This window comes from Chlamydotis macqueenii, chromosome 19 (assembly GCF_036417535.1).
Source record: "Chlamydotis macqueenii isolate bChlMac1 chromosome 19, bChlMac1.mat, whole genome shotgun sequence".
In the NCBI taxonomy this organism is placed as follows: domain Eukaryota; kingdom Metazoa; phylum Chordata; class Aves; order Otidiformes; family Otididae; genus Chlamydotis; species Chlamydotis macqueenii.
The window spans coordinates 2,667,559-2,739,647 of NC_141574.1; positions in this window are offsets into that span (position 1 = coordinate 2,667,559).

Consider the following 72,089-nt stretch of genomic DNA (forward strand, 5'->3'; position numbering starts at 1 on the left):
CTTTCCCTGAGAATGCTAAGAGCAGACCTTGCAGGCAATGCAGGATTTACCTAGAAGGTCTTCCTGCTACATCCTTTCAGAAAGGACACATCCCCTGCAGAGAGAACAGCAGAACTTGCACTCCAAGGCAAAGCTGGTGCACACATGAGGACCATCCAGCACATAAGAGCTCCATCCCATGGGATGCCACAAGTTTATGAAGATGATTGTTGTCACACACATACCGACACCTCCTTACAGGGAGGCAGGACAAAGCATTCCCGTACCGGCTCCAGCATCAGGGCCCAAAGCCGGCGCAGGTCTGCGTTAGCCACGAGGCAGCATTTCCTTTCAATTCCTCACAGGATCCATGTCCGAGAGTCTTGGCATCCCAAAGGGCACACGATTCCCTGCCTTACGCTACAGCAGCCTAAGGGAGCGGGGCCACTCACAGATGGCAGCAAGGCCCTGAAACACGCCAGCGGCACAGAGGAACACGCGCAACCGGCACGGACAGACAGACAACTTCTGTGTGTCGTGGTTTGAGAGAGCTCCGGCAGAGGGAAGAAAATAACACAGCAGAAGCCTCTCCCCAGTCACCAGCTCGTGTAAAATGGGGCAGCTGGTTCCTCGCTCCTGCTAAAAGGAGTCTAAATGTGTGTTCAGGTGCAGCGCTACGAGTGAGCAGGGACTGGCTGCACAATCGCTCCCCCACGGCTCGGGCTGGCTGCCGCCGAGCGCGGCACAGCCCCGGCACCGCCGCCGTGCCAGGAGAGCCGTCACGAGGCCCGAGGTGGCCAGGTGGGGAGGGCAGAGGGGCTGGAGCGGGCCAGGACAAATGTTTAAATGTCTAAAAATCCTCTCTCCGCAGACAGCCTTTTGGGGAAGGTCTCCCATAAAAGGAAACCTGCCTTTTAGAAGTCGCAGCGGATGATCCAAACCCAACGTTTTCCGCAGATTATCTCTTCCTGTCGTTTCCCTTCTGGACCCGGCTTGCAGCCTCGGCAAATGCCAAGGGTCCTTGTGGCGTGCACGGGCAATCTGTCCTTTAATGAACCCTGCCAGCTCCCGCCAAAGATGTAGCGCGTACCTTGGAGCGAGGCGGGGGGAAAGAGGCAGCAGCCTCCTTTTGCCCTGTGGATGATAACCTCACATGCGTATTATTTCCCACCATAATCCTACTGTTTTTAATTAGTGCACTCTAAAAGGAAGAAGCACCACATCTCCAAGGGGAAAAGGAGGAGGGAAGAGAGGAGGGGAGGGGGGGAAAGAGAAAAAAAAAAAAAGAGCACAGAGGATTCTGTCCAACTTTTCCAAAAGCTTAATAGATTTTTAAATGGGGTTATTAGCACCACCTATGAATTATTTTAGGAACCTAATTATAAAAAACAAAACTCAATTAATTAGGTTTCCTGAACTTGCCTTGACACAGGTGAAACAAGATCTCTAAATGCAAGAGGATTGAAAAGCGAATCACTCCAAACAAAGAATCAATGAGTATTATTGCAGAACCAATTGAACAATTACTTCTTTAATTGTTGGCACCCTGCTACCTTCACTGAACAACAGGATGGATCAGCAGAGTTACTTAACCGCCAGTAACTAAAAAGTCTACTGTTAAAGCCAAACTCGACTGCCGCACTTGGGAGGAATCGCTGGAGGCGAATTCAGCGTCCGCACGGCACATCGCCCCGCGGTACCCAGCTGCGGCAGCCACGCTGCTCCTGCCTCTCAGGACCTGCTCGCTCACGAGAAGCCGCGGGGTTTTCGGCTGAGCGGTGATCCCAGAGCTCATCCCGCAGCGCCCGCGCACAGCACTGACAAGGTAAGTACGCTTGTTTTCAGGATGCGCCTTCTCGGCAGGAGCCGACGCGCGGGGACGCAGCACGGCTGAGCTGGGGTTCCTCTCCCTGCCAATCCAGAGTTCCATGGGGATTTAGGCACACTGCTCCAGCTGAAGCTAGCCACACACACGCCTTCAAACTGCTTGGAAAATCCCAGCCCGAAGCCTCACTTCGGTGCTACAGATTTACTACCTCAAAGAAAAAAAAAAAGAAAAAAAAAAAAAAGAGACACACAAACCCACGAACAAGGCACACAAGCCCGGCTGGGGAGAGCGGCGGTGGATGATCACCACAGTGCCGATGGCGGAGCGCCAGGCTCTGTTACCGCTCATCCTCCTGCCTGTTTGTAAGGAACTTCCACTCTGCGCCTGCAGATCCCACCACCACATCGAAATGCCGATTAAAAAACAAGCAAAGATGACAGAGCGCCCTCTTATGTTGTCAGAGAGGGGAGTGGGGAAGGAGCGGCGGAGAAGGGGCCACGTTGCACATCCAGCGTGGTCCCAGTTGCAGACTGGGCGCTCTCGGGAAGGTGGTGGGTGACAGAGCCTGGCTCAGGCTGCCAGCATCCCTCTTCGTACCGCATGGCACTGTGCCTCTCCCCAGCACAGCCAAGGACACTGTTTTGCCCACAGACTGGGAGAACTGGGAGCATTTGTCACAAGTTCCACTGAGGACTCTGCTGCCGGACAGTTAATGCGCTACTGGGACCAGCTCTGCCTCTGTACCCTGTGTGCACACCAAGAGCAGAACCGAGCCTCTTGCAGCAGGGCCAAAGTATTTCCTGAGCCAGCACTAAAAACAAAATATAGAGTGGAAAAACCAAACCAAAAGTCCTAACCACACAGGTAAGGGGGTCCTGAAGCACGCAGGCAGCACTACGTCATGCAGACCACGCCACGCGTTTCTTAATTCCCCTCCACACGTACACGCGTGCTGCAGCAAGCTCAAGCTCCACGGAGAGAGAGGCCACCAAGCCTCAACAGAAACCAGTTGCTCACCAGTAACCTAAACGTGAAAAAGCTGAAAACTGCCCACCCCAGAGATGGCACCGCTGCATGGGGCGGTGGCAAAGGGGACGCTGGTACCTCCTGGCTGCAGCGTCCCCCGGTCGGACCCTCCGGTCACAGCAAATAACAGAAAAGTGCTATTGAACGGGCCAAGAAAATGCTCAAAGAACAGAGGCAATCTTTTCTATCGGCAGCTATTGCTGGAAACGACGCTCGCAATTTTGGGAGAATAAACACAGCTTGCGAATGAAGGTAATAACAATAGAATGCAGTTTTCTTTAGGTTAAAAAACCCCATTTCAGTATGTAGGAGCTAGCGTTTCCCAGCTCAAAACACACAGAACGGACCGCGGCAGAGCAGCCTGCGCAGGGCGCTTGTTTAACACGACCGAGTTAATCTGAGTGCGGGAAATTGGGTGGCAAAACCTAGGACCTGCGGAGGTGAGCGTCTGGGATGATCGCTGCTCCCGGACATTGTTTGAGGCGTATGACACTTCAGCCTTACGCGGCGCTTTTCACCTCAGATGACTTTCCGAAGTACATCAATTCCACAGATGCGGCCGTGCCAGCTCTCCGGTATATTAACAAATACTGCATCTCACCCCACATGGCAAAAGGGGATGACAAATGCAATAACCCCTTGACAGCAGGGGAAAATAACACACAGCAAGTGGTACACATTGTATTTTAAAAATAAAAAGAGTGCAAGTTTGTGTTTCTGTACCCACATATATAGGCTAAACCCTCCAAAAAAAATCTACAAGGCAAAAATAAAAAAAAATCAGGTACAACACAGTCACTCAGGTGTCCCCAGCAGCTCATTTACAAACATTCCACTTGATACCAGAGAAAAACAAAAAGCTGGAAATCAGGAGGCTTGGTCTGGCAGCACAGAAGCAACTGCCTGACCCAGAACCCACCAAAGCAAAGGAGAACGAGCTTGTCGTGGGCTCCAGAGCCCCGGCAGCAACACTCAGAAGGGGGTATTGCATATTTGAGATCTTCCTCCTCCTCCTCGGCCTTCGAGTATATTGCTGTAAGCCTACAGCAGCACCTCAGTACAGTGGTATTTTGATTTTCCTTCCTGACAATTTATATGGAATAGCTCTTATTTCATCCATTGAAATTCAAGTTCCAGTTTTTTTACAAAGTCTACGTCTTAAAATCTTGCAAGATGACTCACATACCCAGAATCGTACTTCACATACAGTGTCAATAGCCAGAAATCAGACCAGAAACACTGTATTTGATCTTTAAAATCAGAAGCAATTAAAAAAAAAAAAATCAAGAACTTTTCCCCCACACATGCCTTTTTCCTTGTATGAAAAAACATCCCAGTTCTGACCATCCCCTTTAAAAGCACGTTTCAGGTAAGCTGTCTATCTTTAGCGGACCATTTGATTTTACAAGTCTAAGAGCACAGTTCTTACTAGGAATCAGCTACCTAACGTTGAGATTAACCTTCCTGGAATCCTGAGTTGATATGACAGCAAAGAACACCTGAAACCAATCTGCCAGCAGACACTCAGATTTACAAATTCACTGTTGTATTTTTAATTCAAACTCAGACTTCTCATTCTCGTTACCACCATTTCATGCCATTTTTGAATCATTTAAGTTCTGTACCCTGAGCTAAGGGGGGTGGTGAGGGACACTGTGGGACAGCCCCGCCACGGTGACCTGTGCATTCCTCCGCACTGGACCGCCTGGCCGAGTCCGGCCCCAGCGTGACGCTGCACAGCGTTCGTATTCTTCAGCACTGATGAAGAGTGGCAGCGGGAAGAGGAGCAGAGGTGGCTCGTGTATGAGCTTATTTTCACTACTAGTGCCGGGCAAAAACAAAACCACCCTTCACCAGTGATGTTATTAAGCTCTTGTCAGCCTACGAGCACTTCCCAGCAAGCACTGCTGCACCTGTGTGGACTTTAAGAAGAAGGGAGGGGAAATCATTCTAAACTGGCAGCCCAGTATGACGGGCGCTGCACAGCCCCCGCCTTGCCATTCTTTACCATGCCAATTAATCCGAACCCGGCCGTCACCTTGACGCCCATCGGAGACTCTCAGATCCAGAAATAAACTGATCAAATATGCAATAAGCGGTCAAGCAGTGTCCCCCACAGGCAAAGAGAGATTGGACTCTCTGTTTGTAAGTGATGCTCGGCAGCCAAGATGCTCTCTCCTCTCTCAGATCTGAGGGGAAGCAGATTCTCTTCACCTTCACAATGCAACAATAACTGAATTTAGCTTAAGAAAACACACTACATTAAGTAAGAGGCCTACTGCTAGTATACTTGTCCATTTTTTAAATTAAATGATGTTCATTAAAGGAACATCACCTCCCCATAATTAATTTTGCTTTGAGAAGGAAAGGAAAAAGCTACAGACAATTAATGTACCATGCAAGCTCTAGTAGATGCTCCATATATTTTCTCCCTACAACCACCCCTCCTCCATACCAGCATCTCTGCTCGTCTCCCTTCCCCCTCGGAATGCAAGGACTGAGTTTTTGGTAGGGAAGCGGCACGACAACATGCAGCAACCCCTCATCCGCTCTCTCCAGCCTCACAGCGTTCCAACAGGGTTACACATTCATATATTGATATCTGCAATCACGTTCTCCACTCCCCAACTTACAGAGATCCAAGAAAACGTGTCACTGTTGAAGACACCCAGACAATGAGATCGATGGGACGGTGATGAGTCTTTACAGAGTAACTTTCCTCCTGCACAGAGATGAATAAAAGTATTTGGGTTGCAGTGGCACGGATGCAGGGTGGCAGGGAAGAGAGCACGTTTTGTTTTGGGTTTTTTTAATATCATTGTGTGCTTTTTTCCTGAAGATTTTAAGCCTGACAGAAAGAACAAGAGCACATGGCTGATGAGCCAAAAATGGGAACGTAATCACAAATAAAATAAGATTATTCTTCAGCTGTGAATCAGTGGATAGCACTTCCTGCAGGCCAGCATGCCCGAGACAGCGACACACGTAAGGTCGCAGAGCGATAAAATCAATAACTCCCCATGCAGGGAATAAGAGCCTGGTGGTTTCGGCAAATGACACAAATTAGCCCTCTCTCCACAGCCGTGTGCAGCTCTTTTGGAAGTCTTCAAGAATGAAAGCCTCCTCACCCCAGGAAGGCAACAGAATCCATCCTCGTGTCTCTCTGCCCCTCTGCTTACAGAGTCAGGGATAAGGATGCAACTCGGAGGCGTTTGCTTGTTTTATCAAACAGCAAATTGATGGTGGCTGTTGGATAAAAGCACTGACGTTTCATAGACTGCACAGAAGAATTTTGCTGACACAACTCCAAATAAGTCCAGTTTGATTAAACTAACAAACCACCCTGGAAACATCTACAGATTTGCCACTAACTTGACTACCTTGTCTCCTAAGCATATAGTTGTTAGCTAACAAACATAGCCTGACTTGAGAGTGATTAAATCAAATCACCTTAAACCCCCCCACTTTTATCTGAATTGGCATCACGCTGTATGGAAGCTGGCACCGAGGCTGTGAAGCTTAGAGAGCCCTTGTCACAAACACAAACGTGTTTCTCATGGCCAAGCACGGCACCGCAGCAGGGCGGCACAGAGGATTCCCTTCGGGTGAGAAGCAGGAAGCTGTCCCACCCCTATGGAGTTTAAGCTCTCACACGTGTGTGTCATCCGCACTCAGAGGTGGTACCGAGCCGACATCTTTCACATTTTTTCGACATCACACCGTGTTGCCAGCACGACGGTCCGCAGCAGGCCAGGGGCTCTGTTCTGCCTCTTCTGCGGGAAGCTCTCCCATCCCTCTGCTGTGTATCAGGGCAGACAGGAAAACAGGAGTTTGCAGCAGTTAAAAGCCTCCCTGACGACAGAGAAGCGCATCCTCCCCATCGCTGCCAGTGCAGAAATCCTCCCCTCGTTCACAGGGCATTTACTGAAATATCACTGAAACCCACCCCTGGCCTAACTCCCCTCACAGGCTTCCATTCTTGGGAGGCTCATTAGGATGTCCGGGTTTTGCTGGCGATGATAAATATCAGAGAGAGGCAGTTTCACTTCTTTTAATGCTTCTGCACTGTTTAGCCCACTATTCTCAAACGCTGTGTCCAGGCAAGACCTCGCTGGAGCCCGGAGAGCTTTGCCCCTTCAGGAGGCGACAGGCTGAACGCTAATCCCTCTCCTTTCCACCATCACACCAGGCCTTTCAGACAGCTGCATTTTTGAAAAACTGTTTGTGTAATGTATGAAGACTAACTTGGATTCATGAATATTTGATTTAATATACATTTATTTCCCCTAAAGGAAGATACATTTTATTTAATACTGATTGCAGTTCTTATTACCTTCCTAAACCCAGCACACCACTCAGCATTCCAATTACGCCAGCGTGCTATAGTTATGGCTGAGAAAGCACTTTCATTATAAGCTTCTGTTTTTAGACACTTGTAAAACTCCCACCATTACACGCTTTCCCCCCACCTCCTCCCGCAAAACAGTCCTTTTGGCTGAAAACGCTCAAGCCATTTCCCAGCCTAGACAGAGCAAGACTTAAACCTGGCTGAATCACAGCTTCCTACTCACGTGGATTTAAATGCCTGATCGAGCACAGATACTTGACAACAGCAACAGCATCTTGCCAAAAAAAAACCTGAGGGAAAGAAAAATTCAAACCTCACTGCTAACTTTACGTCGTGATCACTGCTTGAAGTGATTTTTAAACTGGACCAACTTTAGTTCACCCATGCAACCCAATGTGACGTGAGTAACCCCACACACAGCAGTCCCCAGGTCCCCTGGGGTTGCTCGGACACTTGTGGGAGGCCTTAGATATGGACAACATAGGGAAGAAAGAGAAGCCCAACCGCTCGTATATTTTTCCCCACAAAGCTTGCATTTGTTGAAGAAATCCCTCCTCTCTCAGGAGATCAATTGTGTTTATGGAGCAGAGTTACTGCTAAAGGAGAGGCAACACTTCTCAAGTGACATTTTTGCCTCGTGTCTTTATGTCCCTGGCTGGGATGCTGAGCATTCCGCCTCACACACCAGCCCTCCAGGATCACCTGGCTGATTTAGGACAGCTGTGGACTTCTTGGGAAAAAAATACTTCCCACCTGTTATCTTCATGACTGCAGTCAATCTCAGCAGCCAGCGTTTGGAAGAGAGTTGGTTGGCTGGTTTTACAGCTTAAACGGTGCTAAAAAGAAATAGCACAGGTCATTCGACTTCCTCTCACCCAAAGTGTTACAAAGCACTTTGTAATGGATCCACCAGCTTCAGCTTAGGCTTGCAAGGGTTCCTTCATCACCTGCCGAAACGCAGCCATTTCGGAGGCGAAAAACCAGCCACTCTCAGATGGAATCAAACAGCGTTTAAATGGAGGGCTCAGAAATATTACTCATCCAAGTGAAATGACTGCATGCACTTAGACAGGGTGGGGGAGAAAAAAAGCAATTAGTGATTTTTAAATTCTGACCAGGACAAAGCGTAAAATGCGAGAGGCTGCTCTGGCAAAGCGTGCCAGGGAATTGTTTGAGGGCCACAAGCGGCACGGAGCCCCATTCCGCACAGCGCTGCCGCCTTGCAGGCAGGACGGGGCTGAGATGAATAGGAATGCTGATTACTTCCACCAAAGCTCAGGAAATGCTCTCCGATCTCATTGAAGTCTCCGGAATAGTATAATTGGTTCGATTGTCTAACTCAATCCATATCTGCAGCAATCTATTGTCCTTCACCGGCCAGCTCCTGCTGCACGTATGCCGTCCCAGCCCTCCCTGTATAAAGGGTCTGTCCTGTATTTTGTTCGAGATTCGATAAGTGGTGTATTGCTTTGTGCCATCATGTGTTACTGTTTCAAGCTGGGATGTAGAAAACAAAAAATACAAACAAACACTGACCGAAGGGAAGGAAAGGGAGGAAAGCAGGCAGAGAAGAAATTTGTTTTGAGGCTTCGTTACTCTCTTCCAATAAAATTTTTCAACAGGTTATGATCTGTCTACTTGTGTAGGGGTTAGGATGCACAGGTGAAATACACAACATGCACCAAACCCAGTTAGAGAATGGAAAGGCACTGGAAGCTTGGAGAAGTCACCCGCATAACATCGTAGCAAACTGAGGCGCTCTTCGGGACTCTGCTGTTCCTCCTGCCGTCGGAAAACAACAACAGAGGAAGAGTCTGTGCCTAAGGAGCTCACAATTCAAACTACAGCAGAGTGTACACCCAGAAAAGGCACTGCTAGGTCAGGATGATGATGGAGGGACCGGCTGCCAAACTGGGAGCAGCCGGTACCTGCCATGGCTAGCAGGAACAGCGAGTGGCTAGCAGCTTTGAGCCACTTGCCTCCAAGCCCTGACTCAGCACACGCACTGAAGTAGCAGCTTTGCTTCCCCTACATCTCTCTCGCAGCACATCGCTCCTTTCTCCAGTGCTCGTTATATTCCTGGCAGACCCCAGCCAGAACAGCACAGATCCACCTAACAAAACCCTGCAGCATCACCCCCTTCCCAGCGCAAGCACTGGCTACGAACAACAGGCAGATAAACCTCTCCCGCATCCCTCAGCCGGAGCTTCAGCCACCTCCTCCGCTCTCCTCGCGCAGGAACCGAGGCGTGCAGGCCGCAGTTGCGCTCGGCGGACGAGCGGAAGCCCTTTGCACTTGGCGCAGCGCCGTTTATCCCAGCACTTCATCGCGCTTCAACAAACATAGATCAAACCTCCTCCGCCCCTCTCCTGGAGAGCCACAAATCTCGCCCGTTTCACAGACTGGAGGACCAAAGCACGGAGGGATTTAAGGCTGAATCCCACCAGCTTCAAGCCAGGGAGCTCATCTTCCGCCGCTCAGCCCCCAGAGGCAAAGGCTCCAGCCGTCCCCAGGAGAAGGGGGACATCGCCATGCCCGGGAGAAGGGCTCCCTCTCCCGTCACGAGAGGCTGCGACCTCCGCCTTTGGGGAAAAGCCTCAAAGGCCACGCAAAAATTCCAAGGGAGCCATACGACACTGGGGAGGATCGGGCATCGGATTGGGAAAGCATTGCCAGTAAGTCTGTCCTGAGACTGGGGGATGCTCAAGCAGTTATCAATCAGAAAATACGTAAGGAAGGAGGGAGATCCTCAGAATGATTATTTCCCTGGGGCGGGAAGGCCAGAGTGAGGTGTCAGCAAGTGCAGGCTCATTTGGATTCCCAGGATCAGCACCAGTACAAAGCTCTGGTTTGGCAAATCATGCAGAGGACTCATTTAGTGTTTACTTGCAGCCTTTTCCTATTGTCATTGCTCCTTTGCATTACGCACCAAAAAAAAAAAAATCATTATATTTTCTTCCTCGAGACTTCTGTCATATTCCTGTCTGGCGGGGGGGACGCAGGCGCGGGATGAGATAAGCGCACTTCCTCCCGCGGCCCGTGTGTTAATTCCAAACCGCGGTCTCCGGCTCTAGCCCCAAACACGGATGTTTCCTTGCCTCTTGGCTCTGCCTATCAAATCATTATTAATCTTTCCGGCCTGTGTATATTCATTAGATAAACACTGAAACTGTGGTGGTGTTTATTGTCTGCTCTGTACACATCATAGCCCTGGGAAGACAAGATGAATTTGACAGCTAATGTAAAAATTACAGCTGGCAATATATCTTAGATTTGGGCGGAACACCAAGATGAGAGTTAATCAATAAAATCCTAACTTAGGTATTGTATGAAATGGCACTTCATTCATTATTAGGAGTTGGTATAAAACATGATTTACTGGTTTGATATATTGGCCCTTCACCTTAGGGACCTGTTTTCAAATCCAGCCCAATCCAAAGTGACTAAAGCTCCCTGTAGCCTGAGGGCTCGGGAAGGATACTGCTGCCAGAAATCTATGTGAGCTTGCCTGTAACACCCAGTTCGTAGGCAAAGGAATGGCACAGGGATGCTGGAAGGGTTAACCCCCAAACCAGCGTGTTCATGGAAAGTCAGCCACTTCCCTTAAAAACCATGACGTGAAAATAAACAAGTGGTGGGCATTTCTTTCTCTCCTCACGGATTGTGTGCAATCCTTTCACAGCAAGTGCTGTATCCCAGCTCTTGGGCTGCTTTCTGCTTTCATTCTCTTTTCTCCCTGCCTTATAAAGTTCCGGGAAGAGCTGCATGGAAAAGATACGTGTGTTATAAAACCCATCGGGACAGGGCATCTCAGTCCCTGCCCAGTCCAGATGCTCCTGAGGGTCTCATCACTTCCCAGAGGAGTCAGATTTGCATTTAGACGACGGCGTTAAACTCCAACACAGGAGACAAGCTCTAGCACTGCACCATGTTCTCCTAAATGTCACAGATCTCTCAAGCAAAACCATTAAAAAAAAAAATAATAATAAATCACTAAAATCAGCTTTCCGTTTATGAGATCTGAATTAGCTACATTTTGAGTTACTGGTTAAAATACCTCCTTTTGCTTTTCTTCTTCCACCCTAACAAAGGACATTTTTACTAGATAGGAAAAAAAGCCAGCATTTTGTAGGGTTTCACTTCTTGTGGGGAAAACAAATCATACAACCGGCAAAACTGGCCCTTTTCTCCGTACTTGGGTGTTAAACTCCACTGACCTCTCCCAATATTTTTACAGCCATATGAACACATTAGCCTATGCTATAGCAGCTGCTGAATCATTCATACGTGACTTTGAAGCCTGTTCCATGTAAACAAGACTTTGCTCCTAGAAAGAACGAGTTTAACTGTAATACCCCAGGAAGAGACCTCTCGCAGAGCTGCTCCGCCATGGAGCTGCTTTACCTCCTTTCGCCTGCCGCTCTAGGAAAGGCGGCAAGGAGACGCTCACACCCTCCAGTAAAAGAGGTCCCAAGCACCCTTGAAAATTAAGTGGGTTTGGTTTTATTTTGGTTTGGTTTGTTTGGTTTTTTTTTTCCCCGCAAATGCCTGCAGGTTTTGCATCAGGGTGTTGTGCCACTCCGCACAGCACAGACTCAATCCTCGTACAATATTTCAAGAAAAAAAAAACACTCCAATAATTCATACAGAAAACACATGGTAGCACTGCCCATCCTCCCTGTTCAAAAGGCGCAGAAACCAGTGGTTTGCTCTCCTGCTGTCTTTTCACAATCAATTGCTCCATGAGACCTTGTACAAAAGACCTGGCTCAGGTGTCCTATGAATCTAGTAGCCATCACAGCCCAGTAAACCTGAATGAGAAGTGGAATGATTTAGATGCTAATGACTAATGGAGTGATATCTGTCTGTGCAATTGGCAGCCATGCAGGAATAGCAGCGAGCTTTCTCAGGTCTTGTCTGTGCAGGGAGAAGAGAAAGATCCCTTATCGCATTTTATAAGTTTGCATTTATAGGGCAAATAAAATAGAGTATTTTTAAAACCAGGAAGCATTTCAGAGAACAGATTTTTTTTTTTCCCATATAAAAATCACAGATAGAATTTAACTTTAAATACTTTTCTGGCTAGGGAGAAGGAAGAGAAAAAAAAAAATCAATTGAACTGATTACCTTGTTGAGTACCAGTGAAGATTTTAGTTGTCTTTGTAATTGCACTTTTTCCTTGCTGGCTTTTAAAACATAAAAGGAAAGTGACTTTACTGCTGTAGTAAAACCATGGGCCCTAGTCAAAATCAACAAAGCAGGGTATTAACTCCCTCTGTGCTGTTTCAGTTCCACAGGCACCTTTTAAGTCTTTCTGTTCAAAAGATCAGTGGCAAATTAATCTCGTATGCTTTAAAGACAGCAGGTTTTTTGGTCCCATCCACCCCCAACCCAACAGCTAACGCTGCAAGCTCCTAGAGAGAAGATTTCAAGGACGTGATCATTGTTCACTGGAACCAGTAAAGTGCCTTCCACTGAAGAGAGGCGGCTGTGTATCAGGTTCCCAGCAAGTACAGGCGAGGTGGATGAAGACAACCCGCTGCTGCCAAACGGTCACTTTCTTGTGATTCGGCATCCCCTCACGAGCCAGTGGTTCGCACCTTCTCCTGTTGCTTTCCATTTCCAGTGGCATGGTTTCAAGAGCTACTGGGACCTGCATTCAGACCACATCAGCACACTGGGTCAGAAGGGCAAAGGTGGTCTACCACAGAAACAAAAAGCTCCCAGATCCTCCAGACCTGCCAGAAGGCATCCTCCCCATTCCATCAGAGGAGGAAACTCTTCCATCAGCCCATTTAAAACCTGCGTCTTGACAGACTGCTATGGAATTACTGATCTGCTGGAAGTACCATCTAAAACTCTGCACAGCCCTATCAAATTAGGTCAATACCAAAGATTTTCAGGTCAATACCATTTCTCAAGTTGGGACAGACAACGTCAGCAGCAAGATCTGCCCTTGGCAGACTCCACAGACCATTGGCACTAACGCCTGCAGCACTCGCCCCTGCTCTACCAGAGAGATAGAAATTGTCCCAGCCAAGTCAGACCACTTCAGCCTTCCCTGCATCTCCCTCCTCCCCGGTTTGCCCTATCAGCACACTTTCAATGCCAAAAGAATTTTCACACCATCATCTGCTCGTGAATAAGATTCTGCACACATCTCTCCCAAGATCCAGATGTCTTGCTCTCCACTCACACAGAATCATGGAATAGTTCAGGTCACAACAGACACAGTTACAAGACAACCAGTTAAAGAGCACAAAAATAGATTTGCCAAACCAAACATCATAAATTCAGTGCTTCACCCCCACCTTGTTTAAAACCAGCACAAACAGCAAATATGGAAGTGACACTGGGGTTTCTGCAGTCCCACTGGCTCCCTGGACAGAGAGCAGAGCTGGAGGTAGGGAGGGACTGGGGCTGGAGATGCAGCTTCCCTCCAAATAATCATCCAGGAGCTAGATAGACTCTCCTCACACAGACGGGTAGACTAAAATAGCAAAGATCTTGGCATTCAGTAACCACTCCTGGTCAGAATTTACTTTGCTGGACTCTCTAGACAGCTATTTATGTATTTCCCCTGCCACCCTAAATCACCACCTCTACTGCAACACTTTCACTGTATCCCTGGTAGCAGGCATAGACCGTCGCTCACGTGCAAGACACGCTGAGGACGGAAGGAAGGGAACTGCCCCTGACCCGGGTTACGAGCTGCCTCCAGCCTCGGCTCCCGCTGGGTCGTGGTGCTCCCACCAAGGGCACAGGGCTCCCCAGTCCCATCTCACTTGCCGTTAGACTCGCTGCCACTGCTAATGCTTTTTGGACTCCCCATACCGGCTCAGACCCCTCTCTGGATGCTTCAAGAGGCAGTGGGGCAGAAAAGGTTGAAGTCAAACTTCATGCTCTTCAGGGCTCTGCATTTTCATCCACGTGGTTTTCTAGAGCAGGTAAGGTCTCACCTAGTTAAACCTGTTGAAAAAAGTCCAGCTACAACCCTGATGCCCAGATTCACCTCAGTTATGGTCCCAACCACCTCTAACATTTCCCGTAAATCTGCAGCAGTTGTCGCTGAACCATCGTAAGCAATGAAGGGGAAAGACTGTGGAAGTGACAGAGGTCACAGAGTTTGAAAGATTTCAAAGCTTGTTCCAGCACTGACAAGGAAGCGCAGTAGACACTTGCTAAACTCACAGTTTGCTCTCACTCCACAGAGCAGGGCTGTTGTGAAACCTAAGTGCAAAGCACTTGGTGGGCAGGAGATCAAAGGTGCATCTACTAAACGACTTCAATGTCTGTCCGGGCAGGAAGCAGCAGAGTCAACAGACTTCTCTTAGTTCCTCGCTTCTTCATGGGGCCAGTCCAAAGCCCCTTCAGTGTATTGGAAAGTTACTCCGCTCCTTCTCCACAGCTATGGATCAGATCTCCTGTTTGCCTTCAGAGGTGCTCCACCTGCCAGCATTCACAAGCTCCATTACTGTCCTTTCATGGAGCAGAGACCAGACTCATTGAAACATCTTTCTTTCGTAAAACAGAATATACAAGGAGCAGACAGGAAAAAGTTTGGCTTTGCACATGAGCTCACCCCAGCGCCCGTTGCTTTATTGTCGGCTCTCAGATGAGCAAAGGTCATGACATTATCCAAAAAATCAGGCTTCGGGTCCATAGCCAAATCATCCAGTTGGCTTTAGAAAGAAACTAAAAAGCACCAACTTACTCATGAAAACTGGCCTAATGTCAATGCACAGTGAACAGAACCAAGCGAAAGAACAAACAAAACCAATACTGACAAGCCTTTATCAATTAACTTACTGCACTCAACCCCTTATTAAACTAATGCTCACTGAAAAAAAAAATTAAGAGAATGAAAATACCTGGAAAAGAACTGCCCTCAAAGATACATACACACACCAGGTAAATTACCCTAAGCCAAAGGAAGCGAGATTCTAAAATTATTTAAAAAAAAAAAATTCACCTTGGGGAAAATAAAACATTTTATTTTGCATGCCGAAATTACATCTCATGTGCAATGCTATACATGTGAATACACACAGAGGCACAGTAATTTGACAGTTCATTCAAGTCACTGTCCTGTGTTCTGGTTCCAGCAAGTCAAATAATGATTTTATAAGAGGGAGAGACAGAATAGCATGTATGTGCACACACAAATTATCAAGCATCTTCAACATACAAGTTTAAACACAGAAAACAACCCAGCAGACAGAATTCTTGGCTTATTGAGAGGAACAAAACACCCTAAACAAATTCAAACTAAAATATTAAAGTCTATTCCTACAACCTCTCACAAAATAACCATCCAGCACGCGTTTTAAATATCAGTGCTATTCACATTGCGTTAGCCGCTCTCCGTTCTGACCCAGGCTTTGCAGGTGGGTCTCGCACCACAGCAGACATCAGTCAGGAACTCTTTCTAAATAGTACCTAGAAACGTGTTTAATGCCACGCAAGACATTGTCACATCGCCTCTTCAGCACCAGAACCCCACCGCACGCAAGCCTGGTGCTCTCCATCCTTACGCTGCATGTTTCTGCCCTCATCCCGACTGGGGATTTAGCTCCTTGTTGTCAGAGGATGAATGTTTTTATTCTGTTTGCTCCCAGGCCAGTATCAAAAGCTCCCAGTACATGGGTTAACCAGATGATCCTTTAATACACAAAGGACCCCCAAACAGCTTAACCTTAACCCATCCGTAAAGATTCCACCCAGCCTGCTAATGCTGTCCTGCATCGTGTTCTCTATTATTACATCTGAAATCCGTTAAAATTTCACACAATTTCCTGCACAGCAGTGTATATAATAGTGCTGGGAGCCAATATGTTTCTATAATTGGGCCTGTAGTGGGGCAGAGTCCAAAGCAATTAATCCAGCCTCCTTCCTTGTTTGCTCCCATATAAAGCTGACAGGGTAGAGAGTAATTGGAAGTGAGCGGCCTCTATCCCCTACTTTAAATTAATATTTTCCTGTTCTGATTTAATTTCACCCGGTAACAGTGACACAAAGACACGCCATGTCAAGCACTAAGTAATCTGCAGCAGCTGCCTTAGGAGGAAACTTTTATTCATCAGTAATATACTGACCTGTATATCACTCCAGATACAGTACACAATATTCCTGTCAAACAGACAGCTGCATTTAACTCCGTATAATCAGCAGAGATGGGAGAAAGAAAAACTATATATAGCATATATATAGCCCTATATGTGTGTACGTGCATGGAAGATACAAAACAGACACGGGAAATTAATTAATCGTGAAAAAATTCAGCTTTCCAAAGGGGAAAAAAAAAATTTAAACGGCAAATATAAAAAAAGATGCTAATCAGCAGAGCCAGGAATCCATGCAAATGAAAAGCCAGAAGTAACGGCCAAAACACCCAGGCCATTAAATCAAATCACTGAGAAAATAATGGCTAAACTCTCTCTTACTTGTAACACTCAATTTATGTAGTCAATATGGCTCTGAATGAATGAGTGAAGGTACTAAGAGCACAAATCTAAATTCAATATACATATCTTAGAAAAATCCCCAGCGCACACGCTCGCACGCTGACAAGCCCTATAAAGCAGACGTTGCTATTGCAGGTGGTGTGGAAGCAAAAAGAAAACTGGCTTCATTTAAGATGATTCCCTATTTACATCAGACAAAATATCTAAATATACATAGATTATTGTAACAAGTCCATAGTTGCCAAGGAATTTATGGGAGTCTGTGGCAAGCTGGGACCAGTCAGGGCTCGGGAGGAAGAGAGCTGAGCCTCTTCTCCCCACACACGAGCTGCCGTTCCTTGAGCTGACCTGTGATCGTCCTTAGCTGTGAGCTGCACGAGGTCTGTGACACAGTTAAGCACATCTTCCAGTCCAGCAGAAAATCCTAAAGCTGTTTGCACTTCACTACATGGTGTATTCATGTACGACGGCTAAAAAGAATGCAATGTATTTTCTATACCTAGGCAGACTGCTCAGACATGGACCAGAAGCAGGACCTCACACCTAAAGTGGTAAGCTGACTTGTTAGAAACAAGGTTTTAATTTTCCAAATAAATGGAGGTGCTCAGTGTTACCCCTCAGATTTATTTTCAAACTCATCAAGCAAAGCTTTTAGGGGAATTTGAAGGTGACAGCTTCTTTCTATCCAGTCCACATCTAATCTGAGAGGCTGAGAAGACTGCAGCGTGCTGGACAATACCACAATGGCCAGAGACAGCTTCCCCGATCAAAGACCTCCTGGCCCAAAGCGTAACAACCTTCACATACTCAGCACACTCAGCTCTTGGGAACAGAAGGGACCCCAGAGGACCTGTTTGTAAGGTGAAGGACCTACTGCCTTCAGCCCACACGTATTCAAACACCCCAAAACTGGAGATCATAGTTTACAAAGTGATGGTCGATACGCAGCCAGGAGCAGTGACGTCCACATCCATCAGCGATACAGGAGGAGCTGCGTGCGGTTTACTCACAGAAAAGCGTAGTCTCAGGAGACTACCGGGGGACACGGCAGCTTAGCCCTCTGTGGATCAGCAGCTTATTTCCAGTTACTTAAATTTTCTCCTCCTCTCTTGTTCTTGATTCCATTGGATTTTCTTCCTACTCCCTAGTATTACATTTTCATTTACAGGCAATATGCTTAGGGCAGAGATGATCACCAGCACTGGTAGCTAGGAACAGAGCTGAGCACAGCTGAGCTGCCAGATCCTACAGCAGCAGTCACACCCCCACAAGACCCCATCTGCCTCCCCTCCGGGAGCTGAGGCCGTTGGACATCCCTACCAGCCACCATGGTGTATTCACTTGCTTAAAAACACAGTTCCTGCCCTCGCACGTGACTTCACTTTCAGAGATACTCAAAGCCCTACAACCAGCCATCTCCCCGAGAAACCACATCGCTCCACCACAGCCCTGCTCCAGCTGCACTCACGAGAGGCAGGATTACCGTTGCAGCTTCAGCACAGCTTTCACCAAGACTCCCAGAATCCCAAAACCATTGACTTCGCAAAATCCTGCAAGAGCTCAAGTATTTGGCCCACGGTTGAGGACACCTGAAGCTCTTTGCACCCAAAGGGTTTGCGCCCACGCCAGCAGCAGGAAGGTTGGCTAGCCCTGTCACAGCCTATTTGTGACCACGGCTCCCATCACCTGCTAAATCCATTTACACCATGAGAGACTTCTAAATCTGAGCTTGGTTTTGCACCCAATTGAAAAAAAAAAAAAAAAAAACAAACCAAAAAAACCACCACCAACTCTTGCCAAATAACACTTTAAACACAACTGCACGCATCCCATCGTGGTTTTGTAACACAGGAAACTCAAGCAGAATAGACACCACGAAGCAGCAAGCTGGTTACTTAGTGGCACTTTTTTTTTTTTCCCCTAAAGAAAACCATAACAGAATGAGCTGCAGCAGCACCCCTCAGCAGGAGCGGGCCAGGCTGGGTGCTTCGGGGAACGCTGCCGCAGCACTGTCACGCGCAGAGCCGAACGGCTCTAGCCAGGACAGAAACCCTCCCGGTCCAGAACGGCAAGCTGCAGCACGAGGACCCTTTTTATTTCAATCAAAACACGCAATGACAATACCAGCAGCATATCTAACCTACACACCCTCCTGCTCTTATTCTGCACTTTGTCTCAAGGCTACACTGAAACAATCACAGCCTTTTTACCTTTTTTTTTCCTTACTTAATTTTATTAAATTCTGCTGTCAAAAATAGTAAATAGGAAGCAAATAGATCACACCAATTCCACTCACTATTTCCATTGATTTTAAGTCTGGACAGGGCTATTATGATCACGTTACAAATTGTCTGTTTGTAGGAAGAAAAGTTTAAAAAAAAATAAAAATGCTGCGTTCTCTGTTCTTGCCCCCAAAGTGATGGGCAGCATTACAACCAGCTGTTACCCTTCACTCCCGAGGCGGCTGCAGTTAGTGGCAGAACAAATGATCCCTTTGTGCAGTTTTGCATAAATGTTTGTCAAGTGTCTCTGGCTTCCCTCACAACGTTGGCTGCTAAGGAACAGAAGTAAAATTCCCTAGGGCAGAGGTGCATGTGGGGAGTTATCCACTTGGGCTAAAATCCTGGTCGATATATTTTTGTCTCGTGAGAGTCTGCATGCAAACAGAAGAGAGTCAGTGATAACCACGCAAAGGGTGGTTTGCAGGAGAACAGGCAGGTGCAGCAAGCCCTTCAGCAATTCTGCGGTGGCACTAACCTTCTCCGGCTGGCAAAAAATGCTGGAGCCAGCATTAAAAAAAAAAAAAAAACAAAAACCCTCAAAAAGCTTTTGAGCATCAGCCTTGCAGCCAAGCACACTTCGATTTTGATGTACAGTTTGAAACAAATCAATAGCAGTATAATAATACTCAGCACGCTGTGTAATTTTTATATCATTAGTTTTCATTTTCCGCTCCCCATGCATCAAAAAACTTACAACGGGCTCGTAAAGTTTATTTAGTATTCCATGAATTCCTAATCAGTTTCATTTCATAATGATTCAGAGCGGCCGTTGCCAGGGCCCCGGTGTCAAAAAATCGATAAAACCAACACACTTTTCCTGATGGCGGCTGCAAAAGGATCTATTGTAGGGGAATTATGATTTATGTCTGGGCTGCGCCACGAGCAGCGGCAAGCGACAGCCTGGCTCAAGAGCTGAGATGTTCGCCAATAATGATTTATATGCATGCCTCTCCCTTCCCCCAGCTCTTCTTGTCCCCCTCCCGTGCACCGCGACAGGGCCCCATATGCCGTGTCGCAGCAGCTTTGGCTCTCGTGTGCCTGGCTGCAGCTGGGCGCCGCGGACACAAATCCGAGCGTGAGGCAATCCTCGGGCCCAGGGCTCACCGTAGCTGACGCCATCCCCGCAGCCTCTTCCACAGAAGGACAGAACGCCACAGTGCTGCCCCAGTAACCCCCCCGCTCCCCGTGTCCCCAGGCTCTCGTGACAATCTATTCAGCTCTGGCTCCAGATGAGCACGGGGACGGTTCGATTTTCAGCTACGTGCAGAAGGTGCCTATTTATCTTGGGGCACCCATTCTGTCAAGCCTGCCTGGGGTAGAGAGGCTGGTGCGCGAGCGGCTCCGGGAGAGAGGCCGTGCTCCGCTGAGCATATGCAGACTTGTCACAGAAGGCGGCGAAACGAAGACTGTGCAGGAAGATAAGGACAGGTGGCACTGAGGTACTCTAAAAGAAAAGTTAAAGACTTAAAAAAACCCACCTCTTTTCCAAAGACTAAAAATCCAGAAATCTGAGGGATGGGGCTTACTCTCTTGTCATGCAGCACAGTGTCCTTAAAATACAGATACTCTGAGTTAGAGGGCTGGAGGACAGTTATAACCGGTAATTTGGAAGTTGCTCGTGTACCATAAGGAAGCAGTAGCGTGCAGAGATTGCACTGGGCTCTGCTTCATTTAATATGTTAATCAGGTTGGTGGTTCTCCAGGTATAGCTTGTTTTTAAAGTCCTGTTTACAAAAAGGATTAACACCATCACTTAAACATCTAAATGAATTTATTGAGAGGTCTTTACTACTCTTTTCTTCAATAGAGAATTGCCAGCTGCCCTGCTCCATCAGGAGCTTCATCCCCATCATGCTGCTCGAGAAGCCCAGGGAGCTGCTGCTGCTCTTTCAGGCACAGGTTTCAAAGCCACATCCATCTTTCCATCCTAATTTTATCACATTTATTAAGATGCACAGCAACACGTGCTGTTAACAACTCACTTTCACTTTTTCTGAGCTCAAGCAGAAGCCGCACGAAGGAAGATGTGTTTTGAGTCACCATGAGCCAACACCGAGCAGCAGAAGCTTATAGCATAGCCTGCTCAATTATACCAGTTGGTAAAGTAAATCAGTGATTTTCTTCCTATAGCAGAAATACCCCCTTCATTATGTACATGAGGCAAGGGAAGGACGAAAAGGGAGAGAAATATTAAGAAAATAACCCCCCTTTTAGTTGAGTTGCTGACCAGAAATAAGGAGGTTCATGCTCAGAGCACAGCTGCTCTTGCCCTGCGCAGCAGACAACATGATCACTTGTACTTTTAAGCCTCGAGTCATCACATAAGAAATTCTCAACTGTTGGGGCTGGTTGGCAGAAGGGGTGCATGTAGCCTTCTACAAGGATGGTTCATGCAAGGCATCATCTTCCTTCCCTCCATCTGACAAGCTGGAATATTGCCTGGAAACTACTGCAAAAAAAAAAAAATCTGGACAGAGCAAGACAGCCACACACAGACATAAGCAGCTGTAGCTCCTGCTCAAGCGTTTTACGGCAGTCATACTTGGAGAAGAAGGGTGGGTTATTTCTCCCCACCTGGTTTTGTGCACACAGAGCTGCTGGGAGGCAGCAGCAGGAGCTCAGAGCAGCCTGTCCTTCCCGGGTGCCAGGCTTGCTCCCTGCCCGTACTCCTGGGCTGTTTATCCCACGCTCCTTGCAGCGGGAAAGCAGGTTATCCAGGCACAAACTGTCCCTAAAACTTAGCTGCTTACCATTAACTTCTCCATATAAATACTGTTTCATCTCCCCGACATTTAACAGGAATGCTAAGTCATTTCATCCAAGTAACACCGGACTAAAACCATTACTGCAGGCTCCACAATTGATATCTTCTCCCTTTTTAACTCAGCAAAAGGATCAGGACCTCACAGCGCTGTATTAATGCCAGCATGAATTTACCTGTATCAATGGTAAAAAAGGTATTTTGTACAGTTGTAACATGCCAAACTCCTGCCTGGTGCATCAGAAGTCAAGGTTCAATTGGAGCTACAGGATTAGTTTGACAGATTTTTTTAAAGTAAACAAAATATCTAAATATTTTTTGAAATTATTACTGTTCATTAGTGTGAACTGGGGAAAGAGACAAGCCACACACTCAGTCCTGTGCTTCCTGAGAAAAACCTGTGAAAGTGAAAAAAATCAATGAACTGATGCTTTAAAGTGAGCGTGTAAATATTAGAAATTGCACCTTCTGGTTTTTCATCATCCTATACTTAAACAGATCACGTTTGTAAGATTTTTCTCTGTTAAAATACAGACCTGAAATTTCCTTTATAAAATAAAGCTGAGATTCACACCTGACTTGCTCATTGCCTGGCTCCAGATCTTTGAGTTAAACGGTGCTCGGTCCTTCTATAAACACACGTAGTTATAAGGTTGAAAAATAAGTATTCAGCACTAGCTCTTCAGCAAGTCTCCAGTAAACAAAGGGGAAGTTTAAGTTGGAATTATGCCACTTGGTTAATAACAAGCAGTTATGATGAGCTGATTCCATAGCCCGGGTGAAATGAAGGGCCCACCGATAGCATTGCAGCCATTTATTTACATATGTCGTGTTCACACAGACACTCACACTGTTTGCTGATTATCTCAGAGATGCAAAGGTTGAGATCCAAGCTTCTCTTAGTCTCCCTCCCCCAGCATAAACATGGTCTTTGCAAATTAAGAGTACGTCAGCTAAGAAGGCACTCCAAGACACCCAAGGGTGCTGGTGTTCTCATTCAGGGAGGAATTCTATGAAAAGCATCGCTGGAACACAGCATCCTCTTTAACAGGAACACGCAGGAAATCATTACACATTTTTAGTACTTTCCTTCATCTTTGACAGAATGGTTGGCAGACATTTGCTACCAGCATGAAGCCGAGTCTAACAGAAGTAATTAGCCACCAGCTTTTACAATTTATATTCTCTTTTTGAAGTGAGACAACTGATTTATTTATTTTTAAATTAGGCTGATGAATCATGGTGCTTTAGGGAAACTGGAATGACTGGAGGTTTTGTACAGCGGTTCAAACCCAGAGCGAGTTTCACTATGTCTTCTCTCCAGCTGAATTCTGATTACACAAATGAAGTCCAAGACGTAACCTGTATTTAGACGGGGGGGAAAGGTAGCTCAGCAGAGAAAGATGCATGAAATGGTGCAAGGAGTGAGGATTAGACTCTTGTGTTTCATGACGAGCTGCTTCACAGCTACATACTCCTCCTGTTCCACTCATGGTTCACTTGTGCCTGCCTCCAAGATGTTCAGCAGTAACTTGCTCAGCAAGAAGCCTGACAACAGGCACAAGTTCTTAACAACCACCTGCGATGAAGGTAGAACTTGGCCAGCAGACAGCACACACCTGCATGGAAATACCTTCTGCAAAAGAAGGTGCAGCCTGACTTTTATCACTTTTGAATTTAGCCCAGGAATTACTGGACAGAGTCATTAAGACCTGCAATCTTATTTACCAGACATTTTTTAGAAAGACAACACGGACAACATAATTACATTTTGGTTAGCATAAGTTAGCAATTTCAGTATAGTCACATTAAAAAGAAAATAGGGTTTTCTTCCCCTCAAAAAAGTAGACACTGCTTGCAACTGCACTTTTATTACATGTGGGGGACGACGACAACACCACAGCTAAAATATTGAGATTTAAGGGGAAAAAAAAAATAATCATGGGTTTATGTTCAGAGGCTCCTGTGAATATTTTCAGCATATTTCACCATATCATTGCGCGGTGGGCTCTGTTCACGCTGCCAGAATGGATGTTCCATCATTTCTATAGTGGGCCTGTGTGACATTCATTAAGTGCAGCTACAAAGGGAGAGGGTTAAACAGCACGGCCTCTTTTCTCTGATTTGGTCATACATCAGCAAGCGCTCCAGGTTAAATGCCCAGCATACCGCAGCAGATGGATAGGGAGAAGGAGAGCGGCAGATACTTCACCCCACACTACTTAACCCAGGGAAATGAGTCTCGGAGTTGGTGTCATGGTAAAATATGGACGCTCACTCAGATAATGTGCAGTTGAAAATTTTTTTTCCAAGCCTTTACAACTGACTGCACGTTAAGATACCACATACCCCCTTCTGCAAACTGCCAGCTCACTCTGGCAATAGTAGCTATTTTTTGTGTGTAATTTATCTTTATTGACTATCAAATAAGTGCAACGATCAGTGATTTGAGCCCAAAGCATTTCTTCGCCTCTAATTTCACCCCAAGAGAGACTGTGCACTGAGAAGTTTATTTTTCCTTACCCAAAGTCCTTATGAAATAGTGGGCACTTACTGCATTACAGATGCCACCCTGATGTGCTATATCCGCGTTTGGAAGAACAGGTCACACACAAGTTTCCATTTCAGGAGTGCTCCGGGACCTCCATGCCTCCCAGTGCCAGGTGCTGCACAAGGTGGGGTTCCTGCCCTGTCCCCCCAGAAGCTGCGAGAAATCAGAGATTTCCCTGCACTACTGTCTCGTATTTCCGACTGCTGTACTTTCAGGTGTTCATTTTTATTTAAAAGGTTGTTTTTAATTCTCAGTCATTTCACAGCTAAAGGTAACACCCATTTTCGACTGTGCAGTGTTCCGGTATTCTGGGTTAGCCTGGCTGCACAACTGTGTTTCTAAGTCATTCTGTAAGAACCCTATGCCAGTGTCTTTTGGAAAATGCACTCTTTGAAGCCCTACCACCAGAATCCTACCAGCGTGGCATTTTTACAACGCATTTGCAAGGCAGGCGGCCAACAGAAATATGTTAGCCCTACAGTTCAGGGTCCCAAAGAAACAGATGGATTGAAACATGTGCTCACCTGATAGTAAGCACATAGACTCACACACCTGAGAATCAACAGCAAGCAAGCTGCTCACAAGAGTATCAGTGAGTAACCAAACTCGTGCTTACTGAAGAGAGCATTATTTCAGCGATGAGGAGACAAAAAACAGAGATCAGAGCTGTGTCCTCACGCAGCTTAATGCAGCTAAAGAACTGGTAGGATACATACACCATACTGTATTTTATTCAGAAATGACTGACATGGTTCCATGCTTCCATAAAGCCAAGTCTAGAGTTTTACTATCCCAGTTCACATACAAAAAGGAGGAGCAGGGTAAGGGTGAAGACATATTGCTAAGAGATCAAGAACAAAGCACTGGTACTGCCTGCTTCAGTTTATTCTATCTCCCACAATAAAAGTAGTAAAAATTTGAATCCAACTAATCAATGCAAATGAAGACACACTTAACAGATGCATTTGGTACATGAGCACACGTGCACCTATGATCATAAGGCTATGCCAATAATTTACATTCTGACACGGAGAAATAACTATTGAGTTGTAAGCACAGTCTTTCTTCTCCCTTAATAATCATAACAGAAAATCCAGAGCCCTGCAACATCTATTGTTTTTTTTAATATCTCAGAAATAATTGCTAATCAAAGCTTCATGCGGTGGGGCCAGTAGGAAGTGGATACATGTCCTCAATACAAAATTTTCATGTGAGCTGAAGGAGTGGGAAGATGCAGGGACACCTAATTTCCACCTTGCGATCCAGCTCCATCTGATGAAAAAGATTGCCCAGCAGTCAAAAATCAAAGTCACACTGTCCTGGTGAGAGCCGGAACGGTGACAGGTCCTAGCATGCCGGGAGAGCAGGCATGCAAGCAAGTGAAAATTTGGTCTCCACTAGGTGTGGAAAGTCAATGTTATTTGTTTTTAAAGTTATTTTAGCAAACATGTAGTTTTTGTTCTCTTATCAAGACTGGTTCAATACACAGGGGTTCTACTATCTTATTAACCTTACCAAGCCTTTTCCATTATATTTTTTTTTAATTATTACTGTTCATTAGTGCTAACTCCATCACAAGAAATTCAGCCTGTTTTCCTGAATCTGGTGGTTGCAGCAGTTCATGATTTATCATGATTTTTCAGAAGAAAAATTTACACAGAAAGAAAATACTTTAGTGGCAACTCCTTATCACTAAAATATTTAACATCTAAAAGAATTTTTTAAAGCTGAGTAATGCAATACACACTTAATTAACAGCTTGCCCTGCTAATTAGGTAACTCCTTGCTAATGAGGTAGCAATAAGCTGAGCAGCAGTCACAGAATACGAAGACAAGGTCTTCCCAGGCAATTTGCTACTTCTGTCAAAACAACTAGTAACACTTTTCCTTCCCAAGCAGCTTCTTTCCCCCGAAGAAGCCGCCGCTCGGGAAGTGCTGAACACAACATTAACAGAGAAAGGCTGTTGTGTTCCCTGCCCTACGTCTTTGCTTAGTGGCGTCCCAGGAACGCCGCGTAGCGCAACTTCTCAGCCCCAGGGTAGCTCCCAACTCCAAATAAGCCTTGTAGACTGATACAGACCTCGCTCACATCCCCAGCCTCACTGACACAAGCCTGCCTGCAGACATAAGAACCAGTTTTAAAACAAGATTCAGACACAAGCACCTTTGTAATCCAGCCCTTTGCTCTTCCCACAAGGGCATCTCCCAGCCAGAGCCTCTCCCGAGGGGAAGACTTAAGCTGTATGTTTAAGTGTCATCATGTACGTGCTGGACAACGCACAAGTCGACAGCAGAACTGGCAAACCAGCATAATAGGAGAGGTGACACGTTTGGAGAAGAGAAAATTCAAGCACACACAAACCACGTCTTCTGGTTGCGCCCACATTGGAGTTCAGTCTTAGCAGCTGATTCCTTGCTCCTAGCGCATGGACAGGGGCACAGAGCCTCCCACAGAGACAAACAAGCTGCCCAGAAACCATCTCCCACCTCCATTCAACCCTTGGTGATTGTTATAGTTAATTATACTGCAACAGCATAGACGCTCCGATGCAAAGAGGCACTCCAAGGGAGAAAAGAAACGTGTATGTCTCTTCCCTAAACAGAGAACACCAACATAAAGACTAGAAAAGAAGGTTCCAAAGATCAAGATTTTCCATGCTCTTCTCCAAGTGCCTCTCTGCCTTCCAGAAAAGTTTCTTCACTTCTCACACCCCATCTCCCTTTCACAACAATTTTAACCTTCCCACTGTCCGGCCTGCTGTCGCGTTCCAGTGAACCATTCATGCATCGAGCACGAACCACAGCTGCTCTGCTTCGAGGAGTGGTTTCAGAGAACAGGAACAGTTCTCCTCAGTGCTTAAAAGCATCTCACACTCAGAGGAGCTGATTCCAAGTCAATATTCAGTCTCTTGGAAATAATTGTGTTGAAAAAGAGAGACATTTGATGGTGACAGTTGGTTGTTTCTTAATGAAACAGATTTGGAAAATTCAGATAAGCTTTACTTAAGCTTGTTCTTTAAAATAAAGAAACAAAACAGATACAAGCAAGCCTGAATAGTAAGGGTGCAAGGGAAAAGCAGCCAAGGATGACCACTGAAGCTTCAAGGAAGAGCAAGGTTCCTTGCTGCCACCGACAGCTGCATTTTTAACAAGCTTTGTGGCATTTAACTCTCATACATATATTTTTCTCCCAAGGCTGTAAATCATATATTGCTATTTAAGCTGGAGGTAATTCCAGGACTGAAGTGATCTTGGAAAACACATGCTTTAAGATAGAAATGCTGGCACAACTTCTCTTTGTGAAAGGTGCTGCTAACAATAAAATCAAAGCGAGCAAGGGCTGGAGCTGGACCATTTGTGCCTTCTACTGCCGATACCATGTTTGTGTCAAGGCAACTTATTTCCATGGAGTCCCCAATACAGAATCAATAAAATCAACCGTCAGTGCTGTTGAACTTTGCATTGTGTAACGACAATAGCCCAAATTGAATTTTAATTCTTTTAATTATAATGGTGCTCAGAGGCCACATCACAAGAGGATTTTGTTCATCAAGGAAAAGGAAGCCACAACAGCAGCTGGCAAAAGATGTCAACATTAGATATTTGCACAAGCGTATAGAGGTATTCTGGGCTTTATCCTTCACACAGTAGCCAAAACCCAACTGTCTCTCAGATAAAGGCAAGGCTGTACTTTCTTTACCAGGGGTTCTTTACAAGTAATAGCTGTTTGCTATAAAGAAAAAAGATAAACCCTTAAATTCCATTTATACCATCCTTAAAAAAAAAGAAAAGGGAGGGAAGGAAAGGAAAGGTTAGGGGATTAAACTTCACAGATGCTCGGCACAGCCTGGCTAAAGCTCTGGAAAGACCATCTCAACCTTTGATCCCTTTGGGGAAAGAAGCAGTTATTTGAGCAGGCTTTTTTGGAACACATGCTGTGGACATCTGTGTCAGCAGACCCTAATCAAGGCAGACCCATAGCGCTGGACCAATTTGTGTTCCAGGATTCAGACAAGAATACGAAATTCCTGATGGGATAACTAGCTACCTGTAGGGGCATGGATGAGTTTCCTGGATAGATTGTGAATGAGTGACAGTTTAATCCAGGTTTTTTCCATGTTTGTTTTTTAGAGGTTTTTTTCCTCTTTAAATCTAGGAGTCTCTTAAAAAGACAGATGTTCAGAGCATTACCCAAAGGTTTACTAGCTTCAGGAGGAAAATTACTATTTGGTTCTTTGTAGTTTCATCTCCATCTTCCCCCATTCCCAATGTGGAATAACAAGTTTTTTTTAAAAAAAAAAAAAAAATCTTTGACAGTTTCACAGGATCTTGCATCCAAGAAAAACCGATGCAGAGAACCTTAAGTTACTTCGCACATAATCCAAACTAGAAATCTGAGGGGAAAAAAAGGCTCCACACACTCCTCCCCTTGCACTTCTTTTGCACTTCTTGAAGCCCTCAAAGCCTTCAAAAATCTGCTAACTGCAGCAAAGCTGGAAATGAGTCTGCCATCCATTGTCTGTGGTGCTGTAGACATCTAGCATGATTCCAAGCTCTCAGAATCCCAGATTGCCAAGGTACAGCAAGGCTTTAGGGCCTGAGCAAGGCACTCGGTCTTTTACAGTGGCACAAGTTATGAGCAAAAACATCAAAGTAAATGGGCAAAGCAAATAAGCCAGTCACCAACCAGCTGGTTTCAAGCATGGCTCATCTTGAGTAGTGCAAACCACCTCAGCCTAACCCAACAGCTTCACCTGTTTTCAGCATACACGGCCAAAACCCCCCATAGGAGCCCCAGCAGGAGCAAAGCCCATGTTCCAGCCCCTGGGACAAAGATTTATAGCTCATTTCAGTATTTGACAGTCACAAGAACTGGAGTGGCTTCTCCTCTGTCTTTGCCCCTTTAGTTGAGCATTTTGTGAAAGTCTTCCTGAGAGTCTCTCTCTCTCTTGCCCCTAATTCACTTTAAATTGTCTGGAGTAGTCAACAGTGCAAAAACTAGAAGGGAGAGCTCAGAAAGCATCAATAACCCAGCAAAAGCCCCATGCACTGCCCCCACTCCGCCTCTCACTGCAATGAGATCTTTTCCATGGGGCCATAGAATGGTTTAATAAGTAATGTATCTGAGAGCAGAGCCCCGTTAACAAAACATATTATACCTTTACACACGTGAGTGGTCCAACACAAAGTCAGAAACAGGAAAGCAGAGCTTGCGGATGAAAAACCAAAAACAAGCAAAAAAGCCCCACACATGACCACAACACATCCTAGTTTCCTTGGGTCTGTCCCCTTATTCTCCAAATTACCCACCCAGCAACAAACGGGACAGGGAAGTCCAGCTGTTTCAATAGCAGGAGGATAAATTCTGCCCTGAATTAACAAGAGCAACAGTAACTAGAGTCTTTGAGAGGCACTGTCAATATTTGCTCCACTTGTCGTTGACAGAAAGCCCAATTCACAGAGCCTGAGTTTCAGCGCATTTCAAACACGCTCACCTCGAAGCGGTGCAGCGGGCTCTGCGCAGGGTGCTAACGCAATTAGCACCCAGGAGAGACCTGCCCAGGCAGTACCCTGATGGGTGGGCAGCAGAGAAGGGAGGGGAGGGGAAGTAAATCCCACTGCTATCATGTAAAGGGTCACGACTAAAGCGACACCAGGTAGTAGAAGCATCCATTCTATGTTAGAAGGAAATGCTTCATAAGGACAGGTATTCTCCTGAAAGCATCTCTCCAATATGAGAAACATTTAGCATCTTGCCAGTTACAGTGTTCCAGGAGCCTTCATAAATAACCTAAACCCTTTTGTAGATTATTTTTAACTACCCCTCACAACTCCTGCTTGAGACATTGGCACTGACAAGGAGTTCCCAGGATCCGTGCTTCTAAAACCAGTCTTAGCACACTAAACATATTATCTGTGAGCTATGTTTATCAAAGTATGCCATTGGATTTTGAAAGTCTTTTCCCAGTTTCTTTCTTTCCTGGCTGGACATTGGGCACAGATAGCACTAATTCCTCAGCATGCTACTGAATTTCTCCCCTCGTCCCCCTTCAGCAGAAATAACTCCTCTGAAAACTTTTCTAGCAGGATATAATACCTGTGACTGAAGGTTGCCAAGTTCACGAACAGGCGGCAGTCTACTTCTCTTGCAGGGAAATTACTTCTCTGATTTACTAAATTCACACAGCAAATTGAATGAACCACGTCCGTGTCAGAAGTCCAGTCTGGGTCACCATTTCAATTGCTCTCCTCAGTCACCGCGCCACACACACGTCTTTGCTTTAGGGTGGGGGAAAAAGAACCAGACAACCCACCACCCTGCCACCAGGATGATGATTTGAAAGGAGAACAAGCACAAGACTTAACAAGCAGCAGCTTAATCATCTGTTACTCTCCAGCCCGTGGTGGTGGCCTTTCTGTGCGTATCAGTGAAGTACCACAAAGAGTATTTGGAGAATGCTGTGCTGGGGTCTGCATCTTCACATACAAACTTTTTGGCTCCACTGTCACCTGGTTTCTCTCGCATCTACAAGTTCACATCTGCATAACTTCATTACTTTACAGGTAACCTGTCTAGCTGCAGAGAGCCATCAGATTCCTTCATTCCCTAAAGCCAGCATTTAATATAGCCTGGAGCCATTGTAGAAGACACAGAGCCTCAGGCTAGCTGGTACTGGAGCCCCAGTGGGGACCAAGCTCCAGCTGTGCTACGTGCTCTACATAGCAGGAGAGTCTGTCCCAGACAGCTCAAGATGTGTGAGCAGGTCTGCGATGCAGCCAAATGACTGCAGCCCACACAGACCACCTGAGCCAGCTCCAGTAGCAGTGATGATTAGAGGTATTTTTTCAGCTGCAGGCATTTCTACCTTCTGCAATCCTGCTGATTTCCATCATGCATCCCCTCACAACAACACCTAGAACAGAGCTGAACCACTGCATGCTCCTCTGCTATTACTGTATTTAACACACGGCACGACTGCAGGAAGCTGTCCCAGCCAGACAAGGAATTTGCAGTCTGGGGACTATCCATCCACAGAAACACCACTTGAACCCCAGATGAGAAGTCCCATTTCATTAGGGCAATCCAGCTGCACCTAATTCAAACAGCAATGAGCTTGCTGTCTGCTTTCTTACATTGCTTCTTCCTGAATCCTTCTGCTCCACTCTACATCAAGGGGAAGAAAAAAAAAAAAAATCATTTCTTTCCTCCAGAGCTAATTCCCATACAGTACAATGAGAGAAATGCAATGTTCTAAGCAATAAAAGCTGGAAAGTGGAATTATTTTCTGCACCATTCAGATGGAAATGAAGCCTAGCCTCAATTCTGCCACCCACCTGGAGCCATGGTATGATCCTATAGATCTTTGGATCAATACTGCATCATAGCTACAAAACCAGAAGGGGGAAAAGGAGGCAGCGCAAAATCAGGGAGTGTAAATTTTAACTAAATTAGTTCTGTAACGGTTCGCCCTGCACTGCCACTTTTTGGAAAAAGCAGTCAAGCTGGGGGACAGAGGAATGCAGACAGAGCATTTTGCTTCCTTTAAAGACAGCTAGCGTTTATTCCAAAGGCCATTATCCCTCACCCCAAATAAATGCACAAGATTATGTTTCATGTTTTCTGTTTGACTATATGTGGAGAGAACAAGAGAGAGCGATGCATCCGGTATTATTTCTTAACAACTCACTAAATTGCAGCATCTCCACGGGAGGAGTGGTTTGAACCGCCTCCCTGGTTGCTATCCACCCAGGCGTTTTGTTACAGGCTACCAGATGAGTTTCTGCCCACACAGAAGAGAGATGAGGAACCACAGGGTTTGGTGTTTGTTTGCTTGTAATTTAGGGCTGGCTTACATCACAGCAAATAGCTGAGCACAGCATCGACAGGGAGAGCTGATGCTCAGGACTGTTTGTGCTACTGCCTGAATCCCTGGCTCTCCAGGGACACCTCATTTGTGCCTGAGGGACAGCTATTTCATAGGCTCCAGCACATGGACTCCACAGAAGCACTGCTCAGAAACCTGAGTGATAAAGGGGAATGAAATTGTCCCCTGCATATTAACTTTGAACTCTCAGGGATTTCCCACCTGAGAAGTCCACCTCATTCCTCTTCTCCAGAGGAGACTCTGTCTGGCCCCTACCGCAGAGGTGGCCCAGGGACAGAGATCACTCTGCCAGCCCCTACACCTCCAGGCACATCCCCAGAGGCCAGAGAAGGAGAAACAAAACATCAGAGCCCTACAAGCCCCTCAGCAGCTGCTTTCTACTAAGCAGAAGTACAAGAAGCCAAACACAGCCATACAGCAAGCCTGCTACACATGTTGGGGACACCACACTGCTACAGCAACATCATCCCCCAACACCTCCGCATCCCAGCCCCAGAGAAGAGAGCAGTAACACCTTACCTTCCCCACCAGACGAACCACGTGCACAGGCCTCGGAGACAAAACAGCAGCTCCACATGGGCTTTCCAAAGCAGGCACCAAGCAGGTAATGTCCCAGCAGCTCAACACACACACACTACTCACCCTGCTAGAGGGGAGGGACTGACCTCCCCCAGCTCCTCACTTATTGCCCCAGGATCCTGCTAACCACCCGCAGCTGCCGGCCCCGGGATGGCAAGTGCAGGCAGGTGTGCTGAGGGGTACAGCCTGGCCTCCCTGCCCACCCACCCACCACCTGCTGCCCTGCTCAGCCACCGGCCTCTCGTTTAAGGCTCATCCTCAGGGTTTGGGCTGATGCAGCAAAGGATAACTTGCTGCTGGCCACCCAGATGTTGTCTCCTAGTTCATATTCAAGACCAGCATGGTAAACAGTGCTGGTATTTATTACCTTCCAAATCACAGATGTCCTTCTACAGGGGTGCAAATCTTCAGTGCGGGGTTGCTTCCCTCTTTTTTCTTGTTTAAGTAGAAGTTCTACAAGACTTGATCCTCTCCTTATGCCCTCAGCTCCTGAATTCCAGTGAATTCAGCTGCCTTTTGCCTTAAAAAAATAAAAAGTCCTTAATAAAACCTGACAGGAAAAGCCAACAGATGAAGATCTCTAAGGTCCACATTGCAGTTCCAAAGAGTCCATAAGATTTTTTAACTTCCAGTATTTCCTGAGTTATTTCATGACTGTGAATGCCCACAGTTAACAATAGTGTAACATTGAGCCCAAATCCTTAACTCTTGCACCCAGGACAGCCACCACATGTTGCACCACAAACCAGCCCTGGTCCCACAGTGAGAGCCACACAGACAGAGGGCTGTCTTAAATAGGGCAGAGAAGTTCCTTCTTCTGGATTTCATGGCAGGTTCCTAATCAAGGGCAATATTTATAACCTTAGCTTTATTTCTGTGTGTCCCCAAACACTTCAGCTAATAGAGATGAACCTTCCAGTACCAGTTTATCTTTTCTCCTTTATGCCAATATTTAATGCCTTCTTTCATCCACTTCAGTAATGAATCATCTGTTTTTACATGATTAGGGGTATGAACAGCTCAGTACTTGTACAGTGGAACATTAGGGCAGGGATATAGATGCCCATAGGACAAAGATAAGGATTCATGAAAGAGGAGACCGGGCTGATCTGGGAGAAATGCGTTTAAAAATGCATTAGTGAAGAGTAACAGAATGAAAATACTTGATGAATATTTTAAGTGGCAAAATATTAAAAGTGTGTGTATATATATATTCACAAAACGAAAGGCACTGGTTTTAATGTCCAACCAATCTTCAATTTGCATCACTGATGAGGTTTGTGTGCATCTGGGGCATGAGTCTGCAAGGTGCTTAGGCTGCTGGCCCAGGTCTGGAAGAGCTTTCACATGAGGGAAGTACAGGATAAAGTCCAGGATACACTGACCTTTTTTTGTGGGGACAGCCTGCAACAACCCACGTCTCCCAGCACTGAACACTTCCGGTGAAGACAAAGACTGTAATACTGGAGCAGTCAGTCACTGGTTTACATGGAAAAAAAGACAGAACTTTGAAACTTTACCCACAGTCTCCCCATCTGTAGACGTAAAAGAGAAAGCAACACTTTCAGAGACTCCTGGGAGGCTTATGACCAACAATCAGCACTTTGCAGTATGAGTCCAAGGTCCTCAATAACTCATGGTTAGACAAATCCTCCTAAGTTCCCATCTCTGTAAGAGACAATATTGCATGCAAACAAAAAGTACTCTAATGAAAAACTGCATAGAAAAGCCAGAAGCCAACAGAATCCCTTAAAGAACCAATCATATCCCACCGAAATAATCCTGAAACACTCAAATTAAGAACAAGGTTATTTTATATTCCCACATACATGTGCATATATGGAGGTGGATAAAGCTCTTTTTCTAAGATGACAACAATTTTACAGGAAAGTTCAAAAAATCTATTAAAAAGTTCCTACATCTCATTAAATCTTGCAGCATTTTTTCAGAAGAGTTTGTAAAGCCTTTGAGAGGTTTCAGCGTTACTACCTAAAAGGACAGAGTACTCTCCCCTGTCACTAAAATGACCCAAAAGTAGGAGCACGTTAAGTACTGCAAGGGCCCAGCCCTGAGTGCACGTCAGTCAAATTAAAAAAATGAACAATTATGCATGCTTTGATTTCTGTGTCCTGTGTCTTCATTTCTCTGCAGAATGGCATTTAAGCACACACTGAGATCCCACGAAGTCCTAACAGAATGCGCAGATCACAGACCGATGCGACAGGGTGACCACGTTTCTGCACGTTTTTCTTGATGACCAGCTTCCTGTCAGAACGAGTATTTTAAAACTGGGAATAAGTTGTCATATTATAAAGTTAAGAAATGTTTCAGAGAACTTGCAGTCTTAAACCTTTTTAAAAATCTTAGACATAAAAAAAAATACATGTTGATTCACACATGTTTTGTTACAGGAAAGGGAAAAACTTGTCGTCATTGACCACGCACCTCTGAGAAGTTCCTTCCTCACAGCACAACCACCATGTGGCTGCACAACGCTTCAGAGCAGCCACGGGGACCCGTCTGCACCTGGCACTGATGTCACTGCTGGCGGCGTGAAACAAAGTCCATGGGGGATCTCCTTCCCAAGCTGCACATTGACTCATCACAACGCTCAATCACGTTTTTGCTAAATACCCCCACCAAAGAAACCCCAACAATCTCCGGTCATCAGGTCTATCGCCAACTGCAGTGCTTCCTCCACCCGCAGACAAGACCAGCATGCTCATTACCAAAAGCAGACAAGGCTTCTGCAGGCTCAAAACATCTCACAAACACTTTTAATTAATTTTTCCAGCATGCAGGACGAGCGAACACACTATTGTTGACGCTGTCAGCTGTTTGATACGAGTCCCAGACCTCTTTCAGTTTCACTCAGAAATACTTTGACCTCTGTCAAAAATTCATTGACAATAAGGTCTCTCCAAGTAAATGTTTGCAGCAGCAACAAAAGAGGAGGTAATAGTATGCCTGCTATGCATACAAGAGGCATAATACTGGGTTAGATTTCTATGGTAATTTCTTCAGATACAGTATCAAGCTTTGGCGACTTTTTAACTGCTGAATTACTGTACCACCTCTCGTGAGAAATCCTGAAATCTAGGTTCCAGGCATAAAAACCCCTTAGATATATTTTGTACCTAGCGAAAAGCTAAATATTTATTTATTTATCACTACTGCACTCAAAGGAAAGGGTGGCCAGCAGTCTGTGAAATTATTGTTTGCTTCTAAACGTAGTTACCACAGCTGAGGACTTAATACTCGGCTAATGCCCGCGATCCTTATTAACATAAATATCGTAGCAGTCGGGCGGGATGGAAGTCATACAGGAGATAAGATCTTGTCTGTTCCTGGTGATACGATCTCAACACTAGTCAATTAAAACTGCTGGAGTATTTCGTAATCATTGTCATATCAAATTACCGCAGCGATGCATACGTTAGGTAGGAAAAGTTATTACATTACCACGTGGGGCAAAAGGAGGGCTAAAAGAACACTGCAGTGCTGGTAGTTTATGAAGACATAAAAATTACCCTGGACAGCATTATAGTTATTCTGAGGACTACTGTAATTGTATAATAATTCTGTTTACACTTGTCCGTCCTATTTTTCTTATAAGAAGTTATATATGAAATGATTCCACAGGACTGTCCAAGGGACTAAGATATAAACTCTGGGAGATTGGTTTTCCTTACTCCTACCGCTGGCCCTTTACAACGCACTCTTCCTCGCAGAGGCTGACTTTGGGTAGTCAATATAACATATTCCTATTAGACTGTCAGTACGATTGGTAGGGTAATTTGCAGAGGTTTTGTGGATCTGCAAATTGAGAATCAGCCCTTGGAGGATTAAGGTTTCAAATTTAATTTTACGCTAATTCTAGGCATTTTTTGAAAAACTACAAGCTTGGCTTTACTACCTCATATACAACGTTATTTACTTCTCCTTGGGCTCTTTTTATTGTTTTGGGAGGATACCAAGGTAATGTAACACTGCCCTAGCTGCTTAGCTGCATCGAGCGAGGCCATTTGCATGCAGCATGTCTGACAATTAAGTGCTACACTGCAGAGTTCATCTGCAAGAACGCTGGCGCTGGGTATTAAGAATTGCTGGGGTCTGATCCTGCTCCTCTTGCTGGTGAACGTCAGGAGGGGTTAACAGCAAAAGGCACGCAGGTTCACATCAAGTGACCTCCTCCAAAAATACCTGCCATTCTTGTCGATCAATTCCTTTTTATAACTCCTGGATTGTTCTTTTATCTCACCAGTATCAGTAATTTCTATTTTTGATTGGGTATATCTCCTAGAAAACCAGACTGATGTCAGGGCACTGCTGTAAGAAACGCTGCACGAACACAAAGTTAGAGAAAGTTCTTGCCCCAAAAATCTCCAGTCTGAAATCTCAAGAATGTCAAGTACCAAGACCATACACGCTACCTATAATCTTATTTGCTGAAATAAGTTGCAGATTGTTATTTTTTTTAGGAGGAAAGAAAAAAATTTAAAAATCGGAGAGCACTTGTAGAAATGAGTGAGGTTTCACCTAGTGATAAAGGTAGTTATGCTCCAGTAATGAGGAGAAAGAGAACTTGCTATCAAGAATTAATGAGATCACAAAGAACAGGCAGGGGAAGTGAACGTTTTTAAAATGTCCCTGCTGAACACCAGGAATAATAGAGTGAGAAAAAATGGAGTAGATCCCTGTGGTAAAAACTATTAGAGGCGGCGAATTATAAAACTATTAACCAGAATGTAACTCCCAATTAAAAGATGATTTAACACTGGAATCTGATGGATGAATTTTGATTAAATGGAGAACTATTAGGAGCCCTGGGAAATGGACTTCTCCTGCCAGTTCTAAAAGTTAAAAGGCAGTTTGATATAAAAATTTATAAATTAAGGTTAATTACTTTAAATAACATGGCTGGAAGCAATAAAAAGAAATTTATAATATTCTCTGGAGTTTTAGGAAAATAATATAGATATCCGCACCTCTCAATGGAAAATCGAATTAGTGTCCCCAAGTACAGGTCGACAAAGACAAAGGCAAAATAAACTGGCTGACAAAGGGGCTGCACGGGAAGCTGAACAACTCATAGCCTTTGATCTGCCAGAAAACTCCTTGTCTGGTGCCGCAGCGACTCTCTTCTCAGGGTTTTTGTGCAAAGGAGCAGTGGTGCTTCGCTTCAGCCTCTGAAACCCGCAGGAGCGTGCTGCAAACCAAACAACAGATGCTGGAGATGTCCAACAAGGCAGGCTGATCCTCCTGCCCTTGAAGAAAAGTTTGGCTCTACAAGCAGGTAGGCAAAAATTGATATCAGGTCATCAAATCTGTGATAGCAAGGGGAGGGACGCAGTAGCCCAAAGCAAGGTCAAACAGTCCTTCGCTGAAGGGCTCACTGTTGTTACTTAGAAACCTTTTAATATTTTAAGAAATTATTCAGCCTAGGTGAAGAATGGGCTTGTCCAGAGAGGTGTTGTGGGTTATTCAGAAATGTGGATGCACTGCCCAGCTCCCAGAGACCACGGGTACCTGGTCCAGCCAGACGGCTCTTAAATGCACGGCAAGAAAACTCAGCTGGCGGTGGGTGACATTAGATCACACCAGGTCCTGTGGAATACACTTTAATGTAGAGAAAGAAGAGCGTTTGGAGGGTAAGGAGCTTGCTCAGCCTGAATTTCCTTTATCCTTTCAAGTGGATCCCACAGAGGAGATGGGGACTGAGGGAGAAAAGCGTGTGCCCGTGTCACTCCACATTAACTGCCTGGACTGGATCGTTCCGCAGGGAAATACAGGAGAAGGCAGCAGAAGAGGAGAAGGCTACTCCTGTGACAGCCTCCCAGGGCTTCTATGCAGCTATTGCTGATCAGGGTCACAGAGGAGGCAGAAAGCCTAGAAGGTTTCTACAGATCCCAAGGGATTCCAGGCAGCTGGAATCATTATATGGAGACATTCTTCACTAATAGAAATATCTCATTGCCCCCTTGCTCCACTCTGACCTCCGAGCACTGCAGACAGGAGAAGAGAGCGTTTGCCAAACAACCGCCACAGGTCAGGTCCGCAGTGCCAGGATGCCGAGGAAGGCTCCCCGCTCCTTTCCTGTGTGTGCACCCTGGGTCCATGAAAATTCCTGCAGGAAGCGTGGAGTGCACTGCACACTGGCTCCAGCTCCCGGTTTACTTCTTACCAATCCCAAACCAAGGGGCAGATCTCTGCAGGCTGACCTCGAGAGCCTGAGCCAGACCCGAGGCATTTTCTGTCCGTGGGTAAGGCCAAGGAGGCAATTGTGCATCACACATTGTGCTGCTCACCCCACTGGATGTGTGCCCTCCTGGTGCTCATTGCTCAGAGGCTGGATCCTCTCTGTGCCATTTGAATGACTGTGCGGTTGTGTGTCCCCCACATTCTCTCTTCCCCAGCTTCTGTTCTGCTGCCGCCCAGTGTACCTACGCACATCTATGTCTGTCCATCTAGACACAAACACACACTGTTTCAGCCTCCTCCTGTCACCTCCCTCCCTCAGTGGCCCCCAGGGGTGAGTCTGTGCCCATTCACGCTGATTTAAACCCGGATGCCCCCACCAGCACACAGGGTAACCCATCCCGCTCTGTGAGACACCAGTGTTCCACACCATGATCAGAAAACCTCTCTGCTGAGCGAGCAATTTTTTTCTGGTTTTCGGTCCCTTTGAGTGTTGACCCTTGAAATTTCCAACTCCTCCCTACCCCCTTCCCCAAACATGTGGCTTCAGAGTCACCCCACGCCCCCCAGTCTTTGTCTTCCAGGCTTCCCTGCCCAGCCAGGGTAAGAGCAGTGCTGCTCCTTTAAGGCTGGGTGCCTGTAAGTGATTACTCTTGGCTATCACTTTTTCTATATCAGACATGTCATGGTGAAGAATCTTCAACCTTGACTCTTACAGCTGCCCTAATTATAGGACATATTTTTGGTGCTGTGTCTTTATTCCTTTCCGTGCTGGCACTCTGACCCCGGTGCTTCCTCCGTCGCGCTTGTGTTAACAAGGTTGTCCATTCTCCAGTTTCCTCACTCTGATTTGTAACTGGAAATTACCATATCTGGCTTTCACTCACTGACAACCGTCACTTTAAATAGGCCTTTTAAAGTTAATATGATGTCCATTCTAAAGTGGAGTATTACTTTTCAGTGATGTTAAATGAGCAATTTAAGGAGCTATAGGCTTTTCTTATAAGAAAAATTAAATTTTATCTGCCACTTAATTTATGAATAGGGCTAACCCTAAACAAATCTGTCATAAGCTGCTGCCATCCCTAAAAAAATAATAATACTAGAATAACTCTAGTTAATGGTGGTAAAATACAGAAGAAATATACGAATTATTCATAAAAACATGTCTAGCTCACACTTTTTAGAGCCTCAGGTACATGCTGCAGCAGGAATATACTCTCTTCCACGTCTCATCCAGTGGACCCAGTGGATCAGTGGCCAGCAGGGACAATCAGTGACTGGGAAACATTCTGTCAGTGCTATCAGAGGTGCCTCAGTAAGTAAAACAAGTTTTTTACTTGCTATTTCACACCGTCTCAGGGAAAGGTATTTAGTCTAATACATATTTTTTCTGAGCTGCGTAGAGTTCAGCTACTGCTGGAAAGTGCTTTGTCCCATTCCTTCAGCCCCACAGATGACCAGCGAGAAGCCTGTCCAGCTTTCCTCACAGCCTACTGAAAAGGAAGGGGATGATGATGATATTCATCCTCTGATGAAATCAGGGGAGCAGGAGCTGAGAGATCTGACCTGTGTCCATGGTTTAGCACTCACGCCCCGCTCTCTGAGCAGGGTTTTCAGAGCAATGCATGGGTGCCCGATCTCTTCTGAAAGCCTCAGTTTCCATCCCTCTCCCTTCCACCACTGCCTAAGTGAGGCCATAAATCTGCTCACTGCTCACTCGCTGGGTTACGAGACTAAGTTCTCTCCTGTTTGGAAAATTATTTGAGAACAAATCTCCCTTCTTGCAGAAAGTCCTTCTCTCCAGGCAGCTCAAGCAGCTCCAGCCTGCCTGAGATTTCAGTGTTCATGTGGGATCAACATGCTGAACCTAATGTTTTTCCCCTGGCCTCTGAAAGGTCAGAACAGCAGTGTATTGAATCTCCAAACACACTGATCACACAGCTCTGCTAGCTCACTAGAATCCATTAATATCCAAGATACTGGAAGAGAAAGGGAAAAAACCTTCCTCCATGAACTTAAATCAATTAGCTGGGACTAAAAAATGTAGATTCTCGTGGAAGAATAAAAAATGGAAAACACCAGGCCTCATTATCCCGTCCCTGAAGTGCCAGAGGGTAAAATTATCTTTCGTGATGATGTTCTGCATTGATTAGTCAAACATGTAGGAAATCATATTAAAGATTTGACACCTGATCTGGGATCAGAAGAGCTGTGTGCTACAACAGCACATGCAAATGTTGTGGGGAAGTGGTATGTGCTCTGGCCAACGGAAAGGGAGAGAAGAGAGTGTGGAAATACGATGGGAAAAAAAAAAAAAAAAAAACTTGGAAAAATCCCCGTCGAGGAATCTCATAGGTTTTAATGGTCAAGAAAGAAAAATCTCTTTCCACAGAAGGTACTTCAAGAAGCTTCATAGTAATTTCCAGATAATTTCTTTTTTGCTTTTTGTTAATTATCCTGTAGAACCCTGTACCCAGAAGTTGATTAGATGCATTCAGGTTCAATAGGTACAGTAAATTCTACACAGCCATATGCAGAAATCAAGCACTCTCAAAGAGATATGTTATCAAGGTTGATAATTCTGTAGTGACCTCACTGTGGATTCAATAAAAAACAGATACAACTAGAATTAATAGAAAGAAATATTGCCCTGAAACAGAGAGTAAGATCTACAGTTGGACTGAACTGACGTAACTCACTCAACTTCAGAGAAGCCACAGTGACCTACACCACCTGAGACCAGGCTCTTGTAGTCACCTGAAGAGCAGGGCAGAAAAGGCTGATCAGATCACTTCGGACCAAGGATGAAATCCACAGAGAAGCCTCCATGATCCCTGCATCTGCAGACACCTCCACACTAAGCATCTGCCTCCTCCTTGCCAACCAAGCAGCCTGCAAGAGTGGCTTTTCTCACCACTCTTTACTGGTGGTGAAGATCATAATGTGTCATGATCAAAATGCTGACTGCCTTCAAAACCAGGTGAACAATTACGTGAAAACATTGTATAAAATCATCATAGGCCTATGCTCTTATCAGACAACTAAAATCAGCAGCCCCGCGATCTTCCAGCACTTCGGGGCTAATTTCTACATCAGTGTTAAGTAAATTCCATGGCACGGATAACCTAAATTATTTGGCAGATTAGACTGCAGGAAGCATAGCAAACATTACTTAAAGCGGTTTTAAAACCGCTGTACAAAGTGCACTATAGCGATAAAACAGAGCAATACCTTATTAATATGCACAAAAAAGCCCTACAGTTAAATAATTTTAACTCCTTCCTTATCATTGCTCCTTAGGGATGGTGTGAACCAACACATTCTGCAATCAGCTACGCACAAACACATCTCTGTTATAAGGTGAGGCTGCCAGGAGTACAAGTCCCCTGCAGAAGAAAAACACCCATAAACAGTGGGAAACTGAGGCTTCCCCATTCAAAACAATGGTTTTTCCTCTCATTACTGCGATGGTGGCATTACTCTACCAATTCATCTGGCTCTCTTAGCATCAGGCTCCTTACCTCGAGTTCTCTCTCCCTGTTTATTTCCATTGCCCTGTGAATATGAACATTTTTGTCCCCTGTGGACTATAGGAATCAATAATTTTTACTATAGCACAAGACTCTGAACACGATACGGCTGGCCCATTGCGCCACCTGGTACGTGCTCCCTTCTCCTTCCCACCACCCTACCGTATTCTGCCCCCACGTTGTTTCATAACATAAAGGCACATGCGTGATGGCCCACCCACCCATTGAAGGTCCATGCTGCCTTCATCAAGGTTCTCACCCATGCACTCTCATTTCTCTCTGTTGTTCTTTCAAAAAGGATTCTCCCTCTCTTCACTTCCATCTCATATTTGGTATTTAGACCCAGCAATGACCAGCACAGTTCCTGGGCAGTTTTCCGTGCAGACGTGGGGCAGGCAGCAGAGCAGTTTTCAGGATGCTTTACGACCCCACACGGCTGTATTCAGACTGGAACATTTGAACTCCAAACTGAGCAACTGAATTCACATCAAAATTGATGCTGACGGCGTAACTAAATAAAAGACCTACTTTTCTAATCCCTGAGGCCAACACAAGAAACAGTGGTGAAGAAATTGATATTTTTCATCCATTTGGCTGCAGTGATCACCACTAAAGTTGAACATAAAGCTCAGAAGACCCTTGTAGTGTCACCAAAAATCCTGGAGTGGACTGTCAGATGGTAATTAATCATTTGGAAATGACCTTATGGGTGGAATCATAAACTGATTTTGGAGAAAAGAATTTATGGAAAGTCACTGAGTTCTGAAGGGATGGAAAATTTTGATGCTCCCCTTTCTCCTTTTTTTTTCTTCCCAGTCCAGAACACCCCACCCCATCCAACCAACAAATTAATCAGGTTTGAGTGCCCTGTTTAAAATTTCTGGGGGAACATCTATCCAGTTTGTCTGTATTTGCAGATGGACAGCATGTACTGCTGAAGACCATGACTTCCTGATGATGCTTGTGTCACCCCGATGCCGGGGTGACCTAATAGCGTGAGAAAAGCAGGGTAAATCTGCAGATGATGATTTTATGGGCACAAAGTTACAGAGAGCTGCTGACAAGAAGCCAATACAGCTGATGCACTTTCCTGGGCTATCTAGACAAATGGTCCATGCAATATAGTCCCACTGGCAGCTCCATGAGTAGTGGGGTAGCAGGAGGCAAGTACAGTATCCATATATTCACAGGTACCTCTAATATACACAAAAAATATATAATAAGCACCAGCAGTCCTCATTAGAGTGCAACCAAGAATTATGGAGATCCTAACCTTGCAAGCCAAATAAATTATTGCCAGCGGATTATTATGTATTCTAACAATATCTAATGTACCTCTTTGTCTCTCATAAATTACAGGGCGTCCTCTGACTCCTAGAATACACCCTGTCTCATGCATAGCCACTATATAGTCTTTTTTCCCTCTAAATGTACACACTAGAAACTCTAATCAGCATGGTCTTGCATAGAGATTTTAATAGCCGAGAAAAACGTACTTGTAGTCACACGTTCACTGGCCTGGTGTAACTATTTCAATTACCAAAGTAAATTACCACAATTTAAATGTGCTGATAAAGGGAAAGCTCATTTGCAGTGTGTATGTGAGAATATCATTATTAGCTACACACACCCCTGTTCACCGTTCCACAGGAATTTTACTATTTTACAAAGTATCTCACCCAGCGTAGGCTACAGTAGAGGCTCCATGATTGTTTGACTTCCTGCCTTTCAGTCAAAAAATTGCCAATAACACCTGCTTCTGCATTGACTTGTCCAATGTGGACTTGACAATGACTCCCAATAGTGAGTCATCAAACTCACTTCAGTCCAGCAACCAAAAAAAAAAAAAATCTAAAAAAAAAAATAATTCTATTTTAACACTTTCTGCTTTCTGCTCACAACTGATTAGAGATTACACCTAGCAAGTCTTAGGCCCTGGCACTTTTGTGTGCATCAGCACCAGCTAAGCTAGCTGACTTACATTAACAAGCTGGCCCTCAGGCGATCTTGAAATTAGCAGAATTTGGTGCATTTGCCCTTCTTTGCTGAGCGCTTTTGTCTGCATGTAGGAATTGGCTGATTATTGTTTTCCGGCAGATTTCTCCAGACATTGGGTACCTGCTTCAAGATTTTTTAAATGTCTGGATATACCAAAAAGCACAACAGAGTTAGAAAGTTCTGTGCCGCAGAATCTGCTCTTTTATTGTCCATTTCTGCTGGGAAAGACAAGAAAAATACATTTGGTTGTGTGCTGCATTAAAAATGCAAAGAAAGCTAAAATTACTTTTAAACATCCCGTTTCATTTGCAAGGCCACAAGGACAATTGTTTTCCTTTATTCTCTCAAATTCTTTCTGTTTCAGGTTCCTTTTACCACTTGTACTGTCACAAACACACACACACACATTCACATCCTGCTTTAACATGAAGAGTCCGAGAAGGATATTGTGCACAAGCCTTCATGGGCTGTATTTTTAATATATGTTAACAAGATGACGGATACCCTGAGTAGACTGGTCAGGGAAAGCAAACGAAGACAAGAAATATTCTCAGGGTGTTATTGATTAACTGTTTTTCAGAACAGAGGGAATCATTTTTAACTGGTTTAAACTATGATGGACTCAAGTGGAAAACGCAAGCAGAGTTAGCAAGGAGCATAATTGACTGGGCATGGAACTAAGTAACCTCTCAGCACGCTGGAAGTGGTGGAGCGAGGGGGATTACAGCTGGGGCTGCTCCAGACCCAGAGCCCTTTCTTCCCAAAGTGAACTCTGCCAGCAGCCAAAGACGACAACGACAACAAGTAAAGGGAGGGGAAAAAAAAGGAGGAAAAAAAAAAAAAAGGTCCAGCCACTCAGTTACATGATCTAAATTCTAATCAAACATCATTTAAAGCATGTTTTATTTCAGCCTCTGGAGAGATAGTCCCTCCTGACTCCTCACCATGGCAACCGGTGTCTCATTTCAGAAGTGTCATGCCACATTATCATCTTGCCGGCTCACACACTCCTGCCTGACAAGTTCTCTCTGCCCCTTGTGACAACGGTTCCAGGCTTATGCTGTTTATTTTTGGTGTCAGGCTGGCCCTGGCAGATTGAAAGGCAACCTCAACCCCTTGAACAACAAGCACCACACCCCACTTGGTGATAAGAGATGATTTGAGAAGATATTTGCTTACATGTGTATAAGCAATTTGCTGTATGATGAAGCCCCGGCGTGTCTGTGTGAATGCACGCATATGTATATGTGTGCAAAGGCGAAGGAATTGGAGAAGCGTAACGTTTCATAAGAAAGCAAACAATCCATTTCAGATTCCAGGTAGTAGATTTCAATCATCAGACCCTGTTATTCACACACAACAATACGAAATATAGGCCAAAAAGGCATCATAGGTACTTTCTCCTAAGAGACAAGAACGCAAAGCTAGACATTGTCTCTGTAAAATACCCTCTCTGTGTCGCTGCAGAGTGCTGCGAGATACAGCAGCAAAGACGCTCCATGGAAGGAATGAGGACAAAACATAATATGAATTTGCTAAAGGAACATGCTAGAGAGACATTTTAGGCCAGATTCATCTCTGCTATTGCGGTGTCAATTTGGAGTAACATCTCTACGGCTGATGAATTTCTTGGGATCATCTGCAATCAGAATTACAGAATCTCCGCTCATATTCAAGTAATGGATTCTGCTCATCACAGCCAAGACTCCCTACATAGGTAGGGCTAAGTCAACAGCTGGGCTTCTTAGTGTAAGCACAATAATAATGCTGATACTAATTATAAAAATATGTATTACATTTGCTTTTAATAGTAAACATGAGAAAATAGCAGTATTTTGATGTTCATTTGACTGCTGAGACAGTAGCAGGAAAGCAGTGCTTCTTTCCATTCAAGAGACCCAGAATTACAAACAGTTTCTTACCTTCCCATCAAGCAGGTCGAGAACAAAGTGTTCTTGGATTAATTGTTCTGTTGTTACCTATCATTAAGCCAGGAAGGAAGCCCTAGGGTGTCAGATATGATGTCTAGGAAGCAACACCACAAAGAAAAAACTAATAAATAAGTGTTGGCAGTAAAGACATGAGCACAGATTTCATATTTACCATCCAGACCAGTTTCTCTAGTCCATGAGAGAAGATGGGTGAGGATCCACTCTGGAACAGCACACTAAATGAAGGGAACATAACTCTCAGCTAAAACGGCAGGAGTCATGAAAGCAGGGTTTTTTATACAACTTGCAACTATGCTGAGACAGTTAGAATCTTTGTCTCATGTCAATCAGTAACTGATTTCCCAATTATCATTTTCATGGACAATAATCAATTTTAATATTGCTAACCAAATTAATCAAATGTCATTTTCACAACAGCTAAACAAAACCGGCACAGTATCTGACTGTGATGGGTCACTCAACACTGTCACAGTCACTAGGAACATCATTATCATAACATTTGTACATTTTTCCACCAGGGAGCCAAAAGAGCCACTTACAACACTGAAAAATCCGCCAGTTGCTTGGGAATTTTACCTAAAAGGAAGAAAGAACCATTAAATGCAATATGTGTAATAAAAAGCTTATATATTTCAGGTCATTTACAGACATTGGAGTTCCCATCTACACATTTCATGGGGAGAACAGAGCATCACCCTCTGATAAGCAGCCGAAAAGGACTGTTTTCTGGAACTTAACTGTGATATTTTCACACAAGTGATCAGGAAGCTGGTTCCTGGCAATGTGCCACAAATACAATTGCTGTGCTGATCTCTTCTTCCTGCTTAGCTCTGGTCATCAAACCTCTGGACCAATTTCTCTGTGGCTATGTCTATCCCAACAGATACCAAACTCTTCTAGCAAAGATCACCAGGCTGTGAATAATATCTACAGAGTAGTTACGAACCCTGCATTTGATATCCTCCCCCTTGGTGCTAGCGGGGCTGTTCTTACCGGGGTCACTGTCCCGCTGCTGTGTCTCTTAGAGTCCATCATTTTGTATCCGTGTGATGGCTGTCTTGAACAGAAGTCATTCAAGACTTTTTTCTTTTTATACTGTCTCGCTATATGGATTTATTTGAGAATCAGTCTTTCCATCAACAACTCTGAATGGCATTTGGAGCTAGGGATGAAAATTCGCTTGAAAAAGAGACATGCAGACATCAAATAACCACATGCCTAGAGCTATGCATTTAGTTTAGCTTCCAGGCATACCTCCATGCTCTGCTCTGGTCCTGGGAAAGAGGTGTGAGAGTGGTTTAACATGGCGTTTATGTGGGTCACAATGTAAACAATATTTGACCCAGTATCTTTGATGCTATCTCAGAGAAAGAATCATAAACTGGGCAAAACCACATAATTAACTCAGATGCAATCTTTGATCAAATAAGGAGCTAATTGGAAAACAGCTTTCACTAAAAACAAACAAAGCAATATGCTCATTTAATTTTTAATCCATTTTCTGGTAACTATGCCATAGAAAGACAGAGGCTTACAATAGCAAGGCATCTGTAAACAAAACATGATCATCCCAAGACACACTAATGGCATTTTACAGAGTCTGTAAGAGTAGAGCATGCACATTTTTAAAACCATAAAAGGAGGAGGATTAACATTGATTACGGATCAGCAATGAAACTCCAGAGTTGCAAGTCCCATAAAAAGCTACAAGCACAGCAAATGCTACAGGAGGTCTTTCCAGAAAAGAGAAAAGGAAGACAAGGGGAATATTTCACAGCAGAGAAACAGCATCCAGGGAAGGAAGGAAGTGATGCCTGTACAGCTGTACTGACCATGGGCTCAGTTCTGCCCCCAGCTGCACACCTGCAACACCTCATCAGCTAAGATTTCTCAATTTCCATATCAAATGCATGCGTGTACCTAGAGGCAGAATTTAACTTACTCCCTCAAACAATACACAGCTAATGGAAATGGGCACCCGTTGTAGCAAAACAGCAAATTGCCCAGACACCAAGCTTTATAGGAAACATACAGCAGATATGTAAATCAGCAGGCTTTTTTTTTTCATTAAAGTGCCTGGGTACTTCTACTCACAACCATGTGCACAATCAAGTGCAAAAACACGCATACACGTGCATGTGCTGCCACTACCACATAACCCAGAGTGGGAGACCTTCACTCCCAAATGCCCCAGTGAATATCTACCCACCACTTTGCAGGTGCAAAAAATCCAGCTTGCACAATGACAGCCATGATGAACTGTTTAAAGAGAACTCACATTGTCTACATGGTCCAGCTACTAATCTCTGCCCACAAGTCTTCCTCATATCAGTGCGTGCTTTTTACACTCCATTAAAGCGAAACACCAGTGTTCTTCAGCAAACAAGTGTCCCAGGAAAGGACTCAAAGACTGGCAGGAATTCTGCTTTGGCAAGCAAATCCCATATTTTTGTCTTATAGTTGCAGTTGCTTGTGCATATCTATATAACCATCTGTACACCTATCTTCATAAAAACCTAACTGCAACAAAATAAATAATAATAATTCTGCTGTTTCTCTGTTTCCGGTATTCTCCACCAGAAAGTGGGTAATAAAACGGCAAGCTTTCTAAAGTAGATATTACCAGTCCAGGCCATGCAAACAAACACTTCACCGTTTTATAATCTCACATGTTGAATGAACATCATCATTCCCTTTGGTGCCTTAAAAATATCAGGTCCATAAAATTACTAAAAGGCAGAGCAACAATGCTGCCTAACACCAGGACTGCCTAGAACAGACACGAAAGCTGACAGTGCCTTTGTTTCCCAGAAAATCCTCTTCCCTCAACAGACACTGGCTAAGTTTTGATCTCTCCCATTTGATGTCAGTTTCTTTTTCCTCTCCCTTAAAGTGTAAGGAGAAGACTACATAATATATCTGCAACTCCATTCCCCTCCCAGCTACCCACAAAGATACAATCTCACCTGCCTCCGGGAAATTATGTTAATTTGCAAGTAAGTCTGGGGCCTCCAAGCTACATCTGTATCATCTTCACTCATTTGTGGCTTTGAATTTGCGGAGCAGTGTTTAAGGTGTCAAATGCTCACAGAGGCGAGGGGCAAGTGAAGCCCACCTTGTGCATGAGCTTCCTTGGGACAAAAGCCAGCTGGAAACTGGAGTCACCATCTCTCCTCCATGGAAGCAGTGTGCTTGGAGCCTGCCAAAAAAAAAAAAAAAAAAAAAGAAAAAAAAAAAAAAAAAAGGATACCAGCACTTTCCTAATGTTAATTTCTTGGTTAGCCTTCCAATGCAACTCTCAGCAGCACAGGGAGGCTAAGCAAGAGATACTGTGGGCCACTGAATATGGGAATTAGAGTGAGAAAAACCCCTTCTACAGTCCCGTCTGTCCATCGTGGTAGCTGTTTTCAAATAACAGTGTACACGGCGTGACAGGTGCTGACAGAAAGAAACTGGCTTTTCCAGGAAATGGATAGGGCTTTCCAGCTATATCTTTTCAGAAGAGTGTTAAAAAAAAAAGTAATAATAAAAATAACCCTGGACCAACGTCACTGACGAAAAATACAAAATGAAATTATGAGCATTGTGGCTAGGGGCTCTCCTTCGTTCAGAATGCCAGGTTTACGACAAGGCTATAATTTTGCAGACTAATAAGATCGAGTTGGTGGCAAAAGAGGGCGGGGGGAGCGGAAATAAAGTCTGAGCTTTGGGGAGAGCAGGAAGGAGGCCGGTGAAAATGCTGATATTTACTTACTGTAAATGTTGAGCCTATAAAACCTTCCCATCGCAGCCTAAAGTGCCAGGCAGACAACAATAGCATGCTTGAATGAAGTTGTATATTGTTTTGTGGAAGCGGCAGCTCACCGCAGAACTGAGATTAATAACAACCTCTGCTTCCTTGGTTTAAGTTCCAGGAGCAAGCCAACGCTTGCTGACAGCATTCGGCCTGGCAGAGCCATCGCTACGGCACGAGGGCTGCTCTTTAACGAGCGCATCATCTCTGGGTTGGTGCATTGCTGGAGTTTTTTTTTCCCAAACCGAAAAGGGAATGAATTTCTGTGGTGCTGCCTGGTCAACAACACATGCACCTGTTCCGCTGAGACAAAGGAATTCAACTCACAAATAAAATCTCTTGCAAATTTCTCTCACGAGGAGACGTTTGCAAGGAAGCCAGGGCATCTGCTTAGATGCATTTTTTGCAAGACTCTATCTGGCAAAGCCAGCAGGCATTGCTGAAATCACAGAGCAGAACTCCTACTATATATAAACACACTTACTTGGGGGGATAAGTTCTTACAAGCACCCCTGCACCTTTCTGGTATATGGGAAACAGGAGGTCAAAAATCTCCCCGTCCGGGATCCCTCCGCGAAGGAGCCATGGCGGGGGGCACCCCGACCTTCATCCCCGCGGCTCCTTCACCCCGATCCCGCCAGCTCCGGGGGCCGCACCGCCCCGTTGGCACCGGATCCTTCATTAATTAGTTGCGTTTAGTTAATGAGGTGCCGAGCAGCCTCTAGCGGCGGGCGGCGGCTCAACCACAAGCCCGGCTGAGGCGGTTCTGGCGCCTTTCGTCCCGCCGCTTTCCCGCCCAAACGCCGCCTCGGCGGGGCGGGTCGACGCGGTCGCCATGTCCGCGCCGTGCCGGCCCCACGGCCCCATTCGCAGCTGGGCCCCAAAGCTCCCCTGCGCCCAGGACTTTACCTGCACGCAGAAGCATCTTAATGAATCTACAAAGTAGTTCTTCTGTAAAAGAAGAGGCAGTTTTCCTGAAACAAAGACATAAAATTTAGTAGGCAACGTCATTCCTGTAGTCCCCATTATCTGCTTGCTCTAGGCAAGACAACGAGTGCTTTAAAGCTGTTTGGATACCAAATAAATGGGCATCAGATAGCTAGAGAAAACCAAAATTATGCTATTTTCTCCCAAAATACTTACTCAGGTTTTTGAAGAGCAGTTTCCTCCTGGTTAACCGCTGGAAAGTCTGATGCATCGTGTTTGACGGTAGCTGTTTAGCTTGTGCTTACCTACTTGAGGGATGCTTGGAGTTTTATTTAATTAACAATGCGTGAATTAGAAGTCTTTCATTGATGCTTGTTGCAGAAACACAGAAAATTGCTCGATCAGTGCTTGGTTTGAACTCATGCTAGCTGGTTCCCCAGCCAGGCCAGGTGCCCTCAAACCCTTGTAGCATTTGTTCCCTTCCTCTTGTCTCTGACTTGTGCTTCCTTCAGTTAAGTTAATCTCCATAATCACTTTATCTCATGTCCTGAAGTTCCTTCACCACCAAACCTCGTCCCAGCTCGCGACCGGGACAGTACAAGCCAGGGCATCCTCACAAGCAGCTCAGTTGCAAGGACCCACCAGCCCAGTGCTCGACCAGGCACTTGCATGTCCCACATTCATCATTTTTGCTCCAGATTACGCTTCTCGATTGTGTTTTGTACAACCTTTCCTGCCACTGCAGAAGTTATATAGTTTGGCTTTCTCTGGCCTCTGATTTGCATTAATTCCTCAGAAAGCTGCTATCGGTTTTCTTCTCCCTTTACTGGCACAGCTCCCAATTTTTTAGTCCTTGATGATTTTCCTTAATTAAAGTCATAGCTTCTCCTAACTATTTCCCTACTGCAACCCCAGATTAAAATACACATTGGCCTCCTAGCAATGCAAGGTATCTTCCTCTGTACCACTGGCTTTCATTTCTGGAAAGCTTCCTCAGACCTCCAGACTTGACACTTGCTAGAACCTGTCCATTACTGGTCTTCAAAGAGGTTCTCATTTCCCTCAACAGATAGGTCCTGCTTTTTGCTGACTCAGCTCAAAATGCTGAAAGGGGTTTGACACGGACCACATGCTTTCAGGGTCTTTTAACACTCTTAATTTCTCCATCACCTCTGCTCGGTTTCCTTCAATATTTCTTCCTTATGCAAAAGGAAATTTATCTTTTATTCTGGCATCTGCCCTGCCACCCACCTTTGCGAACATGAAGGCAAAACCATCAGGGATTTTTTTTTTTAATTTTTTTTTTCTTACACAATGTCTATCAATAACCCTCAGCAGCTTTTAGAGTCTTTCCATCACCGATCTATTATTTCTTTGGCCCATGCAACATTTCTTATTATTTATTATAACCATTTCATTTTCACAGTCTTCATTTCCCACAATGGCTTGTCTTGTCACTTCGTTTGCGTTTTGCTTCATTCTGAATTTGCAGTTTCAGGTCCAAATGTTGGCACATCCTTGTTCCTCCAGGCAGGCCGGGCTGCAGGAGCTCCTAGGTAGGCAACCAGCCATTTAAGGGGGGAGAATTCAAAGGGTGGCAAAACTCAGGCAGTTTTGATTCTACAGGTATAGGGCACGTAAGAGGTAAGGCAGCAAATACCTTGTCTTGACTATGAATGTCACAGGCCATCTTATACCAAGTGTATTTATCACACTATAATATCATATATTGCCTTTTTGGTACCTACCCTTGTATATTTTCCACTTCCTGCCATTTTATTCTAATTTTTTTCCCAACTTTCTGCTTGTTTTTCCCCAAGAAAAATTTCTGTTCCCTTTCCTGAAACTCATTTTATTTTTGTGACAGCAGGCACAGACTCTGGTTGCTACCTCTAGTCAGCATAAAGTGCCAAACAGAATGAAACCATAACCATGAGTTTCAGTTTGTGTACGATGTACACTGTGAGGGCTCTAAAAATCTGTGAACCTTCATAACTAACGCTCCTGTCCATCTCAGTAGACCTACATAAGGAAATGATTTGGCTCTGTGAATTTGAAATTAGATACTGAAGAAAATAAATCAGTCCTTTTACCAAGAAGCAAAGATTGCCCTTATCTATGTAAAAAAAAATAATCCCTCACTCAAGGACAATTTCAGATTTTCTCTAGCTGCAGCTTCCAGTAAGATCTTCTTTGTAAACCCTCTTTTTTTTTTTTTGTTATCCTCACCTGAAGCTGTTCTCAGCTCATCTCTGGTTTTTAATAGCTGTGACCACCTTAACTCCTACAAAAGTAAGCGCTAAAAAGCCACAGCCCTGAGGGTCAAAGTGGAAATGCTCTTTATTTATAGGGAGCACATTTAACTGTCATGCAGTTCCTGCCCATTTTTTTGTGTCACCGTTATTAATAGGTTTCTCTAGTCATCCCTGCCTCTGTATGTGCTCAGCTCTTGAGGATGAGCAGCACCACCTTGGACACTTTGTGGGACCAGGGAACCAATAAAAAGACATTCATGAAAATGACCATTTCAAGGGAGATAAAATATCATTATATGAAATGGATTTGCTGGCACTACTCACCAAATTTAACACCTACTAAATTATAGAAACCATTATTCCTCTTATACAGAAAAGTCTGAAACTTTCCCTCAAAGATGTATTTTATTGTTTTAAGTGAGGCTTAAATGTATTTTTTCATTGTGATAGATTTCCACATATGAATTTTCTTAGAGATACAACAGGTTCTTGTTCTACTAATAATTCTATTGATCAAACAGGACAATGCTTCCCTTTTCCTATGGCGCAAGAATATTTCCCTCCCAAAGTGATACAGCTTTATTTCATTAACAGGACAGCCTACCTGAAGTAAACCAATTGCTTTTACATACAAAAATACTGCTACGCCTCCCAAGCGTGATCTAAATCCTCTCCCTGTGCTTTCCTACCACATTATCTAAACTCTGTCTCCTTGCTGGCCTCGTCCGGTGTACCATTAAAAGATGGTTAACGCAAGTTGGCCTGTTTGGAGTTGTAGGAAGGGATTTTTTTTTTTTTTCCCCCCCTTTCACTGGGCAAGCACGCTGGGAAGACCGGAGGCTGCAGAAGCATTCAGCAAGTCTATAATCAAACTTCCCCTGGCTGGGCAGACTGGGTGCGAGAGGCCAAACTCATTAAACGGAGCATCAACACACCGAGGGAGTCGAGCGTCTGAAGAAAGTTGCCTGGAGAAAGAGGAGCGGGTTGGAAAAGCAGGTGCCTCAGGAAGGAAGGGAATGTGACCTTGCGGGACGAAACTAAAGTGCGCTCGTAGGAATACTTTCTGCAGACGCCTGAGGGGAACCCGTGCTGCAGATCCCAGCAGATGTTGTCACAGGCATACATCCAAGAGGCAAACGAGGAGGGGAAACACAAGAAAGGCTGATCCCTTTTGATCACCCAGCATAGAAAGAATGGAAGAGAGTGGACGCACCTCTGCAAACAATTTTTTTTTTCCATCTTCCTTCTTAACATTAAGAAACTTTGAAACACCTGCAGTGGGAAACAAAAGGTTAATTAAAAAGAACCCCAGTCTTTGCACTAAACTGATTGCTGGGACTCCTGCCAGGCTGGGAAGGTTAAAGAGCTCAAGCATGCGTGGGCTGCGGGGGGAATGGCTAAAATTTACAGCTAGCTCCCTGGAAAGTCACAGTTCAGCTGTTCTCCCGGAGCAGGTGCTCATGGGAGCGGGCCTGTCCCTTTCAAAGCGTGAAGATTGATGAAGCCTTCGCTCTCACCAACTGTAAATATACAACCAGCCTTGTCAGAGCAGGTTTGTAACATCACTTGCTGACAGCAAGAAATTTTTTTTAACCTCCTAAACACACACAGGCGCGCCTACCCCACACAGACTCACATACACACACAGAAGTACTAAAAAAAATAAAAATAAAAAAGGCTTTTCCCATGGAACAGAGGAAAACCAATAAATAACATGGTGAGAAAGGCTTTGATGTTTTCCCTGCCCAGAGAGGCAATAGACAGAGGACATACACAGGATGATTTCGTCACGTCCTTCAGAAAACAGGGAACATCTTCCTTGGGCTGCGCAGTTTATGGCCAAGCCCTGCGAGGCAGCATGAGAGCCGACACGGGAGCCTGGCGAGCTTAAATCAGCGGGACTGCACGCTGCCAGCCAGCCCTCCACGGAGATGGAGGACAAGCAGTCGTAAGAGATGAGATGGCTAAAATAACCGTTTTACTCTGCCCTGGTGCCTGCCAGCTGAGGACTTCATAACGTGTTACAGAGAGGAATTACTTCTTCTCTGCAGCCAGACTTTATAAAGTTTGACATGTTTGCGTTTAGATTGGGATTTTCAAAGAGGCCTTGGAGAGTCCCTCACCGAGGGAATACGGGCTGTCCATGGGGGAGAGCAGGTCTCCCTGGGGAGCCAGAGAGATGGGGAAGGGGTCAAGCAGCACAGCAAAGCGACAAGACGTGGGACACAGGGGGTCTCACTTGGGACCTCCCCTTCTGCTTTTAACGTCGTGTATGATATAAATCCAAGCACTCCTCTTCTATAATTAGTGGGTTAGTTCCTTGAAGGAACCATGGCAGAGGTGAGTCCTCAGAGAGTGTTTTCACCAGAAGACTGTCCTTCATGATTAGCTTAGGATGCGCGTTTTGTGCCTGGATAATTGAGCAAAAGACCAAACAACACCCTGCAGGCACAGCCCTTGGTGCTGCCTAGGAGGACTGAGGGAAGAAACGATGGAGCGATCCACAGCGGAGCCAGAGCAGCAGGGGAGAGGCAGCTGCTTCTCCATAGAGGAAATTATTTCCACTAATAACATCAGAGTCACAGGCAAATCTAGCAGGAAAGAATAGCATTGGCAAGGCCTCCCCGAAGCCCCTGGAAACCAGACAGACTACAAGTTCACTCCTGACTTCAGTGACTGAACTCCTTAGACGATTGGAAGCAGAATTAATATTCTTGCCTGAGTTTATTGTCCTGCCCTAGAATTCATTTTTAGCATTGCAGTCAGTTTAACTAAAATAATTCTGCAGCATCTTTTACTTTTTTCTTTCCCAGGGAAATTCCTTCTGTGTTATCATTTCTCTAAGGCAAAATCTCAGAGTAATAGAAAATGTCTAGCCTAATTTCCTAAATTTAAGTTTGATGTTACCTTTGCAGTGTGGAGGGATTAAATGGATTGTTTTAGGGAAACATCACTACCTTCCAACCACCCCAAAATTTTACCTTGGAAAATCATCAGGTTTTGTCTGGTGAGGGTTTTGGTTTTGCTCCACTGCTTCCATTTTACTACTTTCTTCTGCTTATTATCTATAGGTTAGCACAAGCCTGCCCTTCCCTAGGGCTCAACGATATATCCCCCGTGCTCTTAGGCAAAAACAGGCTTTGGATAATTTCCTCGAATTTTCAAAAAGCCCTTTGGTTACCTCTTTCTACAAGAGAAAGAAATTTCTACAAGTCTAACATAAACCTCCAACAGCCCTAGCTTGCACGTAGACTTGTCCAGGATAAAATTAATTGGCATTGCCTTCAAGATACTTAAAGAACAAACACACCTATGAAAAATCATGCAACTCGCTCAGTGTTTGCAAACTGTCACATTCTTCCTTTTGCTTGTCTTATGTCTCTTCTCTCAAATTCTTTGACTGACATGGCTGTTTGAATTGCTAACACTCTGTGATGAGGACTGTCACTGTCATTTCTGCTGTGTTTACCCAGTGCCGCTCACAACGGGGTTCCCGTCCCCGGCGCAGTCCCTCACACTATGGTACATGCTAATAAACAGTGAGAGAAAAAGGTACTTCCCTCTTTGCAGCTGCGGAAATATAACAATCCTGATGAATAGGCCGGGGACTGGGAATGCTTCCAGAAGCTGTAAGGGAAAAAGAAGTAATTTATTGCAGGTGCTAAAAATACATCATATACCTGTGAATACAGGTGACCATCACTTGCTCAAACGACTGGTGCTGTCCTTGGAGGGAAAAGACCACGAAGGTCTCTCTCTATTGTAGTGAACAGCAAGCAGCAAAGTCCTCCCTGAGTTTCAGGAGGGGCAGGCATTGACGTGTGCTTCCATTCTGCTCCACGGCAGAGCTGAAGAGCAGAGCTGGCCTGAAACACAATTAAATTTTCTCAATAAAATAAAATTACATTCCAGTCTTCCATGAGATCCAAAATGGCTAAAGCAATTTTTCTATCAGGTTCATTATTACCCTTCAAACAGCATCGCCATTCTCCTCCAGTTTTATTTTGCTCATCCCTTCACTAAACCGCACCTGCTAATATTTCAAATCCACAGTTATTTGCCTGTTTCTGCCCGGTTTCTGTTACCCCCAGATCTCCTTGGCTCCCTTTGCCACTCTGCAGCCAGGAGAAGCTGCGGCTCTCCCTCCCTCTCTCTGGAGGGGGGCAGTCAGGGGTTGGGGGGACATGCACCCCCTTTCCCACAAGTATAAACCGCCCCATGCCATCAGGGCTGCCCCAGAGAGGCCTTGCTCTTCCCCATGTTTCCTTCTTCACACCTCTGGGATGGAGCTGTCATTACCTGCTCCGTTCTAAACCTAGCACCCCCAGCGTCAGAGCTCCCTCGAGCTTCCTGGGGGTTTCAGTCCAGCCCCATTCCCTTCATTATTCACAGACATTTTTGTAGGAACCTAAATTAATTAAGCTTTTTTAATTTAATGGGGCTGCCCCAGTTTCCATCAGCTGAGGATCAGACCTAACAACCTGCTTTCATTTGCACATTTTCACCAAGATGTTACGAAGAGGGTGGCCAAGGCATCATCTCCCATCCCCTCCCTCACCTGACTCCCAGTTCAGAATTGGTACGGTGAAGAGGAGGAACCTGAAACCAAAGCACTGCTCAGCCCCGGTTCTCTCAGCCCCCCGTCCCATCCCGTGATATGCGCAGAGTTACAAACTTCTGCAGCCAGGAGGATCTGATTATTTTAATGGAAATTTGCTCCAAGTTCAGAAGTGGATCAATGACAATTTCTTGAGCTGGCTCCATTTTGAGAACCAAAATTGACTTCTGGAGAAGATGCTTGATTGCCCAGCTTTCCCCCACCAGAAAATAGATTATTGCATAGGGCTGGGGTGATATAATTCAGCTCCAAATAGGTTCTGGGCCTATTAGACCCCAATATAAAACTCACTTAGGCTCTGAGGAAAACAGAATAACTTGCTGCTGTTCTCTGCCTTGTCACCCCTTTACACCAGAGAGAGGTGGGAGTAAATCCATCTGCTAATATTCAGTACGCCACACAGATATAAATGGCAGCTCAGGACATAACACAGGAGAGATTCATTTTGAGCAATTTAGTTCAGCTATTCCTTTTCTGAGCTCCCCAGTTTGCCCTATTTCATTACCCAGCCGAGCCACTTTTTTGCTTTTATATTGTCTTGCTGTCTGCCAGTCTCTCTCCTTGTTCTCCTTTCTTTTTACATTTGAAAATACTTTTCTACTTCAAAGGCCTTTCACTTGTGTGTGTTTCCCTCTCACCCTTCACCTGCCGGCTCTCTGCATCTCGCTGGGACCGCGTGAGCAGCAACTCACCAACTTCTCCGCACTGAGCATCCTCCCCGTGCTCCCTCCCCGGCCGAGGAGCTCCCAGGACCTTTCTCCCCACGGGGAGGGAGCGTGAGCTGAATCGGGCACACACGAGAGCTGCACAGCTCAACAGACACGCTGCTAAAGCTTTTCTCATTTCTTTTCCCCCACACAGCCCTACAGTATTCGGTTCACACCTGCATGCTCTTTTGGCACCATGTTTATCCCGGAGAAACCTGCACTGGACAGGCGCAGGAGGATAAGTGAGGCTTATCTTTGGTTCAGCTTTAATCCAGCCAGCATCTCGCCAGCCTTTGCTCATGCCTGACAGTTGCTGCAGTGCACAGCCTACACCCCAGCTGAATTTGGCATCAGCACAGTCTAACCAGACTGAAGGGCTGGGGACAGGAGAAAGAACAAACCCAGAACAGTCCAACATGGTAAACTTACATTTCATGGTTTGTCTGCGATGGAGTGAGTGACCCTGGACACTTTCTTGGTCTCCGGGTGTCCCTGGTGGCATGGCATGGTGGGACGTGCGCACTGAAAGGTTATCCTGCCCCACAACGAAGGTCTCTGTGCCTGCTGTGTGGTCTGCAAAAGGCAGTGCAACCTTTCCATCTGTTTTCAAAGGAGAAATTCAGATTTTTCTCTTCTTCCTGTCTTTCCTCTCAGCTTGGCTTTTCTCAGGAGCAGGATCTGCCTACAGAACAAGTGCTGCAGGAGAACTTTGGTTCTGCTACAGCTCTGTTTAACAAATGCTTACCTGAACTGCACTTTTTTTGTACTCCATCAGGGGCTGAGTCCCTCTCAGCAAGGCCAAGTGACTGTAACAAACACAACCCCTTAATCTTTCACTCAACACATTAAAATCATCTCGGGGGCTCCAGAGGTTACAAAGATTCAGACCGTTAATGCAAATTCCTGGCTTCAGATTAGCGCAGTGCAGTGCTTTCTGCAAGGCCTCCATAAAGAGGCTTTTAATTTAGCTCTAATAGGGAGGTTATTGTATGTTAAATAAATACTAATTGATTATTTAATATATATGCGTTGAGGGTTAACTGCTATGTAATGAGCTCCTCTCCATTAGTGGAGCTGCTAAACGTCAATTAATATGGGTTTTATAATCAATTGATATTTAACACGCCCTAACTTCCCTGTTTAGACTTAATGGGTCAGCATTTCTGAAGTGGCCAATGCCAATAGTTTCTTTTTAAAATTAAAAAATATTTATTGGAAGATGGAAAGTTATGAATCTATTAAAAGCTCAGCAAATCAACTCCACAGAACTGGACGCAGCAGGGCTCATCCATCTGACGCCAAGAGCTGCACATCCCAAAAACCTCTGGAGATGGGAGAGGGAGCCACGTTCCTTTAACTTTTGTGGGACCTGGACTTTTGTCAATAGAGAGCTTCTCAGAAGATGCTCTGTACCATTTCAAAGCTTTGTGCCATCATGCTCTCTCCTTCCTCAGAACATTAAGCAGTATATGGCATAGAGCTGGGCTTGGCCCTTGTGTGATCCTGGTTTTACTGTCCACTTGCACTTAGATCCACACTAGAGACGGGATATGCAATGCCCCATTCCGAAATGACAGCAAGATAAATATTACGGACAAGATTTTCAAGGATGACCAGGGGATATAGACACACAACTTCTATTTATTTTAATAAGCATCTTGTCTCTAAATCTCCCAGCTGCATTTTTAAGTGTCTGATGGCTAAGACTTTATTCCCTTTGCCTCTTCTCCCCAAACACACACAAATAAATCATGTGCAAGCTGATTTTGGTGTACACCAGGGAGAAAACAAGGAAGTTTCTAATGAAAGGAGTGATCATAACACATTTACAACCATTATCTAGCACTATTTCTTCTCTAATTTCCTTACTGACAGCTTTCAGACAATTTTCATGATGCAGCAGAGTTCAGCTTTGCCTGCTGAAATGTGGGCTGGAAGAGAACACACATGGAAGTACAGGATCTTTTCCTATCTGAGAGTGTCTTTTTCTGGTTTACCCAGCTAGACCCCTGCGCCCTAGCAGGACACTCCAGAAGCTAGATGCTCCCTTTAAGTGTTACTATATTTCTAATCAGCAGGGCTGGATGCAGGATGATGGATTCCCATTTCAGCGTTCTCACTCCAGTGTGCAACAGCGCTCGTTAAAGGCAACTAGATCACGTTGCCGTTGCAGAAAGCAGCTCACCTTACCCACACAGAAAACAGGTCGGTCTGTGCAGATTATCTAACCGATATTAGCATCGCAGCCTAAACCCTAGTCTAGAGAAGGTCTCCATCTCCCTCACTTGCTGAGCAGGTTTTGTAAAACACGTGGGTGTTTTCAGCAATAAAAGACTGCGCAGAGCAGATGAAAGCACGGAAATACCTTCTCTCACTGCATTTGTACGGCACTAAGACAATGGAGCTTAAAGCATCATTGCAGCTTTCAGGCAGATAATAAAGATGAAGAAAGAACAAAGAGGAGTACATGGCCAGATCATGGTTTGAAGTCTACGGGCTGATTTATGTCATCTGAGGATCTCGCCCAGTTAGATCTAATTTTAACATCCTTGACAAATTCTCTTTAACGGCAAACTGTCAAAAGGGAATCCTTTGTCCGCCCCTCATCCTTCCATCTCCATGAGCTCTTCCCTGTGACAACACTGTTCTCCAGCAGTAATTGGCAGGATCATTCTATTATCACTTATTCTTAAGGCCTGAGGATTTCATTCCTTGCAATTTTCCTGTTGTACAGATTCGTGTCTATTAGTTTAACACATGTGCATGCATTTATTCCCTGTGAGTGCGCGCATATGCATGCGTGTCTGGGGAGGAAAGCAGCGCTTAAACCTGAAAGGACCGTTGTCTTATAAAAAAAATCTTAAGGAAGCAAAAGAGCTAATTACTGATGACATGTAGTTGTGACTTGCAGTAGGAGGTGCCTCTGGCGTGTCCAGCAAACAGTCTCTATTCTCCTTATAAGCATTTTAAATGGATGATGATCCTAATGAACTTAATAGCATCACTATCCAAGGACAGCATCAACTCATCGCCATCCTGCATTTTGCAGAAATAGCTTCTCTTTAAACAGTGCGCCCCTGCTTTGAACAGTAATGGTTTTTAAAAGTGTCTTAGCACACAAAGGCAAAATCTTTTTTGAAACAGGGTGGAATTGGTTGGTGATTATCACTGAAAAGCTGGCAGCCACCAGCTAACCTTCTAACAATGAAATATGGGAATTTACCTTCATGCTTCAGTGCTTGCTATTCAGCTGTCTACCAGGGTCTAAATCAATGATTCTACACCCTCCACTCAAGGTTTCTCTTTCAAATGCTGCAGATATGACCTTAAGTTCATCATCTAAACAATGCAGTTCACGTTTAATTTCATTAATCTAAGATCTTCCATAAAATTGCAATATGGCACCATACCTTTCAAGTACCTTCATTAAAATCCATGTTATTTCTAAATCCTATGCATATCTATGAGGTCATGCAGTGTTTTATTAAAATGGATTTTTGAAAGGCTCAGCTCTCTTATCACCAATTGTCGTAAGGTAGTTTACAAAAAAAAAAAAATTCTAAAAAGAAATCCTCTCCTATCCCTTAGGTGGTGAACAGATCACTTATTTCTGCAAATTACCCCCTTTCCTAATTTTTAGCCTTTGTCCAAGGATTTTACCTTTGGAGAGGAAAGGAAGATGTTAAACCCTCCTTGTTCATGTATTTTCTGCTGTTTGCCTAGTGCAGTTGCCCTTTTGAAATGTATCATGCCATTCAGCTCCAGTGGACACTATTTCCAGGATTTTCCCCCAGAGGTCTGTATGGCACCAGGTTCTCAAACTACACATTGGATTTTTTTTTTTTGCTATTCTTGGAAAAACGCATTGGCACAAGTTTATTTTTCTACTGCATCCCTTTCCCTGTCTCTTGTCTGCGTTATATATCACTTGCTATTTTGATAGCACTTTGGAAGGCCAGTTAGGAGCAGGGAGCTCATGACAGTAGATGCCAAGAGCACAAAAGAAAGATCTTGACCCCCAAAGCCCCCTCACTCAGCACTTCCCACCCGTTTAGATCAGAAGATATTAAAATTAAAGACTTTGCCTCTTTATTTTGCGCTCACAGCAAGCAAACGCAATTTTTGCAGTAAAGTTCTTGCATAATTCAGGCTTATGCGCATAATAATAATAGCAGTAATGTAAAATAAATAGATTAATCATCTTCCTAACGAGTGTTCACTGAGATCTGCCTTCAGTTCGCTGATCCGCAAAGGCCCCATGCACGGCAGGGTCCCCGCGCCCCGACGCCCACAGACTCTACACCTCCTCCAGACCACTGGCTCTTGACAGGATTATTTCCAGGATCAAGGAATAAATTCTTCCCGCCAATACCTGCACTTACCTGAGCTATGCTTGACTGGGGTGGATCGCAGACCCCCCCCGCCACTGCTTTAATAAGCTACACCACAGCAGGGAAGGAGGGAGGAGGGCTGGGCTCCCTCAGGAAGCGTCGCAGAGGTGGGGTGCATCCCGCCGGCCTTGCACAGGAGTTGCCAATTCTGCCTCTTTATTAGCACTTGCTTTGCTCCCTTCCTGTAATGAAAAACAAAATAAAGTGCTACACTCCGCCATTTATTGCAAAACCACCAAAATCCACTTCCATAAGAAATCAAAGCAACAAGTTCCTTGAAACAAGGGTGTTTTATATGTCTCCCTGTGAACTGGGGAGCAAAAATATCAGAAAAGCCTGGAAGTAAAGATTTTCTGGAGCATAGTAGAGTCTCGGGGATACCTGCCTTGCTTCAGAGAGCCACGAGCACGCCGGGAGGGAGTCTGGGTGGGTGCAGAGGGACCCAGGACGTTGCTATGAAACACTCTGTAAGTCAGACTTTAAATTCAGTCCCTACCTAAGTGTTGATGCCAAGCAGCAGAGCACTACTGTGTTCTCACTCCACGCAGTCAGGGCGTCCCGGACGGCACTGGGCTCACTGGGACAGCTCGGGAATACAGGCAACAATCTCAACCTCCCGTGTTTTCTCCAGTCTTCACTTCTGCTGGTTTCCATCAGCAAAGTCTGCAAGTCTGGAGCCTACTGAAGCCACTGGAAGACTTCTCTATGTGTCTGGACTCGGGTTAGACCTCACACTTTAATTAATTGCAAGTGAGGCTGCATTGGAGCAACCATTGCTCCCTCCTTAATTAAACTTGCCACTTAAACCTAAGTTCAGCACTCGCTCTATTGATCTCTTCTGGAAATAATCCACCCCTTACGTTAGTGCTAAACAAAAATAGATCCCTGGCAAAATCTACTGCAAGCATTCAAGTATTTAGATTTTTCACAAAGGTAAAGAGGACAAAAATGACAATATTGGTGCCCAAAGAAAAACAGTGTTCCACAATATTTTGCTCTCTTAAGGAAAATATTAAGCAGCCTGAAGAGACAAAGCTGTCCCATGGTCCTGCCCTCATCCTCTGCACTATTTTACAGCAGGAGAAACTGCTATTGAGATGTCATTTGTGACAAACCTTCCACAGTTAATATTGCTTGATGACTTCAACCTCGCCTTCCTTCATCCTTCCATAAAAACGTACCCCGGCTGCAGTACCGCGCTTACGGTGTAACATTACTCTGAAGAAGCAATTACAGCGAGCAAAGCAAGGAACTAAAGACAGGTCACCTAAATGAACTGAGGGAAAAGTACATGAGAAAACAAGAAAATGTCTTCATCACTTTTCAGGCTTCAAATTGGAAAAACAGGGATCAATACAGCAGAACTTCATTTAATGGTGTGAAAAACAATCCACCCAAAGACAGGCAGGAATCACTTATTGCAAAACAAACAGGCCAATTAGGGCCCGGCAGGGCACAGCGGGCCGCGGGCACCGGAGCCATTCCTCCAGCCTCGGCTGCCCGAGACACAGGCGCAAGGGACGAAGCCACCAACGGAGGATGCTCCGAGGCCACACAGCAAAATATCCTCCCGATAAAAGGGGCACGTGGCAGCAGTTCACTGCCTTTTCTCCCCCGACTTTTTCACCCACAGTACTTTCTGTTCATTTTAATGGTTGCAGATATGGCGTGCAGTGCTGGCTGATGCCAACACCAAGAGACGTGGGCCGGCAGGTGGGGCCATGGCATGTTCTCACACATGCTGAGGATCAGCCAACGCCGCTCGGTCTGAGCCCTAGCATAGCGAGGGGGAGGACGGTGTTATTCAGCCATGGCTTTATGTTGCCCAGGATGCTGAGGACATGCAGGAGAACCCCTTTCCCACAGCTGTCACCACTAAGACCATTCCTTGTTGAAAGCAGACCCTGCAGAGCCACGCTTACATCCTTTCTACACCCTTCCTCACAGCTTGGTCCAGCATGGCCTTAAAACTTTTGGCATCAGAGTCCAGCACCCTCCTCAGTCAGCTCATTCTGCTCAACGACTGCTTCTGTGTTCCAAAGTTTTTCTTCACCTCCTCTCTCCAATATGGCACTGTACCCAAATAGAAACATCTGCCACGTGAGGATTTTATTACTTTTATGTCATTGCCACTGCCAGGACCTGTAGCATATTAAACAGATTAATAGAAGTGATGGAGAGGGAGTATAAAACCTGCCAGTCTTCACTGTGGGCCAAGTGCCACTGAAACGGAGAGAGGGAGGCTGGAGCTGACATTTGCAGAAGTAACATCATGTTATTAAAACAAATCTGGCATGAGGGAAAAATATGTTTGCTTTGCACTTAATAACGGCTACGAGAGCATATTCGAAATCAAATATTTGCAAGGCAGTAAGTTAGCATTTTCTCCTCCCCTTCTCCGTCAGAACCAGGCCTTATGTTACCGACTCACAGGGCCGCTGTTTTAAAAGTACATCAAAACGCGGAGCGGACGTCAGGCCTAGATCTCAAATCTAACTTGGAATTTATATTTGTCTTCAGAAAAATAATCAACCCCAAAACATGTGGCCACAGTCTCTGGATGCATTTACAGAAAACTGCTATGCATTGCAATTTTTCTCTCTCTTTTTTTTTTCCCTTCTGCTGAAACACTGGTTGTATTTTCTCCCTTTATTTATTGGAGTGCTAAATGGATTATTTCGGTAATAAATCAGGGCCTTTCATTACATTTTTTAAGGTGTTGTCACTGTTATGAAGTACAGTGTGCCATCAAAATTAAGCTCAGATTGCATTACCACCTATTTTATAGATAGAGAATTACTTGATGGATTTTTTTTTTCCAGCAGTCTAAGCACTTTGTGTCTTTCCTTCAGAGAACAACTGGCTCCCCAGTTTCACAGAAATTTTCCTCTGCAAGTTACAAAATTTTCCATTCAGATTGCCTCACAAATATCTTTGCATTATGTTTTAAAACAGAGGGATGATATTTCTTTTAGCCCAAACTAACTATTCATGTAAATGCGAGGAATTGTTAATGGGTACAGGCAACGCTAGAGCAGAATTACCCCGGGCGTCTGGCTCCTCTCTCACTTCCCAAGGTATAAATCAGGAGTAATTCCACTGAAGTCAGTACAGTTACCTTACAGCAAAGAAAAAAAAAAAATTGCCTCAGTGGCACTGGAATGAGACAGCCCTTTGGTTTTGCTGCATTTGTAACAAAGGCGACTGAGGGAGATGCTGATTTCCAGGGTAATTTCCAGTTGACTTCATCTGAGCAAGAGTCCGTTCTCCTTGCCCGCTGCCGGCTTTCCCGCAGGTGAGCACACGGAGCCCGCTTCATCCTCCCACGGCTTCACTGCGAAGGACAAATAGCATTACTGCGGCTTAATTTCCAAACAGATCTCCTCCTCTAAGAGTTTAGTATTAACATTCTCAAATTAGCAATGGAAATTTCTACCTGGGTGTTTTAAGATGCAGTAGTCATATGTGAAGTTTTATGAATTACAGGAGTATTTATAACAATCATAACTCTGCATGTGTGCATGCATGCGGGAGTCAGAGACAGTGCAGGGCAGCTCAGAAAATCCAAATTTAAATCTTTGAGCTGCCATATGCGATGGTGGCGAGCAACGTCAGGCCTCTCCTTGCAGAAGATGGAGCCATGCTGTGTCCCCACCTCCGAGTTCTGCATGGAAGCACAGTCAGGAAAACGTCCAGAAGGCTTGCAGGGGTGCAAGCCTGCATGCGCTCTGTGTTTCCCACCCCAAGGCAGGAATTGTACGTGCACGCCTTTGTCTTCCTGCTCGGGCTTTGTCAGATACCCGTGTACACGTGGAGGCCAGGCCTGGGAAAGACCTGCCGGAGCCTTCCTTTACAAACCCCAAAGCAAAGCATCTCTTCTGTTAGACACTTCAGCTGAAAGGAGCATTAAAACGCTGCGCCGCTAAAAGTACTGAAACTGGAGCATACGCTTAAAGTTAAGTGTGTTATAAGAGGCTTCCTGAATTGCATCTTTGTGAGTATTATATTTATCTTAGATGTAAGACTCAGAAAAGAGATCAGTAACGCAGCCAGTGTGCTGCGGCATGGCCATATCATGCCGGAGAACAGACCGAGCTCCACAGCTCAGGTGGATCAGGTGAACGTGGCTTCCAGTGGCACCGGTTAAATTCAAACCGCCAACCTGCAGTCTCCTCACCACCGCTGCCGCGATGCTGCTGGCTTCAAGCAATAGGTGGCACTTCAGGAAAGGGTTTCTTCTAAATTTGCAAAGCAAGGAATTTTTCAGCATTCCTCTGCTGTGTCTTTCCTTTAAATTGCCAGTAGCATTTTTGCCAGGATTTTTAGAAACTAGAGTGTCCCAGAAGAATTGAATGAAGAACGTCTCGCCTGCACTTTATACAGCCCCCTCCAACCTCCGCTGCGCCTGCTCCTTCTTCCGCCCCCTGACACAAACTGGGAGCAATCCAGAGAAATTAGAGACATTACCCTCCAGTAGCCCAGTGACACTTATGTTCCAATCTTCAGCAAAGTGACTGCAAATCTGGGGACATGCCTGCCTAGTGCTGCAAAAGCAATTCTAGAAACCCAGCTCCTGCACATTATGGGCAGTGCTTCGAGAGCCGCGTGTGTCTGACAGAGCTGCGGAGCATTTCATTCATCTTCCCTTTCTGGCCACGGCACTGGCAAGACAAGAGCCTGAAATCTTATGTATATTTAAACCTTTCCTTTTTTTTTTTCTCCTCCGAAGCATCTCCGATTGTCCAGTTTGGGGACAGCCACAGTGTAACGTGCTGCGTCTCCGCAGTCCCAGCTCCACTGCCTCCGCGGATCCTGATCTGGAAGCTGGCCGCTCGCCACCCTCCAAGCAAGGCTCTGCTCCCTGGCTTTGCGTCCGCAGGGCTGGAGCAGAACTTTGCAGCTTCCAGGAAAAAACAATAATTCCCCTTTAGTGCTCCGGGCTGACTCTAAGTGCCAAGAGGGTGACGTGCACCCTGTGGTGCCAGCCACCAGAAAACAACTATTTACAACTCAAAACTTTTCTCGTTCATTAAAGACATAGCAGAAGGCCAAGCTGCTCAAGGAGTTAAATGTATTAAGCAATTTACAATTAATATAGAACTCATTCCAGAGATATCTACTAGAGAGTACAACAGGGCAATTAACCCACTAATACACTAGGCTATTACATCGCTATGTCTCTTATTTTAGCCTGAGGTGATTTGAAACGCATTGGATTAAAGGATATTACAGGAGATAGCATGAAAAATAGCTTAATGTAATGAGCCATCCCGTGATGTCTGCTATTAAAGATGATTTGCAGTTGAAAACTACAACATACAGTAGTTCAGCCATTTAGAAACGTGAGTGTATTTAACCCTTTTCTAGCCCGCGTCCCTTAGATGAATCGGTGAGAGAGTTTCTCCCTCTCCCCCACCCCCCTTCCAGTGCCTTTATCTGAGGATTATCAAATGCACCTTCTTAAAGTACAGCGGTATCTTTGGGAGATTGGTGCCTGAGGTTGATAGAAAACCAGTAATCTGCTAATAACTTTTAAAAATAGATCCCTGAGAGAGTAAATAGGCTGGGGTCGAGGGAGGCTATTTGACTGGCGACACGTTTGTGAAATGGGAACTTGTAACAAATTTCTATACTAGCCTTAGGCCTGTCATATCAGTTTCAAATGGTAACTCAGACAGGACTGGGAAACAAAAGCACCTTATCTTAAAATCTATAACTGTACAGCTTAGCAGGGAAATAGCAGCACCCAGGGAGAGGAGGGCTCAGCGCTGGAAAAGCTCCTGCCTGTGGACTTGCCACAGAGACCTCTTTGATAGCCTAGGCACGTTCGCTGCTGGGTTTGTACCGCGGGCAGACGCAGGTCATCAGCTCCTCTTCTCTGGTTTAGTCTGGCTTTGGTCAAGAAACCAGCACCAACAAGTCCAGGCACTGATTAAAGGCATCTGGAAGGCATCTCGTTCCCAAAGAGAGGAACACACCTGAGCAAACGCTTAGCTCTAAGCGCACAGCTTTGGCCATGGGCTTCATTCCTCCTTGCCAGCAAGAACCTGCCATTCCAGACCCTGCCCACGCCAGCGAGGCTGCAAGCACAACAGCCCAAAATCTGCATTGCAGCCCAGCCGGCTTCCCACCGGCGGCTTTAGCACAGTTACGCCGTAGCACTGTGCTCTGCCAAATTATGCAGCTCTAAATCACCTCCCAAACCCTGATCTCCTGCGCGCACAGGTGAGGGGGCGGCAGACAAGGAAAGTGAGGAAAAGCTTCGCTGTGTTCCTGCAGAAGGTCACTGACTTCAAGGATGATCTGGCTCCTCAAAGGCATCTTCTGATAATTTTAAGACTCTCCAAGGATGGAGATTCCCTCACACCTCTGGGCATCTCTTTCAGTGCTTGGTCATCATAACTAAAAAAAAAAAAACGTTTTTCTTACATCCAGTGTGAATTGTATTTGCTGTCGCCTCTTTCATTTTGTTTAAGACCAAGTAGAAACACCTACAGAACACCCCTCCAGCAGCTGCACCTACTGATCTTGGAAGAAAAGGGGGGAATCAAGTATTCCTCAGGAGCAAATGAACCTAAAGCAGAACAGTCCCATGGCCTCTCCCAGAGCCTGGCATCAATCTCCTCTGCAAACCCGCTCAAGCCGACAGCCTCTGCCCGCCCGTGGCTGAGCTGAGGAAGCAAACCCCAAACCTGCCCGGGCTCGGGCACCCAGCCGAGGGGCTCCGGACAACACCGCTGAGGAGAGGGACCCTGTCCCTTGGTTTGTTGCCGGTAGCTTTTTATGCTGTTCTTCTCAGCATAACACAGGTTTTATTACTTATATCTGTGAGTATTTTAGCCCAGCTTGCTGCCTGCAAACCCACGTCCTTCCAGCCCAGATGTCTGCCAATTTCAGTTGTCAGGAAAAAAATCACAGTGCTGGGAAAACCGTTTCCACCTGGACAGCATGCATTTCTCTTTCCCTTATTTCTGCATTTTCCTCCCCAACACAGAATGCAGTAAAATCGTTGAATTCGTCAGTCATGATGCTTTTTGTCTATGAGACAGGGAAGATTCTACACACCCCAGGCACAGTCTCTCTTTTTAACAACCCCATTTGCAGAGAAATAGAGATGAACAAAACTGGCATTTATTTTTCTACCAGAAAAAGGTAAGATTCTTTCCCCTATGTTTCCTGTGAAAAAGTTTGTTTCTTAACAAGCAGAAGAAAGCAAAAAAAATCCCATGCAGCCCATTAAAGACATCCCAGGGGGACCTGGGGAAGAGTTTTAAGTAAAAACATTATATGAAAAGATTATGATTTTCCGGGTAGGTTTGCAGTTAGGCGAGGTATTACAGAGCTGGGTCATCTCATCTGCCTCAGAGACAATCACACAGCCACTTCTTCTCAACTTCCTTACCTGTCACGATCTCCTTCCCCATCCTGTTTTGCTGTGGGGTCCTGCAGACCTGTGACAACGGCGGGTCTCACCTCTTCCATTTCAGGTTGCCTTTCCCCAGATGAAGAGCTCTGCTTTTATTCTCCCACCTCAAAGGAGTGGCAGCCTGCCATGAGCTGAGGTTTCCAGCCAGCCCCTCTACCCATGGTACAGGCAGGATCTTAGGAACAAGCCTGCGTGTACCAATGCTGTGAGCATTCCCGTTTCCGTTTTGTTCCTGGAAGTCCAGTAGCAAACTGGCTCGGCACCTGCAAAGCAGCCCTGGCGCAGGTGAAACATCTGCCCATGAAACGTCTTCCTCTCCCACCAGCACCCACGATGGGGCTCCACACGCCGCATCCTTCCACGCGCACGTAATGCTCCACAGCATCCCTATGGACATCTGCTGACATTGGCATCACTGTGGGACTCAGGCTGCCGGTGCAGGTTCCTGCCGATGGTGAAGCCCTCTTGGCCTGCTAGGAGCACTGCTTTCTCCCTGAAACCCAAATAAAAGCGCTTGGTTGTACAATAAGATTTTTTTTTTTAGAAGGATCAAATGATGATTTTCATGTTTGCATAAAAATAGAAACAACACTTCACAGTGCGAAACAGACCAAACTGGTTACACTTCTCATGAAAAGCACTTCAGTGCGGTGCTCTTTACACAAGGGATGACTTCAGGGGAGGCAACACGAAGAGCTGGCAGGATGGTTTTTAGGCAGGAGGACACGAACGCTGCCTTGATCCACACCTCCCAAGCGTCCTCAGCTGCAGTGCAGCCACTTGCTTCCCAGAATTTTCCATCGCCCACACCAGCACTCATCTTGCACAATCTTCTCAAATTATGTGTAGACAGAGCAAACAATTATCCAACAATCAACGCAGATAACCAGCAGTGACACCAACACCTGAGAAAACACGACCCGGCGAGGCTGGCCGCCTCCCTGGCAGGGCTGCCAGCCCCATCCCAGCGCCAGCCACCTGGGCAGCGGAGGTTGCCCAAAGTAGGGTCAAGGGCTACTCCGGGATGCTGCTGCTGATTGCGTTTGCTTTGCGTTGTTAACCCGTGCCCTGGGATTGCAGAGGCCTGTGCTGATTTGCACTGAAACCATGAGGAGGATGGATGGTATCATTATGGTTCCTCCTTTGAAAAATTTGTGAGGAATGAGGAAAAGAAAGAGAAAAAAAAAAAAAAACAGCAAAAAGTGCTCTCAGGCTGAGATTCTCTTGGACCTGAGCCGAGACATTTCTGCACTAAAGTGGAAACAGAAGCCAAAAAAAAAAAAAAAAAAGAAAGCCATTTCCCCAACTGACCCCCCGCCCCGCAGCAGCGTTCGGTGGGGATTTTAGGCAGAAGGTGGTGCTTTCCACAAACCCTTCCGCAGGGGCGGGAGGGAGGAGGTGGCGGGCACCTCTTTCTAATCAAAGAACTTGTCACTGTCACTTTGCTGTTAGCAGATGCCACGAACAATAACCGGGACCCCGCGCCTCTGAAATGCATTATTAACAGGCCACATCCACCGCTCTCCACCCCTGCTCCAAGCAGCTTTCCTTTTTGTTTTGCTCCGGGCCGCCTGCATCCCAAGTGGC